The sequence below is a fragment of the Melanerpes formicivorus genome, unplaced genomic scaffold (genome assembly GCF_026170545.1).
Source record: "Melanerpes formicivorus ecotype bairdi unplaced genomic scaffold, bMelFor1.0.p_v2 SCAF_50, whole genome shotgun sequence".
NCBI lineage: Eukaryota > Metazoa > Chordata > Aves > Piciformes > Picidae > Melanerpes > Melanerpes formicivorus.
The window spans coordinates 3,309,046-3,361,239 of NW_027142402.1; the positions used below are offsets into that span (position 1 = coordinate 3,309,046).

General features: G+C 47.2%; 2 protein-coding genes and 1 long non-coding RNA gene across 3 annotated transcripts; 1 reads left to right on the plus strand and 2 right to left on the minus strand.

Annotated features, from left to right (window-relative positions):
- Window positions 1–241: 241 nt before the first annotated feature.
- Window positions 242–14,199, minus strand: LOC137452236 (uncharacterized). Its single transcript, XR_010990024.1, has 3 exons — window positions 14,058–14,199; window positions 9,954–10,147; window positions 242–331 (listed from the first exon to the last, which is right to left on the minus strand). It is a non-coding gene; the product is annotated as an uncharacterized lncRNA (long non-coding RNA).
- Window positions 14,089–19,025, plus strand: MTRES1 (mitochondrial transcription rescue factor 1). The gene is made up of 4 exons (XM_068160480.1): window positions 14,089–14,194; window positions 15,816–16,248; window positions 17,048–17,120; window positions 18,545–19,025. Exons 2-4 carry the CDS (start codon window positions 15,824–15,826, stop codon window positions 18,719–18,721), a joined length of 675 nt encoding a protein of 224 aa, XP_068016581.1. The 5' UTR covers window positions 14,089–14,194; window positions 15,816–15,823; the 3' UTR covers window positions 18,722–19,025.
- Window positions 19,026–22,479: 3,454 nt separating this feature from the next.
- Window positions 22,480–41,944, minus strand: BEND3 (BEN domain containing 3). Its single transcript, XM_068160477.1, has 4 exons — window positions 41,701–41,944; window positions 34,252–34,296; window positions 33,595–33,818; window positions 22,480–28,360 (listed from the first exon to the last, which is right to left on the minus strand). Exons 2-4 carry the CDS (start codon window positions 34,283–34,285, stop codon window positions 26,108–26,110), a joined length of 2,511 nt encoding a protein of 836 aa, XP_068016578.1. The 5' UTR covers window positions 34,286–34,296; window positions 41,701–41,944; the 3' UTR covers window positions 22,480–26,107.
- Between the last annotated feature and the right edge of the window lie 10,250 nt (window positions 41,945–52,194).

The window sequence follows — 52,194 nt, forward strand, 5'->3', positions numbered from 1 at the left end:
TGGTACTAATTTGAGTATGGAGTGAAACCAAGCTGGTTTGCTGCGGAGTTTGGACTGATTTCTTTTCATGCTGGGTCAGAGATCTAGCCATCTCGGATGGTTCAGGAAACTGGGTGGGTAGTGGTAGCCATTTCCATGCCAGAGTCTCTTAACAGCACAAATACAGAAGAGAAACTGAAAGAATGAAAAGGAGACTTGTGGTGGAGTGAAGGGAATTTCCATGTCCCTGAGTGGTGGTATTGTTCAGTGAATTTGTGACAGCTGACAGAGAAGTGGAACTTGAAGAATTGTTTGAAGGTGTTGGACTTGTTCCATTGGAATTGCAGTAGATCTAGAATACAGGGGGAGGAAAAGAGAGGTAACAAAAAGTGTTGGTTTGGGATTTGTATTTTTTTGGTGGCGTTTTGTTTGTTTAAATCATAAGGCAAATTAAACACACAATGTGCAGCACCACTTAGTCACAGCACTCGGCTACGACACACACAACTGCTCATGCCTCTCACTGAGCCGTTGAGGACAAAGAGATCTTGAAACGCACGCCTGGGATTTGTTAAATAAACCTCACGGTTTTCTTTGTGTTTCCCTGATGTTACCTACTTATCACTTCATCAAAACCTTGCACTAAGCCTAAGGACAGGGATGTAGGTCTCAAATCTCACACCCCCAAAAAAAAGAAAATGCAAATGTAAAGCTGCACAAAGACAAAGCTCAGTACAGATGAGGGGGGAAGGGGGGCAGGAAGGCTTTTGGACAACTGCATGGATTCATTTTCTTTGCAGACAAAGCCACAAACAAAAATATGAACAAGCACTCGAGCAGAATCTGTTGAGACTGTTTCTGGGGCTGCTTTGGAGATTCCTTTCAAGCACTGGTGAGGCTTAGGTGAGTGGGCTGAGCGTTTCAGCCTCTCTCATCTTCTGTTTTGCAGCGGTAGTGACCGACTGCAAAACTTCACACAACTAATGCTGATTAAATCATAACCCATCAGCAAGCCAGAGCTTACAAACAGCAAACACAGTGGAAAGACCACCTAATAGCAGCAAATATTAAAAATGCAGAAAAAATAATACCTATAATATTTTTTCCCCCCTCATAACTTTGCATTCTAGAAATGGAACATAAAAACTTGCACCCTGGGAAACTTCAGTATCAGGCTGTTTCCTATGCATGCACAGGAAAGCTAAACCCTAAGGGAAACAAAAGAGCAAGTGATGCACCAGGATGAAAACCCAAAGTCACAAAACTGCTCCCCCAGAACGAGCCCAGTTCAGCAAGCTTGGCTTCAGCTCTGTAGCAGCAAATTTGTATTATACCAGAGCCTCGCAGCTGTGGCAATTGGCTGAAGTAAAACCAAACGTTTTTGTTGTCCTAAGCAAGAGCAGCTAGTTTAATAAATATTACTCTTTATAAAAGGTGCCCTTTTGGTCTCATATTTCTAGTGCCGCTGAGAAACTTTTCTTTAGCAGAAAAAAAACAACCCTATAGTAATTGTAGTCCCTCAATGCTGCAGCCATGAAGTCACTGTTCAATTGACTAGAAAATTGCATGAGCGTTTTCTTTAAGTATTTTCTACTGAATAAACCCCACGGCATAGAATAGGAAAATATCTGGATGGTGTAAAGCTTCTGGCATTTAGCGGCTTTGGCAGCCAGAAACATGCTGGAAGCAATTTAGGGCTGCAGAATAAAAATCGTTGTGTGAAAGTCTCTGTTGAAACCAGCCTGAAAGTGATCAATAATGAATCGCGCAGTTAATAACCTACAGGCTGGATACAAAGCAAGTCCTAACCTGCCCTGGAATTTTTTCAGTCTTCAGACAAAGTCTTCGCTGCGGTTTCACACTCGGTTATGTATTTTTCTTAAGCAGAAAGCCTAGTTTCTGGCTTTTGTGTGTGTGTGGAAGAGAAGGGGCTTAGAGCCAAGTTCCACAACCGCAGGGTAGCTGGGACCCCAGAAAGATCTTAACGAGCATGTGACAATGAGCCGTAACCAAAGGCTCCGATCCTGCTCCACCACTGCACTGAGCGCAATGGAGAAAGGATAGGGATGCCCTTCCTTGCAAACAAAGAAGTGGAGAAGGAAAATAAGCAAAGCAGTATTTCAAATCCCCAGCAATCTCTTTGCTGCTTATTTTTACGCAGGTGTTACTGCCCTCTTCTCAAAAGGCGCTCTTTAGGGTGGGTCCGGCAGCTGGGAGCCCCGCTGGGCTCAGCTGTTACAGAATCCCTGCTGGATTCGGTGCCTTTGCACCGAGAGCGAGGCTTGGCCAGCAAAGCAGCGAGAGACCGACCTCTGCTTTACGACCCCAAACCTCCCACTCCTGCCGTACCCCGTGCTCCAGGGCTGGACCCACAGCCCCACTGACTTCGGGGAAGGTCTCAGTGTCCTCCAGTCCTGACACTGGTGCCTTTCCGGCGCTCACTGGGGTTTGGAGGGATTGTTCCCTTTCTTTGCCGGAGGCTCCGCCGCCGCTCTCCATCGGGGATCACACGAGAACAAAAGCGGCGAACTCCCAACATCCTTCTTTCAACTGGACCAGGGTGACCCACGGCACCGCGGTCCCGGACGCCGGGCCCATCCCTGCCGCCCGTTCCCCATCCCCAGGTGGACTGCGGGGTGAGACCACCCGCACGCTGCGCGGCCCCTCCCCAACTGAGGCTGCCTGGGCTCGTTCCTCCCGGCCCGGGGATGGAGGAACCGCCCGCCACCCACGGCCGCTCGGCTCCGCTCCACGGAGGGCTCCTGGCTGGCGGCAGCCACTCTAACGGCCCCGAGACGGGTGGCAGGGAGGCTGAGGAAGGTCTCGGCGTGGCTGCTCTCCCGTCCCTCGCACTTGGGCCGGCGGTGGGGAAGCGCCCGAGCCGCCCCAGGGCTCACCTGCGTGGGTAGGAGGAGGGCCAGGAGCAGGAGCCCCAGGCCGAGCCGCGCCGCCAGCGCCGTCCCCATGCCCGTCTGCTGCTGTGCCGCCGGGGTCCGCGCTGCTCGGGCTGCTCCTGCCGCTGTGACTGCGGACGAGTGAGATGCGCCGTGCAGCCGCGCCCGGCCTTTTTATGGCAGCGCGGGCTCCGTGACGCCCCGCCGCCGCCTTCCCCCTCCTCCTCTTCCTCCTCCTCCCCTGCCCGCTGCCCCGCAAAGTCGCTGCCTCTCTGCCCCTCGGCGTATGTCCCCGGGCCCCGCAGGGCTTCGCTACCCTCCCTGGGGCAGCTCCTGCGCCCCCCGATCCTGCTGGACCTCCCCTCGACGGTTTCGTTCCCCTTCGTGCAGGTCTTGCAGACTGTGGGGGCTTTGTCCAGTGCCTCTGGTCCCTAGGGACTGGCACAGGGCTGCTGGGCGTGAGCTGCAGTCACTCCAGAGAAACGCTTGTGTGCACAACAACATCAGGCTTTGTTATTAAACAAAAATAGAAATCAAATTACGAGTGAGAGGTAAAGAAGGCTGTATATCCAAACGGTGCCAACAGAGGCTGAGGAGTTAAGATCCCATCCTGTGCAGAGCAGTCTGACCACGAGCGCTCAGGCATCAGACCACAGGTTGCAATTTCAAGCACTCTTGGCAGCTAAATATTTCATTATTACCATTATTTCTTAAGTAGTAGGAAACCTGTGTAACAAGTGGAACAGAAGGTTCTTCCAGCTGTAGCCTTGTACATAAGGTTCTAGTTTCTGGCACAGTAAATACTGTAGTAATTATATCTCCTCCCTTAATAGGCTGGAAGAGAGATTGTGCCAGTGGCTCACCAAATCAGCCAGCTGTCTCAGTGCACAGCCAAATTAGCAGAAATAATCTGTAGCCACTTCATAAACTACAAAAAGAGAACACTGATGTGGTGAGTTATTATGAAAAAGCAGTTATTTCTATCTGCAGGAAGAGGAGCATGTCCTGTGAGCTCAGGCTACCCAATGGCTTCTCAAACTGCAATGCACTCATGCTTCTCTCAGAACAAAGAGTGAGGAGGTAGCCACGCTCAGAACTACACAACTCATTTACCATCTCCAGGGGCAGCACTGCTCCTCAGGAGCCTCTAAAGCTCCTTTCTAGAAGTCAGTCCTGAAGCACAGGATATGAGGTGTGCTGCAGAACTGGATGCTGGGACTTGCATTAGACAAAATCTCACGCTAATTGTTTCACAGTGCCTGACAAAGCTATATTCTTTTTCCACAAATGCCCACCTCACCACCACCCACCAAGATCCCAGTCCTTACTCAATACCAAGATGAAAGATCTTCTGAGAGACACACTGAGCCTGAAGCACCCATGAAGTAACACTTTCCCTTGTTCTTTTGCATCCCTGATCATAGCCAGAGTCCAGCTCCTGAGCATTAGAGGTGTAGTCTATCTGTAAAGTCACTATGGGAATGGTCATCAAACTGAGGGTCTTCTATCTCTGAACAGTCACTGTTTGCTGAAAGCTGGCTGCCAGAAGATGGGTTTTCATCACCAGAGAGATAGGAGGGAACAAATAAACTGGCTACCTTAATGACAAAACTTTCCTGTTACTACTTTTCCTTACAAACACTTTGCTTTAGTGGTCCCAGTTACATGAAATCACAAAAGAGAAGGAAGGTCACCTTTGGCACTCAGCAGACATGCTCCATGCTACAGAAGAGTGAAACTCCCTGTGAGAGAAGTCATGTGAACCGCAGCACTAATGGGAGGGCTCTCGCTGTCCTGACACCAGCTCCCCTGGAGGAGATGTAAAAGGAAGGGAATCCAGTTCTGGCTCTCTATGATAGCCAACCTGAAGAATACTCATGTAAAGCTGACCGAGATTATCTCCATTATAATCTCTCACCTTCTTTGGGAGAAAAGTGTTGCACAATCCTGTCTAGGTCATAAATGGTGGCTGCAAGCTAAAAGAGCAGCTGAGACACATCAGTGTCAAAGCTTGGACAGAAGAGAGTGAGGGAACACCTACCAGATGGTCTTTCCCCTGCTCTCTACCCACTGCACCTCACCTGACCTCTGGAACTTCATCTGCAAGAAACGAGGGTGATGCACGGTCCTTGCACGGTAACCTGAACCAGCCCAGCATTACATAACTGCTAGTTATTGTTGCAGCACTGGGCATTTTAACAACCTTCAGTCAAAATGGAGATAGCTCTCTTCTTGCTAAAAATGTTAACAACTCTCCTCCTGAATTCCTGAAATAACAAAACCATGTCAAGTTCATGCTCTGAGGCCAAGCCCCCTTCTGCAGTGTTCCTGTGATACTCGCGCAGAGAAGGGGAACGTGCCGGCAGCAAGGGAGAAGCACTGAAAATGTTTTGAGGCCAAGATTTGCTTTGAAACTTTTGTCACTGGAAAGTGTAATGCTCCGTTAGACTGCCACAACCACCTCTCTCCATTCAGCAAAGCTGTAAATATCCCTGATTCACCCTGCAAACATAAATCACTTGCACTCCTAATTCGAAAATCTTTATTTCTTTTTCATCTGAAGTCTATAATGAAGTCTGCTAAAGATATAGCTGAGCGAGAGACCAGGACTCAATATATGGATTTTCCTAGGAGGCAAGGAACACTGTAATTGAGTTGAGAACTGTACAAAGTGAAGCACTGCTATCTGGTGGCCAAAAGGCACTTGTGATATTTTTTTTCTGCCAGAAACCACAATATGCTCTCTCATCCAAACCTCCTTTGACAGCAGTGTGCTCTAAGAGCCTTCACCATCCTGAGAGAGGGCATTCAATATTGTTGTTAAATCCCCATTGTTCTGCTTCCTTTTTTATGATGTTTTTCTAGGTCAGGATAGCACTCAGCACCTCACCCAGCTAAATACATAATATCTGATGAGAAAGCTTGACAAAGGGAAGGGAGAAAATGGCTTTGATCTTCTGGGTTAAATATAAGTTCATCTGTGTATCCCACCATAATCAACTTCTAAGTTGATTGAATTGTGCAACAGGCACAACTTTCAGCCTAGTGATCAGAAGCAGAGCTGTTGCTGCTTTGTATCATCCATTAGCTGAAAAAATAATTTGGTTGTCTATAAAAGGAAGTAGAGGAGTAGTCTCTGGGGCAAAGAAGTAATGTACTTAACCATGGACAAGCTTTAGCAAACTGAGTGTAGGTCAGAGCACTGAGTGGAATTCACAAGAAGTTACTTTTACTTGACCATGGATTTACTCTTGCCTTTTAGCTGCCAGTGTTGATCCATCTAGACTTCAGTATTTAGGAGAATCACTGGATCCTGTGCTCCCAGCTAGCTCTTCACTCTTCTTGGCTGTGCATAGATTAGAGCTTACTACACCTGTGGCTCATCCCAGGGTGCTCATCCCTTTTGCGCTCCTGTTAGCATGCGCTGCAGCTCTCAGTACTCACCTGGATCATACTATGAGTTATTTCAGCTCAACCCCATCTGTGAACATGTTATGCATTTATGCATTAGAATCTGATCTCCTTTTTATTTTTCCCCATGGACAACTTTGAAGAGAGCAATGCAGCTTTGCAGGGTGTTATTGACTAGCCTGTATGCTCTGATCTATGCTGACACTACTTGGTGGTAAGATGCTTTGATGTCCATCTCCTGCCATATGGGTTTTGCCTTGAGAAACTCACAGGTCAGTGTTTTCTATATACAGGAATACCATCTTTTCATAAGCTAGGCTAGCCCTTCTTTTGCTCCCTTCTTAGCAGAAATGACCTATCTTCCAGCAGCATCAAAGCTCCAGCCATATAATCAACATTTGCCAGCTTGTTTGAAGCATCCTTCCTAACAGTTGCACATTCACTATCATTGGAGAACAAGACTAATGGGGGCTTCAAAACTGACTTTAGACAGCTGGACAAAGCTGTTTAGCATGTGTGTTGGGTAAAAACTTGAATCATGCTCAGGAGTTGTTTGGGTATCATGCTACTTGGTAGGGGACAAAACCAAGACAAGGCTATCCTTCAGCTCCTGAGGTGTAGTGTCAGATAGCAGCTCTATAGATGTGAAGAAGTAAAAATGGTGAAAGGTCATTTTCTCCATCCTCTGCTCTGAGGCAGGTTTAGACAACTGCCACAGCCCGTAGGCCTCCTGTTTCTTTGCCAAACTGTCTTTTAGAATGTCTCTTACTACAAAGTCTTCTCTGCTGCAAGTTTAAAGGAATGATCTACTACACCACCAGAGCAAAGTGTACAGATAATGATGGCCAGATTTGTAACAAAGGGTTTACCAGTTGAAACCATGTCAAGCACTTCCCCTTGAGAGGAGGAAGGAATGGCCATGTGGCAGCAGCCATCTGCAGCTAAGTGACCATCCCTGGAAACCCTTGATAGGTGATGAAGGGAAACAACTTCTCCTGTGGTGTAATTCATCTCAACACGGACATCTGAAACAGATGAATCACATCCTGGAGATGTCCACATTTCTTCAGAAGATGAACTCAGACATTTGTCACTCTATTTTCCCTTGAGGAAGACATTCAGTTCATTCCATGCTTCTTCACAGGATTTCTATGCATTTTTGTCGCTTTCCTTTGTACTCTTTCAAATCTGCCTTCAAGAGACCATGTTGTCCAAAGCAGCACACTCTACTCGAGCTGGGAGCTCAGTATTTACCACCTCTGTGGCTGCAGCTTAGGAAGAAATTTGTCTTTTTGCAGCAGCAGCTTCCTAATGATTGTGGTCTGATGCAACTTTGACATTACCTCGCTCCATTCCTGGTATGACAGTGCAATGCCAGCATTTTTGCTAGCTCCATCTGTGATAAGATTTATTACTAATTGCAATTAGTGCAACCAAGTTCTTCTCACCATTAGCTTGGGTGCTAGCTCTGCAAGTCTGTGGTTTCTTTCACTGGATCTAACATTGTGCACTACCTCTCTTACCAGTAAATGACAAGGTAGTTATCCTGCTGTTTTACTACTTAATTCTGCTTCTTTCCAAGCAAATGAAGAAGTGATCATTAAAAATCTCAGCATCCTCATTAATCATTTTAACCATCATCACTAGTTTATGACTGTTTATGACAGATTTCAAGACCTGAGTTTTCAGCCCTGCCTACCAAGCCTTTTTTTCTTATAACATTGGAAGTCTCTATCTTCTCTTGAGAAGTGTTCCAAGTCCATGCCTTGTGATTTGAACCTAGCATTCTTCCATTTCTCCTTTTTTTATTTGTTACTGTTTGTTTAATTTTTTATCTACACTTTCTGCCTTCTCTTTGCTGCTAGGCAAATCACAGAATCACAGAAACATTCAGGTTGCAAAAGACCCTCAGGGTCACCAAGTCCAACCAATAACCCTACTCTACAAGGTTCACCCCTAAACCAGATATCCCCAAGCACCACATTCAAACGACCTCTAAACACATCCAGGCTTTGTGACTCAACCACCAATTCCAATGCCTGACCACTCTGTGCAAACAATGTTTCCTACTGTCCATGCTAAACCTCCCCAGTCGCAGCTTGAGGCCGTTCCCTCTTGTTCTAGCACTGCTTAGTTGTGAGAAGAGACCAGCACCAGCAGTTATCACAGTCTCTCTAAAATGGGAGCTGCCTTACAGAGTGCTCAGTTTCAGAATTCATTCCTAGTCATGCCTGTGACAAGGCATCCTCAATGGCTTCTTCTTTTGTAAGTTTTTCTGAGTCATTTCTACTTTGAGTATGGGACAGGAAGAGATAACAAGGTAATGAGAATGAACCATGGAGCAATCTGATAAACAGGAACAGAGAAAGTTGGGACTGTTTCTTTTAGAAGACAAAATAAGAGCAAACATGACAAAAAGGTGTGTAAATGGACATTTCATAACAGAAAAAGGGGCCAGCCTAGGATTTGGAATGGTGAACTGCTGAAAGGAAAGGTATCATGTATCGCTAAGAGTGTTAAAACTTCATGTATCTTTTAGATGGTGAACTCTTTGTCACAGGGTATCATTAGGCAAGGTGCAGAGAAGGAGTGGTCATGCAGTGATGAGAACATCCAGAGTTTAAATAGCAAGTGTTGCAAGGACACCCTTTCCTGGGAGACAGAGCATTCCCCATCCTCCTACTAGGTGATTTACATGTCTTGTGTACCTCTTGAGCTGGGCACAATGAAAAGATGAGACAGCCTTGACATGAAGCAATGTGATCATCTGACATTCTGTCCTTCCCTATTGCACTTTGTATTATTTCCTTTATATCAAAGGTGCATTGAAACCTACAGAGAAATTTTCTGCCCTAATGCAGCATTGTTTCCCACTGTTAATCATGGCAATTTTGTCCTTTAGCCACAATGGAAGCTGAAGTACTTTGAACAGCATTTTTTTTCCCTGCTTTTAAAAGTATACCTTACACAGAATATAATAATGAAGGGAAAACCAAAACCAAACCAGCAAAACAAACACCACCCTCACCCTCCCTGCCAAAACCCAAACAACCCAAACTTTAATTATACACAGATGGAGAAACAATCCAAATTTCCTCCTTGGAAATTAATTATGCTAGACTTGCATGCATTATCTTGAGTTAGTTGCTATCAATTAGGGAAGAGAACATTATATCCTAAACAGTAAAGCTATTAATCTGAGGAGAATACAGAGGAATCACAGAAGTAAACAAATAATTCAAACTAATTAACATTTGCTCATGGAATGTGGAGTTTTATGGCTAATAAGGAAGGTTCGAATAACAAATGCTTCATTGATTGCTTTCCCTTTTTATTGCATTTGCCACCCACTGTTAGTAGGAGCTAGATAAATCCTAGAGCAGCAGCTAAACCCAGTGGGACCTGGGCTTGTCCACTACAGAATGAATGAAAGTCTGGAAACCTGTCTTAGAAACATCAACTCTTCCTACCAAAACCAAAACCCAAATTATCATGTTTTAGACAATTAGCAAGCAAGAAAGCAAGGGGGGGGAAAAACCCCAACCAAGCAAATCTCATGGCAAACCTCCCACTAGATTGAGGCACTGAAGAATTAGCAGTGAAACTGCAGAGCCTTTAATCTGTGAGCAGCTGGGTGGACTGTGAGGGTGACTGAAGGAAGTTACTCACTGTTTTGCTCCCATTTGCTTCACCACTGATGTAACACCGATTTTCACTGGCAAGGCAGATATGTATTTCTGGTTTAGGTGGGTCTCCATGCTCTGACTTGTTAGGGTGGCTTCTATTAGCTTCTTCAGTGCTGGCTGGGGCAGTCTGCACTGCCCACCTCTTTTTTCTTTCTTGTTATGGCTCAGTGTGGCCTCCTACAAGAAAATAGGCATAGAAAGCCAAATTAGTCAGTTAGTGAAAAGGATGGGGGGGAGAAATTACTTTAGCATGTGCCTATATCTCCATGGCTTAAAGAAATACAAAGCAATGCCTGAAAATCACCCCCTTTACCTTACTTAGCTAATTAACTGCAATATCTAGGGTGAGTTTATAAGGAATCAGGAGGCTGCAAGCAGAAGTGCTTGGTATGAACTTGCTCACTTTTGGAAAGGGGTTCTCTGTGCAGGACACTGATGTGGCTGCAGCAGCAGTTCTTCATGCAGTTGTTATTGCCAGAGATGAAATGGCAACAGAAGGAGCTGGTAAGTAGAGTGAGACAGAGCCAAGTTTTGCTGTATATGAGGGCTGAAGGCGTTATAGGCATCCTAACGAGAATAAACCCAATGTTTTGTAGTAAAAATAGCACAGTAGTGATATGGATCGATGTGGAAAAGGGAAACCAGTTCAGAGCAGCACGCTGAGTGAAAAGGCAGCACTGGAAGGGCTAGAAAAGAAGCTTCTGCTGCATGAAAGATTAGTTTTCAGAGGCAAGCTTTAGAGAAAGAGGGGGCAGGATTATTTGATCACAGGCTGGATGCAAGTAATGAGCTAGAGGAACTGCCTCCAGACTATGGACTAAGGAAAGAGAACTTCTAAGCAGTTACAACACTGGAAGAGGTGAATTAGCAGTCAGGGAGCTTTAGCTCATTATTCAGATGAATACGGACAGACCTACAGGTGACGCTCACACGGGGACATGGTGTTTTCCAGGCTGCATAAATATGCATAGAACACTGCCTGCTCATCTTCTCAGCACACCTTGAAATAAGCAGTGTAATTTAAAGGGCATATGGCTCCAACAAGGTAATGGCGAAGCTAAATCTGCAGTGACAAGTAATCTGGTGAGCCGTGTGCTGCAGAATGTTAGTCAGAGCTGCTTACAGGGCTGGAATGGCAACACGGTGCTCTTGGCTTTACTCTGAGATGGAGCATGTCTCAGCAGATCTGCTGTCACCTGACTGGCCTTGCAGGGGAAAAGAGGTAACAAAAGCCCCTAGGCTGCGGGGTGGGAATTCCCAGTCATGGATTCCAATATACAGGTCAGAAGCTGCTAAGAATTTTCTCTCTAAGCTATCAAAACTGAAAGACTAAGCTGCTTGTGATTGAATATATAGGGAGTGAATACATAGGGAGTCTACTGAAATACACACAATTAAAACGGTAAACAAGAGTGGAATTACCCTTTCTAGACAGGAAGCAAGTCCACAAAAGAAAAAAAAACCAGCAATTCCATGAGAACAGCCAAGGGAAGGAGGATACATCTCCCTCAGACTAATTTCTCACCCAACCTTCAAACACAGACCACCACTGATCCCTACTTGCTACCAAAGTTAAAACTTTTACCGGTATGTTGCTGAAGTGTCGCAGGATTGAAAAACAAACCCAGACCAGCAATACTTCAAACTACCCGAAAGCAGCTTAAAGCAGATCCTGGTTAAGCCCGCGTTTGAGCAACGCCTCCTGAGAGTGCAGCCTGAGCTGTGAGGGAGCTGCTCGCTGCCACCTAACGGCAAACTGGAAGAAGATCAAAGCTAGGCTCTGCTCTTCACCCTGCCGAACTTTTTGGTTATAATCACAGTTTGATATAATTATAGCGGGAGCAATTAATATTAACTGAATTTTTGTGTCCCCTCTTTTTCTTTGGTGATTAGAAACTGCACTTAATGACCCAGGTTGGGAGTGGCTAAGACCTCACACAACTGGAGCATGAATCTTAAAGACAAAAGCTGTCATGACCCTTCTCTCTCTGCAGTCTGGAGGGAATCTGATGACAAGGAGACCCGTGTGACATCGAAGTTCCTCTCTATTCCAGGGCTGAATGAATCGTGACCAAAACCTTGGTGAGGCTCTGCTTTCATAACTCAAACATGATGTACCTCCTAAGCAGCACAACTAGAACAGTTGCCTCAGGGGTTGCTCAGTGGCTCTGTGGCTGGAGAGGGACCTGTGTGAGTGCCACAATATTAACTTCCTGCAAACTGTAAGGTCTGCCAGGAAAGGATAGCAAATGATTACTCTCTGGTTTTGTAAGATGCCACTGTATCACCATATTTGAAGACTCCAGAAGACAGAGTGACTTTAGGATTGTCCCTCACCTTGCCTTTCAACGTGAAGATGCACTGAAGATGTACAATGCCAGACTAACGTAGTAAGGCACTAATACTTGTATCTTTCTTTACTAAGTTATCCTCACCCTTAGCAAATTAAGAGCATGTAAGACAAACCAAATGCTAAGAGCTCTGAAAAGAATGAAGGCCATGAAAAGCTATGTTTGAGGGGGTTCTGTTGGGGTTTAGGTATGAGGTTTCTCCCCCGCCCCCCCCATAGAGGAGGTACCATTTCTGTTCAGGGAATCCCCACTCTTCAGACATTCATTTCTGTTCTGACTCACAAAGTGCCACTATGAAGGCAAGAAAGTTACTCCCACCAGTTTTGGATGTGTATTTTCAGACATAAGGGCTTAAAGTGGTAAAAAGCTACCAGCTGTATTCCCAACTGAAATTGGTCAAAATCTCACAGAACTGGGCCCTGGAACATCCAAAACACATGAAGACATTAGCAGCTTCCTTCCCATTGAGGTTTCTGAGGAGCCTTGCCAAGGAACTGCTCCATTACGAAATATCCCTGGCATAAAACCCTTTCATTCAAGTGTTTTATGATCAAGTTTATACAGGTGTAAAATTAAGCAATCACTTCTAATGCCCCATGCTAATCGCACAGCTGCTGTGCAACAGCAGCTCCACGGTCATATCACTTGGCATATTTGCTGATAGCATTCCAAGGGAGGATTGGTCTGTCAGGTGAGGTGATGGGCATTTTGAGGCACAATTTAAGCTGAGGAGCTCTTCTTCCATCTGCCAAAAATTGCCCTGAGTCTTGTGCAGATGTTTACATCAGGGCAAGAGGCTGCCAATTGGATGGGGTTGCAGTTTGTACCTGTTTCGTAGGGATACAGAGAAATCTGAGCAACCAGAGCATTCAGAAGCACCAACAGAGGTATGGTGGGGGCATGGCAGAATGATAGCTGGGAGAAGGCAGAAGGAAGGGTGGAATTCTCCTAGTTTCCAAGCTCCAAAGAGAGGGTATTCTAGATTACCACCAGCAACAAAGGCATAAACTGAAAGGAAGATGCAGTGTGAAGGAAACTGACAAAGATAAGGACAAAGGAAACCCAGACCACAATGGGATTAGGATTAGACTGTCATGGTGAACAAGCTTTCAAATTAATCCGTGGTCAGAAAATTCCCACTCTCTGCTGCAGTCGTTTCCCCTGTGAGACTGTTTCCCCCCGTGAGACTGCTGTTTCCTGGCTCGGCCATGTGGGTGGGCAGAGCCTGAGGAGCCCTCGGCGCTGAGGTCTGAGAAGCTTGGACTACATAGAGGGGAAACAGTTCAGCAAGCGTTGCAAAGGCAGTACCAGAGGTGTGTAACATCACAACGGGATGAACAGAATTAAGGTCATGACTCCAGAGCGCTTTGACCCCGAGACGCGGAGGGCAGCACCGGCGGTGAGGGAGGCAAAGGCCCGCCCGGCGGTGCTCAGGGTTGGACTCGATGATCTTAAAGGTCTTCTCCAACCGCACCGATTCTATGGTTCTATAACGGGAAACACCTCGGGGGTGTGGGTGGGAGCCTGGGGGCGAGAGGGTAGCTCTGTTTCCTAGAGCGGGGGCAGCGGCCGGCGGCGCAGTGTCGCGGCTCTAGCTCGGGGTCTGCCCCTGGGGGCTGAGGAGCGGCACCGCCTCAGGCTGCCCTGCTGCTGCCGCCCTCCGTTCACCGCCCCCGCAGCGGCGGGCACGGGCTGAAGGGCAAAGGCTCCTCCGCTCCCCGCCCGCAGCACTTCACCTCTCGCAGCCGCTCCGCTGGGCCCCGTCCCCGGCAGAGGGCGCCGACACCGGGCTGCGACGACTCCGCCTACGGCCTACAAGCGGCGGCGACGGCGGCGGCGGCAGGCCCGGGCCCGAGGCGCCGGCCGGACCCAGGTAACCGCACCTCGGCCGCGTCCCGCTGCGCCCCGAGCCCCGCGGGGACTCGGCTCCGGCAGGGGCGGGCGCGCCGTGGCCTCGAGGCGGCGGGGCCGGGAGCCTGCGTGGCTCCGGCGCTGGCCAGGCCCGCGCGAGGCCGCCGCGGGCAGGGCAGCTGCGGCTTGCGGCGCCGCCGGCTCGGGGCGGGCTCGTGCCCGGGGGCCCTAACGGCGGCGCCGGCACCCGGGGCCCGCGCGCCGCAGGTGTGGCCTCGCCGGGGCTGCCTGCGCTTGGCACGGGCGGGGGGCTCCCAGCGCCGCCCTTGGGCTCCCCGGAGCGGGCAGGCGGGGGGCGCGCGCGTGTCTGCGCGTGTGTCTGCGCGTGTCTGTCCCTGTGTCTGCCCCTGTGTCTGTCCGTGCTGAGGCTTCCCTTGGTGCTTGGCACTGGCGAGCGGGGAGCTCAGTAAGGGCGAGCACTGAAAATGAGCAGCAATGATTGTTTACACCTCCTAATAACTGTTTGGGAGATGCACAGAACCATAGAATCACTTCCTCTGGAAGAGACCTTCACGATCATCAGGTTCAACCAGCCTCCAACTCTGCCAAGCCTGGTGCTAAGCCGTGGCTCTCAGCACCACGCCACCTCCAGGGATGGGGATTCAATGTCCCCCAAACTGGGGAGAGCTGTGGGTTTGCCGTGAGGGTTGCACATCCCAGGATTTAAACTCTCTGTCCTGTATTTTAAGTTCACATGTTTAAATTCAGAAAGGCCATGGGAGGTGAGGTTATTCTATCTGGCCTCATTGAAGTGCCCTCTTTGATCAGGGCTTTCTCCCAAGCACAAGAAATCCCCATCTGGTTCAGATTTGGGCAGTGAGGAAAGCACACCCCAGTCTCGGGAAGAAGCGTGTTTCTGTACAAGGCCATAGCACAAACCTGTGCCCCACCTGGCCAGCAAGGACCTAAAGTCATTTTCTAAGAGTGTTGAAAGATATTTGGGGGTTTTGGGGATGTTTACAGCTACTCATCCCAGGTCAGAGATGGCTGCAGAAAGGAGCAGTGCTGGGAAGCTTGCACAGCACTCTTCTTGTTGGTGTCAGTCCTGTTGCATAGACAGTTCCCACCTGGAGAAATGAGGGAACACTGTGCAGCATTCTGCCATGCAGGAGTGTTGTGATCCAAACAGAAAATGAAGTGAAGCAGCTGTGGAGTCTTCTGGGTTTCCTTGCTTGCAGCACTGAACAAGTTGCCTTTATTGAGAATGAGTCGTGATGGCTGCAGGTCTCCCCACGCTTCTTAGGACACAGTTAACCTTTCTCTTTCTGTTGTGGATTGTATTTCAGAGGGAGGGAAGAAAATGCTACAAAAGTGTTTGGACAGTTCATACTAAACATCAGAAAAGGAATTATAAGCAGAGTATTCCACTGGGGAATTTAGTGTTTGTTTTTCATCTGGTGTTTTAATTCTGTGTGGTGGCCAGTGTGTGAGCAAGGCAGTTCATAAAGCTGGTGTAGCCTTGAGCTTTTACATGATGCATTACTCCATGGGGAAGAAGATGATCATCTTTTTGTAGTACCTGGAGAAATCCTTCCAATAATCAACGCAGTTGCTCATTTTCACACGTGAATGTTTTGTTCTAGGGTATGCTATGACTGGCTTCAGACTCCCCGTCGCTGCTCTCAGAAAACTCAATGTCTGGTTTGGACTGTGGGAGAGACTCCCCTCTAACAAACTGTATCCCTCTTGGAGGAGAAGCTTATTCTGTAGCTGCCAAGCAAGCACAGCAAACTACAGAAGATGTTTCAGCTTCTCCCCAGTAAAACTCTGCGCACTAAGACTCTCTCCAGAGTACATCTCAGTACCTTCCCTGCGGAATAAAAGTACCAAAAGCTCCAAAAGGAGCAGACAAACTGTACAGGAAGAAGAGGAAGAAGAGAATGAAGAGGAAAGTGATTTGGAAGATGAATTTGAAGATGACCCCAATGTGGTAAAAGATTACAAGGATCTTGAAAAAGTAGTGCAGTCTCTTCGCTATGATGTGGTCATGAAGGCTGGGCTCGACCTTGCCAGAAAGTAAGTGTGAAAGAAACAAGCTGCTGATGAGAAAGATGCCATGCACCTCAAATTTGAGTTTTGATACCCTCTTCCTGCTAGAATAACTCAACTGTAGTGTGGGGTGTTTGGTTTTTTGATGTAGCTGTTTTGCCTGTCTAAAAATCCATTTTGGATGTATGGGTGCTCTTACTTGTTTCACTTGACCTCCCTTGAAACAGCCTGTTCTCTGCTTTCCACGGCCTGCAGTGTTCCCAGGATAGCTAAGGAGGCATCTTCTGTGAGTTACTGCTCATTTAAAAGTGAAGGAAATACAAACTACTGTGCTAAGTAAGACAAAAACCATCTAATTGGAGCTTGAGGGAGCAAAATAATGCACTGTAGAAATGGGTGATGGTAAGTGGAAACCAGGGGACTCTGCAGTCTGTACATACATCACAATGCTTGATCTGAAGCAACCCACAGAAGCCTTACATTGCAGTGTTGGTAGATATTTGTGTAACTTAATCACTTTCAAATCACTAAACTGGCTGGTGCAGGAAAGGGGACATTGATTGGTTGGATATTCAGGAGAGGGGCCTTTAGCAACAGCTTTTTAAGGCTTGCAGCTGTCCTTTGTTGTTTCATTTAGTATCTGTGAAGGGCTGCTTCTGCCTGTTGAAGTCTGTCCTGACCTCACATAAAGGTATCCTTTATGTGCAAATGAGGGTGGTGGAAATGTGCCTTGGACATGAATGGTGTTCTTGTGTGCCTGCAAAGAAACACTTGCCAGGTGGCCTGCTGCAGAGTGTAAATGCAATAACACTTTGTTTTTCTTCAGTAAAGTAGAAGATGCATTCTACAATAATGAACTCAGGCTGAATGGAGAAAAACTGTGGAAGAAAAGTAGAACTGTAAGACTCATTATGATTTAAATCTTTTGATACAGTGCAAGAAAATAGCTAAGGCATGACCCTCTTCTCCCTCTAAACTGCTCTGCAGAGGTGAATGAATAGTATTGCTAACACCACCTCCAGCTTTGGCTGGCTGTGATTCCCTGGCTAATTATTAGTCCCTAAGGTACACAGACTTGGGCTGTTAAAAGGTAAAATCTAAGGCTGAAAGTCAGAAGACAGAGGGCAGCACTTTGTAAGTGCTGAAGGAAGTGATGATAGATGCAAGGGTGATGGAGCAGGAATGATTAGACCTGAGATATTAGTGGAACAGGCACATGATTAAAGAGAGAGTTTGATGATAGAAAAGGACTGAAGCTGGGGTAGCTCAGGAATGGTTCTTGTGCCTGCAGCACAGCACACAGGACACAGCTGGAAGAGCCAGAGGCTTGCAGGCCTTGTGTCTGTCACAACAGGGCTCACCAAAATGGTGACAAACATACTTCTATGTTACTGTCATCGAGGGCAATAAGAAGAGAAGGTTTAAGTCCTGATACCCTAAAGTTAAAGGTAGTTTGAGAGGCATACTGCTTGTGTGACCTCTGAAAGGAGCACAAGCAGCTGGGCAGCACTCTGCTCTTCAGAACACTTTAAACTGTTTTAAAGGCAGGAGGGAGAGCCTTGCACTCTGCTGTTCTGCCTGTGTTGATACAGGTTGGCAGGAAACACCCCTCAGGAAGACAAACCACATGGCACCTTTTGGAGTTTGGTGTCAGCTGTGAAACAGGAAGGGCAAAGCTTTTGGCAGAAGAAGGTCATGAGACACTTAATGGTTTGTTGCCAGGGCCTTCCTAGAAGGTGATAGCTGGAGGATCTATATTGGGTCTGCTGTTGCCTGCCTTCCTCACCTCAGAGTATTAGATGGGAGGAAAGGAACAAATCTAAACACAAACTGTGGGGATGTGTTTAATTAAACATAAACAGTCTGGAGAAGAGAAGGCTCCGAGGTGACCTCATTGTGGCCTTCCAGGATCTGAAGGAGGCCTACAGGAAGGCTGGGGAGGGACTGCTCAGGATCTCAGGTAGTGATAGGACTAGGGGGAATGGAATGAAGCTGGAGGTGGGGAGATTGAGGCTGGAGGTGAGGAGGAAGTTCTTCCCCATGAGAGTGGTGAAGCCCTGGAATGGGTTGTCCAGGGAGGTGGTTGGGACCCTGTCCCTGGAGGTGTTTAAGCCCAGGCTGGATGAGGCTCTGGCCAGGCTGATGTAGTGTGGGGTGTCCCTGCCCATGGCAGGGGGGTTGGGACTAGCTGATCCTTGTGGTCCCTTCCAACCCTGACTGATTCTATGATACTGTGGGGATTTGTTTATAAACTGGGGGGGATTTGTTTTCCCCAGGGAATGTTTGTTTTGCAATCACTCACATGTTCTCTTTCTGTGTCCAGGTGAAAGTTGGTGACACGCTGGATCTCCTAGTAGGTGAAGACAAAGAAACAGGCACTGCTGTAGTGATGAGGGTGGTCTTAAAGAAAGTATCTAACAAAACCGAAAGTGAAAAATACAAAGTAATTGTGAGGCGCTGGAAGAACCTCAAAGTGCCCAAGCAGGATGTGCTGAAGTAACAGAGAGTTGCATGTGGCAGCAGCAGCAGAGTCCTGCAGAGAACTGGATTAGTTGTTAACTACCAATTTTGGTTAAACAAAATTACTGTACCCTATTTTAAGGGCTCCTGTCAGAAAGTTACCTCCCTCTGCTGTGTAGATCAAGGCCCATGCCATAAGCCTGTCACCTCTGGTTTGTTTTGTTGGTGGTTTTTTGCTGCTGGGTTTTGTTTCATGGTACTGTGGATGTGCAAGACCCAACCCTTCCACTTCCAGGCAGTTTCCTTGCAGGTTATAAATAATGAACCAATAAAGACTCGTTGGATCACTGTTTAACTGCTATCTAATTCTCTTGATCAGAAAGGTTACATTACAGCTGACACCACGACAAGCAGAACTGCTTGCTTGGGTTTATCTCTAGATTTGAGGGTTAGTTAAGGGTAATGGGGATAAAAAACCCCAGTTATGTGAAATTGCTGCCTTTTGATTGCTTTGACCTTGGTTACCAGTCCCAGCTCCCTGCTTATCTACCCTGCTGCTGTACCACCAGATATTGCTTACAGCTGCCTGTTTCTGAGCAGGAAACCTCCCAGTGACAGAGGGAACCATGGCAGCCATGCTCTGCTCTCAGGGGGGAAGGCAGAGCCTTGAGTGGAGGTGTGCAGTGCTGATTTTTACTGCTGGGGTAACTGTGCAGAGGAAAAGGAAGCCTCAGTTTGTCACATGCATTTCAGTGGAGCATTTCAGAGACTATTCAATATTTGGATGGTGTGAAGATCTGAGCAAAGGTCAGACCACACTGGGATGAAAAGTGCTTGTCTGTACTGCTGCAGCAAGATACTGTCACTTAGGACACATCTCAGGAGCAAGCACTCACACTGGTAACTTTGAACATATGCTTCTCTCAACACAAGCAACCTGTTGGATGAACTGTGCTGCAGACAGGAGTTTGATTCTGTGTATTTTATTTCCTAGACAAGGCAGCAAGAGAGACAAGGGACAGCATTACACAACATAAAGCTGCACTCCTAGGTTTCACAGACAGGATCAAATCTCAAATGTAAGAGGTGATCCCACTGAGTGACTCAAGTCTCACTGCTCACAGGTTGGGGTTTTTTTTCACAGGAAGGATTTGTAGCCCTTGCTAACAGATTTCCTCATGAGCTAACCAAAGTGGTACATGAACAGAATCACAGAATGGTTTGGAAGGGACCTTTAAAGGTCATCCAGTCCAACCCCCTTGCAGGGAGCAGGGACATCTGCAGCTAGATCAGGTTGCTCAGAGCCCCAAACAACCTGACCTGAAACGGTTCCAGGGATGGGGCTTCCACCAATTAAAGGAGCATTTGGCCTCCCAAAGAAGTGAAGTAAACACTGACACACAAGACTACAGAATGCCTCTGGGAACAATGACAAGCTGTTGTTCTGCCATAGAGTTGTGAAGGGAACTAGGAATGAGTACGAGTGTGTGTGTGGATACCAACTAGCTGATCTTCCACTTCACTGATCACAATTTGTTTCCATCTATTAACAGAAATTTTAGTGTGATTGGACATCCAAACCACACCAAACCAGGAAACCAGGTTTCTTCTACTCTAGTTTGTGTTTGGAGGGGGAAGAAGTGGGAAGAGAACGTGTTGTATTCTCCAGAACAGCTTCATTTCCCTGCTACTGCAGCTCTTCCCTTCCTGTGAGAGTTAAAAGCTCTGTCTGAATTGTTAATGAAAGAAAAATGCTCAGTGGGGACCACAGCCCCCTCCTGGAACAGATCAGGAGATGGAGTAAGCAGGTGGGCTGCCCATGGAACAAGCTTTTGTGGCCACTATCAAAGACAGCACCTAAAAAGTGACCAAAATGTAAAAGAATAATGCTGGGCAAAAATACTAACAGTGTAAGGGCTAATCTCCTGCCAGCCAGATGGGGGATGAGGAAAGTGTGAAGATGATGGAGGTTTGATTTTGAGTCATCTGTTTCCACCACTGGGAGTGGCTAAGCCAGGGCAGCTCCTTCAGCCAGTGCTCTGCTGCAGGAGACATCACCTCTCAGGGCAGGATTTGTGTGAGCAGACACACAGCTAAGCATGAGCATTATGTAGCCTGTCACAAACTGCTGTAAGACATGATCACTACCAGTGAGAAGCTGAGATGAATGACCTCTAACAGAAGGGGTAAAAGGAGGATTTTGACAGCACTGTTACTACTAGAAATTTATCTTAAGTATTTAGTAAGAGAAGAAGGAGGTGGGAAAGAATGAAGACAAAGACAGATTTCTTTCCTTTTCTGTCTTTCTCAGCAAAGACAATGGTCAGAGAGAATTAACAGAAGGAACTAAACCATCACTTGTACTCATTTTACACAACTTCAAGCACATTTGAAAAGATGCTCTCAGAATGTGAAGTCTGCTGGTGCTGAGTGGCAGTATCAACAGGAAAATTCAGCAAAGAAGTCAGACTGAGGAAGGGAAGAAATGCTGGCAGGGCCAGTGAAGGAGTTTGCTTCATTTACTCAGAAAATTCACAGGCTTGAACCTGCCACTCCTGTTCTGCCCAAAGTTTGAGGTGCAATCAACTCAGCTGGGCATGGTTAAGTCACAACACTTGTCAGTGTATGCCCCATCCTCAGTACAGGCAAGGTTAAGACCTTCAATTTTGGAGATGTTTCACAACCCTTTAATGAGAGAAACAAAGGCTGAACCAGAATAAATTATGAATAAACCCTGCAGATTAATTCCTGTGCTTCTTGGGGCTGTAAAATTCATGGTAACCCCTTCCAGCATGAAATTAGACCTGGTGTGCCTTTGTAGAGTGTCAATGACACAATTCTCTGCTTCTCACTGCTGATAGAAATATCAGACAATGACTGAAAGGCCTTTTCCAACCTGGTTAATTCCTATTCTATTCTATTCTATTCTATTCTATTCTATTCTATTCTATTCTATTCTATTCCATTCCATCCCATTCCATCCCATTCCTATCCTAACCTATCTATTTCTATTTCTATTTCTATTTCTATTTCTATTTCTATTTCTATTTCTATTTCTATTTCTATTTCTATTTCTACTCTAAAAGAGGTAAATGAGAGATTTAAATACATGTACCTAGAAACAGACTGTATGCAGTCTGAAGAGAAGGGGAAAACCACTCACAAAGACTTCCTGCAACATGAAACACTTCGGTGGTGTAATGCATCAGCATAACAAAGTGCTTGACTTCCAGTAAAAATGTCTCTCTTTTGTCACCTTGTCGTTGAGCCTGCCAGCTGAAGGCAGTTAACATAAGGCTCCATCTCCCTTTTGATCTGCTGATTTACATCTCCAGCAGCTTCTAAGGGAGTGTTTAATATGGGTAAGACACAAACATAGACAGGTAGGACACACTGCACTGTTTCTTTCAGAAGGCTGCTAGAAGGGGCCATTCAATGCTCCTCCAAGCTGATGGATGTCAGCTGTAAGAAGTAGATAAAACTTGATATTCACCTTAACAGGGTTCAGCAGGTAGAAAGTTGATCCACAGGGAAGTCAGTGTGTGCATAGCTACAGGTGCTCCAAACACTTCCCCATCTAGCAATCTTCCTATCATAGCCTCACTTTCAAAAGGACAAGTTTATGCTTTTAAACAACAAGTCTGAAAGACAGAAAACAAATAAACCTTTTTAAATGGCTGCAGCCAAGCAGGGTGTCTTCATTCCTGCACTCTGCAGCCCAGACCTCAGTAACAGGCTTCACAGGGGACAAACAAAGGTCCCTGTTTGTGCTCAAGCAATCACCAGACAACATTCCTCTTGTATGAAAATAATATACCTTTAATTTATTTACAAGACTGACCAACTGGATGAAGTGGCTGTACTTGAGATGCACTGCAAGAGCTTTCATCAGTGAACTGTGTCACCAGTCATGTCTGCATTTCCTTGAGATCAGCTCTCAAACATACAATCAAATGAATCACCAAAGGGCTGTGAAGAGTGAGATAAAAGGAATGTACACAGCAATTAGAAGAGGAAAAACCAATGAAAACCTTTCTATACCCACTGAAAGAAAAAAAGGGGGGGAGAGGATTTAAAAGGTGAAATTTGCTTCTTTCACTCCTTGGTAAATAAAGTACGAGCAAACTGAGGTTTGGACTCACTGTCAACATCTGGAGTATGTCTCAAATTGGATGCTAGTTAGTAACATCTGTCAGGTGCAGAAAAGTTCACCAGAGACCCAGTTCTTCTGGGAACCTGATCATCACCAAGTGGTGAAACGTGCATGGCTGTGAGGTAAGAAAGCAGCACTGCATTTCTTACCTTCTGGCCAGCCATCCACAACCACCAGTTTCAGCAGCTGTTCATATTTTTCCTGTCCTTTTCCTATCTCCCATCAAAGTGCATGTAAAACAAAAATACAATTAAAACAAAACAAATCACAGAAGTGCTGGGGAGCAGACAACTGCAAGAGGGAAGTCTTGGGTCTCTGATACATTCAAGTTGCTAACTTTATGCCCTGGAATGAAGATGCAGACATTGTGGTGGCAGGGTGTTGGTTTCTTTTCATCTTTGGTAATATGTTGTTTCGATTTATTCTCAGCCAGATTTGCTCTGCTAATCCACTTTGTGCATGGTCTGCTACCGTTTAAACCATCAGGAAACATTGAACTGGATCTATACAGTTCTCAGTGTGTTCTTTTAGTACATTCATTCCTTTCTTCATACATTCTTTGAGGAGGATGTTGCTAGCAGGTGGGGGGGGATAACGAGCAAATGCTACCATCTAGTAGGAGTTACTCCCAATTTAACATAATACTTTTACTAGTTCTTGCCATCAGCAAAGAAAAACCACAAACCCAACCCAACCAACCCCAAATGTTTTGCTTTCCAAAGGAAGGGGTCAATAGGACTCTAAGAATAAATTCTAAACATCTGAAGTAAAAATATCAAGTATTTTGTACCTTCTTACAAATGCTAAAATAGAAAATTACACTGGAACTGACTTAAAATTTGCTACTCTGACCCATCTAAGTCAACAACATCAACAACGACGGCACCACAGAGAACATCAGCACTTGCTCCAAGGTGTTCCAGTGAAGGTCAGTAAGTGAGCACTGCCCTTACTGTCCTAAAAGATCCACATCTGACTCTCTCTCACCACTTCTATCAGTATTAAAAATAGAAACAAAAAGAAGGAAAAAAGAGGAAACCTGGTTTTAGAGCAGCACTCTCCAGTGATGAGCCATACAGCAAATTCACAGTGGGGGCTGGGTGGGCTCCGTCACGCTCAGTCATGTTCACGGCGCAAGCTTGACCGCATGACCCTAAGTCACACACACACAGTTCTGCCCCCAGGTAGCTATGGGAGACACTAGATCAGTTTGGCAAAGGGAGGGGGTTCTTCTCATCCCTGCACCCAAAACATCCACACAAAGAATGGGTGACATTGCTACAGCTCAGCCACGGGGACCCTGAAACAGCTCCACCACCGACCCAGCCTTTGCACACACCTTTTCCCTAGGAGATTAAATATGAGCACTGGAAACCTTTGGAATCATGATTTTGGTTTCAGGTCTCTGTGATGTTGTTGTCTTTGTTATTTTAGAAACATGAGTAGCAAGCAGGTGATAGCAAAGCACTCCAGGGGCATAGGGTCTGTCCTGCTGGCTTTACTCAGGTGAGCCACCCTCAGCCACACCAGCAGTGACACTGGACAAACAAAAAGAACTCAGCGGGGCAGGGTCAGGCTTGTGGTGTCAGTAGGGACAAAAAAACATTCACAGTGTCTGTGCTCACATCTCAATTCTTCAACAGTTAATTCTTGGGTTTTGAAAGCAACCCTAGGTAACAGTCAGCGATGCCAATGACACCATTCAGCCCCAGCCTCTCACACAGTGTTGTTATTTTCAGTACCTCAACATCATCAACAACAAACAGGAAGCTGCAGTGACTGCAGAAGTCAGGTCTGACATTCCAAGGATTTCCAATGGACATGGCACTTTTCAATGGAAATTCAGTTTAAATTTCAAACCCCAAAGTCACTTAACAAGATTGCTCCTAAGGGTCTAACAAAGAACTGACCCTGAAGAGCACAATGATTTAAAAACACCCCACCACGGCTCTTCATTACTAGAAAGTGATAAAAAAGGGCAGCTGCAGAAAGGGGGAGTGGAGGAATGGAGGTTCAATACTCCTGTCTGCACCAGTGAGGATCGTGCTCTGATGAGCTCACTGACAGCTCCATCACTGATGCCTTCCCCCCATGCTTTCTGGGTTTGGGTGGTGGGGATTTGGTAGAGAGGGAGGTGCTACAGAGGTGGTGGCTCCTGTCATCTTCTAGAAGCTTCTTCAGCTCCAAGTCAGACTCACCTCTGGCCGAGGTCGAGCCCATCAGTGCATCTGCAGTAACACATTGAAGAGGGGAAAACCTGGTGGGCAAAGTTTTTTGAGGGAGTGGAGGAGAGGAGTGGGCTGTGAGACAAACAGCCATGCAAACACCAGTGTCAGTAACGGACAGGGAGAAGTGCATCAGAGCAGAGACTGCCTTGCAGCCTGTGGTGAGATGGCTGCAGAGGTTCCCCTGCAGCCCAGGAAGGTTAATGGGGCAGTAGATGCATGTCTGCAGCCCATGGAGGGTCCCATGCTGGGGCAGGTGACTGCATCCAAAGGGCATGACTGTGAAGGAAGCCCATCCTGGAAGGACTGCACCCCACAGAAGGGATCCAAGCTGGAGCTGCAGTCCTGTGGGAAGGACTCACATTGAAGGAGTTTGTGGAGGACTGTCTCCCATGAGAGGGACCCACACTGGAGCAGGGGAAGAGCATGAGGAGTCCCCTTCCTGAGGAAGTAGCATCAGAGACAATGTGTGACATACTGACCACAACCTCATTCCCTGTCCACCTGTGCCACTGTGGGGGGAGGAGGTAGAGACATGTGGAATGAAGTTGATCCTGGGAAGAAGGGAGGAGCAGGGGAAAGGGTTTTTGAGATTTGGGGTTATTTCTCACCGTCCTGCTCAGATCTGATTGGAAAATTGGTGGTGGCAATGTTGTTTGAACAAAATTGATGCTCCTTCCCTCAGCTGAATCTACTCTTTGCCCATGACTGTAATTGCTGAGTGCACCCTCCTTGTCCCTGCCTCCACCCTCCAGCCTTTTTCTTGCCTCTCCTCCTCCCCATCTCACTCGGGGCGGGAGGAGCGAGCCGCTGCCTGGTGCTTTGCTGGCCTAAACCAGGACACCACTTACAAAAGTAGTAAAAGCCACTTCCCACTGCTGCGGTGCCCACAGGGATGCGACAGACACATCAAACCACAACACACGCGGTGCCTGACTGTCCTAGATGCTGAACGCCCTCGGCCCCCGACAGGCCCTTCAGTCTAAACCAAAGCACAGTCCTGACAATAACTTAGTGGTCAAAGTCTTTTAGGGCTCCCCAGAGGCTGTCACTTTTTGGCTTTCTTGGCTTTTTTCAGTATATCACACTTTTTCCTGTTGGGCCGCCGGCACCTCTCGTCAATGCTGGGGATACATTCATAATGCCACACCTCTTCCATTTTCTCCACAGGGTAAACCGCCTCCACGTAGTGACGGATCAGTCTCAGTCGGATGGGGTCCAGCTGTTTTTTGTTACAAGCACCTGAATGGTTGTACTGCAGTCTGAGATTCTCCGGCGTGAAGAGCTCGGGGAAGAGTCTGACGAGAAGCCTGGCGGCGAAGTTGCCGACCGAGAGGCTCTGCTGCACGATCTCTCTTACCTCCTTATCAGACAGCAGATACAGAGAAGGCACAGGGAAGTCTGGGTTGGGCACGACGAGTTCATCCAGTGGTATCTTGCAGAAGTCCTTGCTGCTCCTCTCGGGCGGCAGCGGGGGCCCTTCGAACTCCTCTCGGAACCTCTCGGGGTTTATGACGTAGCTGAGGAACTCCCTGCGGTCCGGCCCCGGCACGTGGATCTTGCGCTGCTGCTGGTACGAGCGCCTCTGCTCCGTGTCCCTGCGCCGGCACCTCTCGTCCAGCTTCCCCACAAACTCCAACGTCCACACCCTGTCGTTCTTTGCCCTGGGGTACAGTATCTGCACGTAATGGCGTATCAGCTTAATCCTGGTGGGGTCGAGCTGCTTCTTGCCCAGGGACCCGCTGCAGTTGTATTGCTTCCGTAAGTTCTCGTGAGTGAACAGCTCGGGAAATAAGAGCACGAGCAGTCGGGAGGCAAAGTTGCCTATGGAGAGGCTGCTCTCATAGATAGTTTTGATCTGTTCTTTGTTCAGCAGGTAATCCGGGACGGGGACATCAAAATCAGGAGGGGGAAAGTCGAGTTTGTCAAAGTCTATGGGTACAAGCCAAATTTTTTTTGAGCGCCTACCAGGCTTTTCGTATTCGAAGCTGTCTTCCACTTTGATGATGGAGACATCGTCTGGGAGGCTGGAGGAATCGTAACAGTCATCTCTCATCTGGTCACATTCACTCCCATCCATGTAGGCGTTTTCCAGCTCGTCGTTTATCCGCTGAACGCATTGCTGCAACCAGGCCTCTTCCTCCTGCACGTCTGGGAAGTAGATCTCGGTGTACCTGCGGATGATCTGGAGCCGATGCGGATCCAGCAGCTGTTTCCCCGAGTCCCCGAAGCAGCTGTACCTTTCAGCCAACTTTCTGTGGTCAAAGAGTTCTGGGAACAACCTGTGTAACAAAAAAACACAGAACTCCCCCGGAGTAGTAGCTTCATCTAAAAATTCATTGAGATCCTGAGCATCCAGCATGTAGTCTGAGGCGATGGCATTGCTCCTGTCCAAGGACAATGCCTCCTCCTGCTCTTTATCCTCCATGAAATGAGAGGACTCCACCTGCTCAGCATCATAGAAGCTGGATGACTGCACATTCTGCTGACTGTTTTCCATCTCCCTCTGAGCCCAGAATCTGTTGAAAAAGTCATTGACTTGAGGCAAACACTCCACCTGCCACACGGCCGTGTTCTTCACCGAAGGGTAGCAAACCTCCACGTAGTTACGGATGAGCTGCAGGTGGAGAGACTCCAGCTTCCTCTTGCTGAGGAAGCCACAGGCACTGCAGCTTCTGCTGAACTCGTCGTCGCTGAAGAGCTCTGGGAAGAGCTGCACCAGCAAGCGGCAAGCCAGGTCCCCTCCTGACGTGCTCTGATCCATGATCTGCTTGAGCTCTGCAGAAGTCAGCTGGTACTCTGGGGGAGGCTTGAAGTCTGCCACGGACTCTGCTGGACTGACTTGCTTTTTAATCCTGCTAACCTCCAGAGACAAGAGGTCAACCTTACTGTGCAGCTGGGTCATGTTGGTGTTGAGGGTGTTGAGCGTGTAGAACATTTTCTGTATCAAAGAGTAGATGTTGGGGTCGGAATCCGCGGCGGCCGCCGTCAGGGCGATGGCTGCCGCAGAGTCCCTTTTGCGTTGGTCGTTCAGAGTCCGGAGGTGTGAGGGGCTGCTGGGGTTGATCTTTTCAAACAGCTCGTAAGAAGCAAACTGCTCAGCTCCCGGGGGGTTCTTCTTCTCGGTGATTTTGTGTGAGATGCCATAGAGAGGTTTCTTGTAGGATGGAGTGGTGATGTCATTGACGGAGTCCTCCTCCAAGAGCCACGTTACGTTGGGAGTCTTGTTCTTGCTTGGCTGCTCTGTGTTTACCTGAGTGGGTGAGCCAGTGTCTCTGTTCTTCATGTTTGAAAGGGGGCCCTTGGAAGGAAGAAACATGGCATTAGTAAGACTGTCTTAAAAACATTACCTCTGAATGCATGTCCCTTAAGCAGGCATTGTCACATACATATGCAAAGTCAAATACAGAATTAACCAGGTTGGAAAAGACCTTTGAGATCATCAAGTCCAACCTATCATCCAATAGCATCCAATCAACTAAACCATGGCACGAACTGCCTCATCCAGTCTTATTTTAAACACCTCCAGGGATGGTGACTCCACCACCTCCCTGGGCAGCACATCCCAATGGCCAATCTCTCTTTCTGGGAAGAATTTCTTCCTAACATCCAGCCTAAACCTCTCCTGGCGCAGCTTGAGACTGTGTCCTCTTGTTCTGTCACAGGTTCTTCTCCAGAGGATTTTGTTGTGTTAAACACAGCAAAATTAATACAAGAAAGAAGTAAAATACAGTAAAGAATTGATTAAGTTTTGATCTTTTTTTTCCCCACTTTCTCCATGGGCACAGAAATGCAATCATAACCCTCAGTACTCTTTACCCACAGGGTTCACTCTCCCAGATTAAGTATCATTATGCTTCACCTTGCAGATGAGGACCTTGGGCTGTAGAGAATTTGGGTGGCAACAAGTCAGCAGCAGAGCCAAGAATAGAACCCAAGTTTTCTGGCTCCCTAGTCCTGTGACCTTGCCACTGCCTCCAACAGCATTCCAATGCTCTTAGAGGTTAGCTTCTGAGAATACCACAAAGGCTGCAAGACACCAGAACTCTGCTGGTTTCCTTCTTTCTGATGTGCGAGGTTTCTATGGGGGCCGCTTCATAATGGTGTACAGCTCCTAAAGGAATTCCCAGGACAGCTGCAACTTCTCAGAAGTGTTCTGTTTAAAAACTCAAAACTTCAAAACAAAGTGCCAGGCACCTTAGGATTGTCTTTTTCTGAAGGGAAGCCTAAGATTTCCTTGTTTCTGGGAGGCAGGGAAGTTTAGACTCATGGCTTTCTAATTGTCCAAATTATTTCTATAAAAGCCAGTCAGGAGCTCTTAAGGAATTAATGTTCTCAGTAATTTCTGGCTGCTCCTCACTGCTTGAAATTGGAAGCAAGCATTTTCATTAACTCCCAGCAAATATTCAGGCCGGGGTGGGGGGGCTGGAGTTTGGCTTTTGCAGATCTATGGATATTGCAAATGATTCTTAGGAAGCAGACACAACAGAATCAAAATCCAACACAGAGAATCCAAGCACGAGGGAACACCGAGAGATTTTAGAGAAGACTGCACTGAAACATTTTGCTTGGCTTCTTCCACAGAAAATTCATTAGATAAAAGCCACAGAATTTGCATTCAATTATTGAAGCAAATGGGACACAGACTTGAAGCCTGAGCTGAGGGCCACAAGCAGTTTGAGTTCTAGCAAAGACCTCACTGTGTCCTGCAGTGAGGAACTTGGATTAAGCTTCCTTTCTGAAATAAAAAAGCCCCAAACCAGAACTGCAACATTCATGAAACTAATCTGGTCCCTGTGTGTACTCACACTTGGCATCTGCTTACTGCAGTGACAAAATCAATCTCATTGCTTTTTAATTTCTAATGCAATACATATTCAACTCAAAAAAAGGCTCAGAAGGATGAAGCTGGTTTCCACTCCTACTTGAGCAGGAAGCAGACAATGAAACTGAAGCTGTGTTTCCAAGTTCTGCTCTTATTCATATCATACAACCCTACATAGCACAAAGCATAGCACAAAGGCAACACATTTCTCAGTCTGCACCATCCCTGACCATGGTAGTGCCTAGGACACTTCCAGGTCCCATTTAGAAGACCATCCCTCCGGTGGCAATCCTATTAAAGCACCTTGGCTATGAGGACAGCAAGGAACCAGAGTTCTCTAACACCTCCAGCTGAAGGAGGGTGACTTTTAGCCCAGCAAGTGGCATGATTAAGTCATACTAAACCAGCTAACTAACCCTAACTGAATCAGCTCTTGGTGACTTGTGAAATACCAGAGCACAAGAGACCAAAGTGTGAGCAGACCAAGACCTACATTGCTCCTGTCTAGCTGTAGGCTCCTATGCTGGGACTGGAGCTGTCATGCACCACCTAAAATTGTCAGTGGAGAAGCAGAGGTATTCCCAGATGGCAACAGAGCTCTCCCAAATAGATATGACCCGAACACAGGTCATGAAAACCTCCCCTGACAATAAATGTAGTTCTGCTCCCCAGGCAGACACCCAGACTGAATTACACATTCCTTTTATCATTTTAGATGAGAACAAAACAAAACTGCAATTCTGGACAAAAGATACCTGCTACCTAAACACCTAGCTCCTCATTCACAAGCAATACCCCAAATATTCCTTCCCATGCAGAGTATAATTCCCTCAATTCCTTCTCTACTGAACAGCTTGCCATGGGCCACCACTCATCTGTCAGTTCTTGTCAGAGCTGTGCTGGACCTTTGCCCTAATTAACTGTATAATAAACCTTGGCAATGGTGGGGGGGAGCTTCTATTAGTGCACACCTCCCACACAGAGCCAGGGCAAAGCACTGTGTGTATTAAAGCAGCACCAGCTCACTGTCCTGCTGCACTTTGTCAGTAAGCCCTGAGCACGTTTGGCTGGACGCCGTCTCTGGAGGAGAAGCATTTACGTCAGGAGCTACAGTAGATCTCTGCTGTGATGGCAGCAGAGCTTCTGCCCTCTCTCAGGCTTCGGGTCTGGCTGTGGGATGGATTTGGTTATCTGCATTTCAGAAACACACAGTCAGTGTTCAGCTAATGGATGACAATCCTTTTGGGCTGGTATTTAAGGGTTTTCTGTTTCAGATGTGCTCTCCTTTTCTTTCCTCCTGCTTTCAATTACCTCGTATTACACAGTTTCCATCTGGGCACAGCACTATCCACAGCATCAACACATGGCTTTTCATAAATTCTCCAATTAAACTAGCATTTAATATACTTTAACAACTTTTCTGCACCACTGATCTCTGAGCACCAATGTTATTTCAGATAACACTACTCCCATTTACGATGCTCAGTTCTAATGCACCACCAAAAAATAAGCCAAGATGTTGCTCTGTGAGACTCAGTGCAGCTAAGATAGTCCTGGGTTCACACCACATTTACACAGCAGCTTTGTCTACCACCTGCATTCTTGCAAAATGCACTATTTTGGTAAGCATCCACCAACAGAATTGTGAAATACTCTCTCACATTATCTCTCAGAGTTCTAAGCCAAGTATTAGAAGTTGTTTAGTTATTGCTCTGTTCAGTGCTGAAGTCCACCTAATTTATGATCTTGATTATACTTAATAAACAAGGTCTAAATAGCTGTTAGAATACAGAGCACAATGTTCTGGGATAGGAGCAAAGAAGGATAAATATGTGAGCAAAAAAACATACAAAAAGAGTCTATAAAATCTGCAATCTGCATTTTTGGTTTCTGGGTTGGTTTTGTTTAGACTATCAGGGAAAATGAATTTCTGGTTATGAAGTGAAGTAAAATAAAGAAGGGGGGGAGGAAAAAGAGAACTATTTTCTGATAGGCATTAACTTAAGTCACACAATCACCAGCCCAACAGTTAGATAAAATAAGAAGTTGTCTACAGCTATATAAAATCCAAAGTGCAGCTCAGCCTAAACCATACACAGATGCCTGTGATGTGTTGTAAGAGATACACTACAAGCACAATATTCTCAGGAATTAATTAATTAAAGGGTTGCCCTCTGTTTGAACAGGTAAGAGTTAATGAAGCCATCCACTGAAACAAAATACTGGTACCAGGAAAAGTAATTAACTTCCCCAAAAATGCTGTTAGGATTGAGGACTATTTCTGGTTGGATATTTAACTAAACATGCTGATTCACTGGGGTCAGCCAAGAAGGAATTCTCATCCTCGTTACTGGGTCATGTTCTGATAGGCTAAGCCCCAAGTTATTATTCATTTCAGTTTGAATTAAAAAGTGTATTAAAGGCAAACAGTAAAATCCAAAGCAAGCACACTGTGGAGACCATTATGAATCTGAATGTAAATAAAGCAATTGTAAAAAGGAAAGGGAAAGGAGAAGAAAGAAACTGTGTAATAAGATTGAAATCTACCTACCGCAGGCAATCAGGTAAAAAAACCCAGCCCTGGGAAGTCAGAGAAATGACAGGCAAGAAAAAGAAGTATGAAGAAAGCTGCAGCTTGAAAGGAGAAGTGAAATGCACAAATACAACATGGAAGAACTGGCTAGGTAGCAGAAGAGCAGAAGAGGATATGTGTCTTAGAGTAGGTCATAAACTAAATATAACCCAGGGTCTGAAGTTATTCAAAAGAGGATGAATTTGAATCTAGGTTATTTTAATAAAGTGCTGAGCGTGAAAAACAGGAGGTCATTGTACTGCTCCAGAGGGTGTCAGAAGGGATGGGACTATCCAGCACTGAACACTACCCTTGCAGGAATCTCAAAGAGAACTAGAAAAATACAAGGTGACTCCTGAAAAAGAGCAGGAAAAATAGGATTTTAGTCTTGGGCAGTAAGGGCTGAGGGTGGACAACATCACACCAGTTTTCCTACGTGCAGAAGACTCTCCTAGGAACTGATGATCGCTGCTCTCTCGACTGTAAAGAACAAAGGCAGTAAGAAACTTGCTCAGTTTCAGCATGATTAATTAAAAATCTCCAATTGCTAGAGAGGTGAAACACTTCTCCAACAAGGTAACAGAAGAGATTGGGCTGGACACACACATGGACTCTTCAAACTGGGATGCAGCACCAGCAGCTGTAAAACATTCTGCTCTGGACAGGCTGAAGCGGTCTGCATCCCTGGCTTTTTGTCTTTCAAATAATACCCAGGAAAATTGTATCTGTCTCACTGACATCAAAATCCATGCCACAGAATAACTACAGCCCTGATTCTACCACTGAGGACCCAGCTGAAGGACTGACTGCATGACGTGAGAGGGGCTGTAATTGGAGCCACGCTCAGTGGATCCAAACCACTACCTGCTGCTACGCTCTCTGACCGAGCCCACAAACATGCTCCACATGAATGAATTCACCTGGAGCTGCATTTCATATCTGTGATTGCTCCCGTGTTACTGAAAGAAACACTCAGACAAGTGATGCCTATAAACCGGGCTCAGAAGAGCTGTATTTGCCTCAAACTCGTTACTACTGCTGGCCCAGTTACATGACTTGCATTTTGCCTACAGCAGCCATCAATTTAGCCTGTGAAACATGGACAGCAAAACCACGGAGTCACAGCTAGAGAGGTCACCTCTTGTGCAAAGCGTCTTTTCTTCACGCTGGGTAAGAGATCCTGCTGGCTCCCTGAACCATCACAACCAAGTGAGGTCTGTTTGCGCTTGCTGGAATCCTGCAGGCAGGTCACTGTGCCATCCAGTGAGTGTTTCTCAGCAGATCTGGAGGTCACTGAGCAGTCCAGAGCTTCATCTTCATTTTCTGTCTCTACTTTCACAGTAGTTTTGGTAGGGATTTTTACTGGAAGAAGAGAAGGTTTAGAAAGATCAGGCACTCTCTCCAGAAGCCCATGACACCCTGAAAACAACCTCCTGGGGGCTGCTTTTTCTGTCATGGAAATGTGTTTCAGAGAACCAATTGTTTCAGTTGGGGGTGGGGGGTGTTAATGACTTGTATGATAACTGGATGCTGATGCCACCCCAAAGTCAAGTTTTTCTAATGCTAGAACCATTCAGTCATCAAGTAAATGACAGCTTCTCCCCCAAACAAGAGTCTAAAGTAATACAATTAGAGTAGGAGGATTTTTTGGGGAGGGGGAGGAAGGATGCAGAGCAGAAAATATAATGAATAACAAAGATAATGGTGTATTTTAGATGGCTGTTGAGGAACCATAAATGCCATCTCTCTTGCTCCACATGCATTCTGTGTCAGGTGACAAAGTACAGCATTTTACCTTCATCATCATCAGTGATTTCAGCTGAATTCATCTTCTATCTCACTAAGGAACAAAAGAAACCAGACAAAAGTAAGTGTCAGTGTGTTCTGGAGTCAGGAAATACCTACATCTGCCTTTATAATTGCTTCTTACCTACAGCCAGTAGGCATTAACAGCCCACAGACAATTTCCAGTCTGAACATTTGCAACACTTAGCTCTTTTCAGTACATTCCATGGCCATCTAGAGACCTGTAAACATGCAAACTCTACTGCAGACAAATATATGACAGCCAGGAAAGCATTTAAAAGTGTCTGTCTTTTTCTGGAATGGAGGACAGTAGAGGTTATTTTAACCTTCTCTATAAAGTATCTTGGAAGAATGCAAGTGGAAGTTAGCTGTACTAAACTCTCCATCATCTACCAAGTCACTAATTCTTGTGAGTGACCAATGGGGTTTTGTTGGCATTGTGGATGACCTGAAGTCATCACAGAAGGAAAACTAATCATGAAGTGCAAGACACAAACTCAGCAGAGAAATAACAGCATGAAATTAAGGGGCCCCCACCAGCTTCTGACCCACCTGACAAGCACTGACGAGGGTCAATACTAAACCTTACTAACTCAGCAGTATTTATGAATTTAGCCACAGTCACTACAGCTCTTCATGAAGAATCCTAGGACAGTGTACTTCATACAGCACCCCCAGAAAGTTCCCTTGGATCTCAGGAAAAACAGACAGTACTAAATCTTTCTTACAGTACACCAGGCTTAGCTCTGGGGGATGGGGTGCAAGACCAACACATGCCAGTGCTCAAGAAATGTGACACAAGAGTCTTTTCTGATGGCCTGAGGTGACAGTAAGAAAATCAGCCAATATGACTACATTATATTCTGTAATGGCAATCAAAACAGTTTCCCAGATAATCCCAGACTGCTCTATCACAGCAGAACACCAAAAGATGGCAAACAAAGAGCCAGAAGGGAAGACTATAAAGATTGCACAAAACACTTCAGGAGGGGACATAGGGAGTTCTATTTTCTTTCTAACTCTTGCTATTCCTGCTATTAGAATAGGAAGAATGCCTTAGGAGAATTCCTCTGACACAAGCAACCTGGAAGGGGAAGATAAATGAGGATCTGAATAGCCACACTGGAGGGGGGAAAAAATGTGAAGAATAAAGCAAAACACATACCCTGGTTGATGAGGTAACATCAGGAAGCCCAAAGTTACCCAAACCCAGGTCAGACATTAAAATCAGCACTCATTATTTCACAGATTGGAAACAAAGTGTTATTGTTTTGCTTTAATTTTTTTGCCTGCCAGAATACAACTAAAATCAAATAGTCAAACCCAGCATCAGAATTAATGAGGCCAAGGAAGACTGGGTTTCATATTTGAATTCTTTGGTGTCAAACAAAGCCTGAGCTCCAACCTTTCCCTTGTTGGGAGCCCCAGTAATCTCTCTGTCTCCTTATCTGGTTTCCTGTCTTTGTGAGATTACTAAGAACTGAGGCATTATATGAAATTGAAGCAGATATAACAGCTCCTGTCAAGAGACAGGATTCATCTGTCCCTCTGATTTCCTGCCTCATAGTCCCACCTGCTCCCCCAGTCAAGCATGGGTGCCCACCTTAACCTTCAGTGAGCTTCTCCAGCTTGGTAAGCAGACAGGAAACAATTCACTTCTTTCTTTGCTGGGTTAATTTCCTTCTAATTCAGAGCAACAAAGGGTAGGGCAAGCAACTGGGCCCAGCTCTGGAGCATGCACAAGGTTTGGGATGGGAAGGAGGAATTAAAGTCTGTCATACCAGCAAGCTATTGGCTTGGTTCAGCCACTGCATGAAGCTTCTCATTGTTGCACACCATCACCTGGCTTCAAAACTGGGTAGCAACAGACTCACAAGCAAGCAGTGAGCAGACACAGAACAATTTTATCATGGCTTCCACAGGAAATCAGGGGCTGTGGGAAGGGGGAAAGCCTGTGTGGGTGAGCATGTCCTTGCACACTGATGCAAGGTTAACTGTCTTTTTTATTTGTCTTTTTGTTTTCATTTATTGTTTAAAGTCTGCTAAAGATCAGCCACTGCAGATGCTTCCAAATACCGTTTGCAGTGAATCAGTACTCATGAATAGTAATTATTGCCTCTGAGAAGAGGCAGCGGCGTCAAAATCTGGTTTGAGGTAGCATTCTGGCCCAGATTGTGAGAATAAACAAAGCTGGAGTCAAAAAAAGGCTTAAAAGAACTCAGGACAAAGTAGTGCAAAATGAAATAGAGTAAGCAATCCATTCAGCAAAGCCAGCACCTGGCAGTTGTTCCTTTTCCTGCTGAGTATACACACATACGTATTCCTACATTATAGGCCTGTTTTCCAAACAGAATATATATGTATTTACCATCCTTAGCCACCACTGAGTCAGTGCTATCTATAGGGCAGCATTTAGCTAGTTCTAGGAAGGAATGAACACCCTGTGCTGAAGCTGGGAGCCCAGGTCTGCAGCCGTGACTAGCAGAGCAAGCAGCCTTGGCAGATCCATCCTGCTGGGCTACCGCCTGACGCCGCGGTGAATGCTGTGTTCTGGTGAGAGGAGATCTGGGTGGAGGATCCCAGAACACACCAACAGCAGCTACTGCAAGGGCCAGACCCTCACCCTAACCAACTTGATTGATGCTGTAGCCTAACCACCTGGATGTCCACATTTTTAGCTGAAAAACTTTGTATTTCCACCTGGACTGGCCAAAAAAATAACCATTATGCTGTACAAAAATATCAATGAAGAAAACCTCCAAACTGTTGTTTTGCTGCTCATAACTACATAAATCACTCTTTACTCTTCCAACTCTCATCTACAATGCAGGATGTTCCAACAACTGAAGACAAAAATTAACCTGAAAACCATGTAGGAAAAAATTGCATGTAGAAAAGCATGGAAGTGTAAGCAGGCTGGATGTGGAAAGTCATTCTGATTTCATAATAGTCATTATAATTACAAATGTAAATGAATCATTAGCTTAACTAATATCCCCTAATACAGTAAGAATGCCTGTTATCAGTTTTATGGAGGTTTGCTACTTGTAATTTAACTGCTTGCACAACATTTGCACTGTTCAGTTCCTTAACGCGAGGTAAATGTGTAGGTGCTGCCTCTTGACTGCACATCACCCACCAAATATTTTAGCCCCTTCCTGGAGATTGGAAGAAATGCCCCTAATTCCTCATAGCTGACTCTAAGGATGATAAAAATATTGGGGGTTAGACATTGTGGACTTAATTTATCCCTCTGGAAGCCTCATGGTGGTACATTGCTTCATATACAGAACTCAGAGGCTTCAGTGGGAAGTATTCTACCTGAGTGCTGTTTGCTTCTGAAGTAGTGAATTGTGCTTTACATTTTGGTCAAAGATAAGATACATGTGCTTGCCAGGAACATGAAATATGTATTATAATAATAATAATAATAATAATAATAATAATAATAATAATAATAATAATAATAATAATAATAATAATAATAGGAGGATTCCCTTGCTTTCAGCTTGCAGTGGAAGATACAGCACTGCTCTTAAAGCACAGGTAACCTAATAAAGTTAAATAAATAAGGGAAATGCCTGAAAAGCTGATGTTCTCATGAGGCCAAACTGGCTAAACTTCACAAGTTCTATACCTTGAGCTGCTGTTTAACAGCTGAAAGCAGCCCCTCCTCTCACACATGCCTTCATGCAACAGGACTTCATCACTAAACTTCAACGGCATTATGCTGCATAATTAGTGTGGCCTACCCAGAGCCAGCCAAAACTGCTGTGTATCTGCTCACCCTCAGCAAGTGACGTGATTAATCAGTCCAGTGGTTAAGACACTCCCCAGACAGCCCAGTGTCTGGGGCCCTGCTCCCTGCTTCTGGGTCTCTGTCTCCGTTTCGTAGGAAACACAAAGTGGATAACCACAGCAAGCGACAGATGCTTCCCAAGGGATGCCCATGTCCTAAAAGCAGGTGTGGGTGGAAGCAGCCCTGTCACACAGTGCTCTAACTGCCCACTGATGCCACAAAATACTGTCCCTCCTCATGCTTTAGTAAAAACAGTTCCTGCATAATGCTTTGAAACCGGGACAGCAAACATCCATTCTCAACACGCAGCCCAGCAGTCCCAGGAGGAGAGAGGGCTGAAGGCAGGCTCAGGCTGCCCAGGAGCTGCCTCCTACTCGGGGGGCATGTTGCTTTCCAGGCTGCCTCTCCAAATGCTCTCCTGCTGGGCTGCAGAAGCAAGCCTCGAGAACTGGGAGTTCTGGGCTCTGCTTTAGGAGCCAAGGAATCCACATCTTTTACTTCCTAGCTGTAGCACTGGGTTCAATAATTTCAGCATGGCAATTATCCTCAGGGTACATTTGATTCCTTCAATTTGTAAGAAACAATGCAACTCCAATTCAATTCAACTGGATTGCACACAAATACCACTCCAAAACTGAGCCATGAAATGTATTCCTTAGAGGCAATGTTTGCCTTCTTGCTCAGTTCCATGGGCCACTGATTCCACTTGAAGTATCACAGAGTCTTGACAAGGTCACCTCAATAAAACAAAATAATGCTAATTTGTTTTCTGGTCTTTTTGTTTGGACTTGTTGTGTGTGTTTGGGGCTTTTTGTTTGGGTTTGGTTTGCATTTACATCAGTATTTTTAATTTCTATTTATGTATCCCTCTATCTCTCTACTGCTGAAGCTCTCATCACCATGCTCATTGCTGCGACGCTCAGCGCAAGCAAGTCACTCAAAAACATCACTGTCAGGATGCTGCCTGAAGCATTCATTACTAATGGTACAGATACACCTAAAGGAGACAGAAAATGGGAGGGGGAGAGATCTGTATTGTTTGATTTGTGCACCTGACTAGTTTGTACATATTTAGTCAGGTTTCCTTCTGAGTTCCATGAGCAGAGAATGTGGAGAAGGCTTGGGAAGCTACTCAAGAAAGCAGCAGGTTAAGGAGGTCTGATTCATGAAAGCACCTAAATTAAAAACAACAAAGATAACTGGTTTCAAATTGACTTCCCCATCTTAAATAAGCTGTGAAATAGGAACCTTTGCCTCGGTTAAGTGAACAAGAAATGCACATTACAAAGAACACCAAAAGCAGATCTTTCTGTCCTGTCAGTTTTGAAAGCTGGCTGCTAGTGACAGGAGCGGAGTTTGGGAGTCACATTTATTCTTGACATCCAGTACCAACGTTTGAAACACGAAATACCTTAGCAAACAGTATCCCAACATTACAATCATGTTCCAACTATAAATACATGTTTAACAAGTCCTAAAACTCTGAAGAAGGGGGGGGGGAGTTAAAAAAAAAGGTATTTTTGAAAGCACCAGCAGATGTAGTTGGAAGCATTACCCTTTATGGACAATAAAATCCCTATACTTAACATAGTTTGAAAACCTCCTTTGCTGCCATGTGGAGGAGGACAGGAAGCCTCAAGACTTCACTGAAGACAGCCTGCAACAGGGGCATTTTGCCAGTAGGACTTTCAGGGCATGTTCTCAATTTGGGTCTTTTTTTTTTCATTTCATTTTAGTTACATCTGCAGATGCAGTTTCCAGTTAAAAAAGGGAAAAAAAAAAACCCAAATGGCTCTTCTCAGTTTTCCCACAACTCGCCTAAAGCTGAAGCATTCTCAAGCTATCCCCCAGAGTTTATCAAACACCAACTGAATTCTGCAGTAAAAGACTAACCCAGTTTATGGCCAGCATTAATGTGTCAGTTTTGTTTTGCTTCAATTAGGTGTCTTCCCCCTGGTCTATTAGGAACATTCTGTCTTCCTCAATGCTTCATTTTGTCTCTCCTCACTCTTCTAAAATACTGTTCCACCTGAACTTCCTGCAGACAATTAAAAACCAAGACAAATTGTAACTACTGGGCTCACCTAAGCTATGATAATAAATAGCAAAACTAAAAAGTGACACTAGTCCAGTGCCGAGTCTGATTTAGCAGGGGAGAAAAGGAAAATGCACCAACATATATTGGCAACTCATTTTGTTTTATATAGATGCAGTCATTCACATAAACTCAGAATCTGATGACTAGGTATCAGCCAGACGCAGAGGAAAGGCTGTTCTTTCCCTGCTTAAATGTCTCTGCCCTAGGGGCTGGGCATACCCTGGTTTTTAATAGGTGGCAGCAGCAAATTCTACCCCCAACCTCAATCCAAAAAGCTCTGGGACTGCGTCAAGGCTATGTGGAAGCTGTCACATGGCTGCTGGCCCGCCGCCGGCTCGCATTCTGCTGGTTCAGAGTTTGTTCCCTTCTATTTACAAAAGGTTGTGTGGACATAGCGCAGGGGAAAGTAGGGTAGAGGCAGCGGGCAAACCGGGCAGGGGCAGCGGGCGAGCTGGGCAGAGGGCAAATCAGGTGGAGGGTGAACTGGGCAGAGGCAGTGGGTGAAGTGGGCAGAGGACGAACTGTGCAGAGGCAGAAGGCAAACTGGGCTGCGGCGGCCGCCCGCGCTGGCCTTCTCTGATCCCCGCAGTGCCCGATCCCCCAGAACCCCAGGATCACCACTCGAGCTACTGCCAACACTTGTACCAAGCCGGAGCTCGCCTCCAGCCCTGTTGTGGCCCCACGCTGCCCCACGGGGTCCCGAGGAGGCACCGCGCGGCGCCTCGGCGTGAGGTGGGGGCGGAGGCGGTACCACGGGGGATCAGGGGGAAGACGGTACCGGCTGTCGGGGGGCGCAACTCCCTGACAGCCCTCACCGCACCGCACCGCCGAGGTTTCCCTTCCGCCCCCTGCACCTCCACGGCTCCCCGCGGAGGGGCGGCGGCAGCGGCGTCCGCCACGTGTGAGCGCGGCGCGGCGGCGAGGCCCCGCCCGGGGGGGGCGGAGGCTGCGGTGAGGACGCCCCGCGCGCCCCGCACGCGGCGGCCGGGGCCGCTTCCGCGGTCAGACCCACGAGCCCGAGGCGGCGGCGGCCGCGGTTGGTGCTTCCGGTCCGAACCCTGCCCGGGCGGATCTATGTGGCCGGCGCGGGGGGAGGCGGGGAGGGGGAGGGGATAAGGTGAGGCTGGAGGTGACGGCGGCGTGACCGTTCCACTCTCCCCTCTCCTCCGCCTCCTCCTTCCCCCCCCACCTCGCCCCGCAGATGGAGGCAGTCGAGCCGGGCGCGCCCCGCGCCATAGCAACGTTCCACGCAACGAACAAAGAACCCCCCGTCCCCAGTAGCCCGCGCCCCGGGGAGGCGTGGGGAGGCGGAGGGGACGCGAGGGAGAGCGGTGGCGGCTGGGGAGGGGGGCCCCGAGCCGCCGCCGGGAGGAGGGGCTGGCCCCGCGCCTCCCGCTCCCCAGCGCTCTCGCCGGCGCGCCCCCCGCTCCACCGTCCCCGTTCCTCCCCTACCCACCGGGGCGGCGCTCCCCGCCGAGGGCCGCCCGAAAGCGGGACCCCTCCCGCCACCCGTCCGACGAGCGGCGAGCAGCGGGACTTACCTCGGCTGTGCGCGGGGGCACGGGAGCCCCGGGACGGCGGGGGGGGCGGCTGGAGCGGCCGTGGCTGGTGCCCGCGTTTTCCCCCCCCCCCCGCTCTTTGTGTGCGAGGGTCCGCGCGCTGCGCTCTCGCGTGACGTGACGGGACCGTGTGTCATTTCCGCACAAGGACACTGAGCCCCGAGCCGCCGCGGCCAGCGCCACCCGCCGCCCCGGGGCAGGGGCAGAGGCGGGAGGGGAGGGGGGAGGAGCAGGCCGCTCTCCCCCCTCCCCCTCCTTCCCCACCCCTCGCCCTCTCCGGCGCTGCCACTGGGGACGCGCGGCTCCCACTGGAGACCCCTCCGCCCCCGCCGCCCACTCGGCGCCGCGCTGCCAGCCCCCGCCACGGCTGGGCACCGCCCGCGCCGCGATGTCCCTTTCCCGTCCTCCGGCACCCGCGGGCAGCGCGGCGGCCACGGCCGCACGTGGGGACACAGCTCGGGGACGCGAGCGGGGGCGACGGGGACCGTGGGCGGCGGCACGCTCGCCGCGGGCGGCCGCCGCGTGGAATCGCTCCCTCGGCCTAGCGGGGGCCAAGGTGGCAGCGGCGGCCGCGGACTCGCGTGGCCGCGGCTCCGGCGCCCGTAAGCCGCGCACGTGCACGCGGGCAGCAGCGGGAGCAGGTGTGCGCGTGCGCTGCCCTCCCCGGCAGCCGGGCACCGAGCGGCCACCGGGCGGGAAGCGGGGGCGGCGGAAGGGACACACCGTGCCCGGTGACTGGGGGCGGCGAGCACGTGGCCGCGTAGCCCCGCAGCACCCCTCGAGACGGCAGCTGCCCACGGGCCCATTCGTGTCTCGCCGCCGCTCGGGGCTGTGGGCAGCCGGGCCCGCCCGGTCAGCTCAGCCGACTCATCCCGAGGCGGACGGGCGAGCGGAGAGGCCACCCCGGTGGCTCCCTAGCCCGTGGTTGAGCATCGGCCGTGGAGCCTGTAAATACATCGTGCCCCGTGATTGTGCTCCGGGGCAGCCGCGCCGCCGGTGCGTGGGGAAAGGCGAGGAGAGTCGCGCAAATCGCTGGCGACAGTCGCACGTAGTTCCCGCGGGCCACTCGCCCGGCCGGGGACGGCTGCTCCCGCGGCCGCCGGCGCTGCCAGCGCTGGCTGGAGGCACCCGTGGAAGTGCTGCCTGTCTTGCACAGAATCCCAGCGTGGATGGGGGTGGGAAGGGACCTCTCGAGATCAACTAATGCAACTGCCCTGCTAGAGCAGGATCACCCAAAGCAAATCACACAGAACACGTCCGTGTGGGTTTGGAATCTCCAGAGGCAGAGACTCCACAGCTTCTCTGGGCAGCCTGGTCCAGTGCTCTGCCATGCTCAAAGTGAAGAAGATTTTCCTTATGTTTAGTTGGAACCTCCTGCATTCCAATTTGTGTCTACTGCCCCTTGCCTTGTCACTGGACACCACTAAGTCTGGCTTCATCCTCCTGACACCCTTCAGACACACAGCATTAATGTCCCCTCAGTGTGCTCCATGTCTTTTAGACTCTCCTGTTAAGGTGGATGTTCCAGTCCCCTATTCAGTAGGTCTCCACTGGACTTCCTCCAGTAGTTCCTTGCCCTCTCTGAACTGGGGAGCCCAGAGCTGGCTGCAGCAGCATTAACATGGATTTCTGCATCTATTGCCAAGGGAAAAGGCTGTCGTTCGGTGCCTGTCTGAGGCTTGAGCCTGTACTTGCAAAAAAAAAAACCCAAACCCTGAACTGAAGTCAGTTGGTTTAATTCACATCCAAGCTTTAAAGAGTTGATGCTCTTTTCCAGCACCGATTTCACAAGAGACTGTTCCCATTCTTCACATGTGGGGAGCGGATGGCAGCGATGATTTATAAAAGAGGGATCACGTGCTCCTTTAATTAACTATCCTTGTAGATTTTTATCTCCCCTGAATTTGACAGGAGCACAGTAGACGCTACGCGAGGCTGGCAAATCCTACGTGCCCTTTCTGCTAACAGCTTGTGGAAAAACAAACAGTTCCCCAAAGATGAACAAATACATAGGAAAAGTGGGAGAGGGGAAGTCTGGATTCCTAACCTCTGGCCAGTTATGGCAATTCTCGCTTTTTTGGCTCTCTCTAACGACTCTTGAATTAGCAACATATCAAAACTTGACAGCTTCTCATGAAATGTTTTACTTTACACAATCAGCTCGGCTGCTTTGCTGCCATTCCTGCCCAACAGATTCATTTTGCCTTGTAATAAAAGCACACAGCCAAGTGCTTCAATTATATTGTTTCAGTTCCTCTTTTTTTTCTTCCCCCCCCAGTGAAAGGTCCTCGTCTAAAGGTGCTTTATAAAAGCCATTTATTGTTTAAAAACACAGGTGAGGATGCACCCTGCCGTGAAGGGTGAGGGATTCCAGCAGGTATGCAGTAGAAGTGGCAAGGACAGTACACACCAGGCAAGTAAATGGGCAAGTGGAACGTAAGAGCTCTGGGAACTGCTGTGCATTTAACAATCTGGAGACTGCTGAAAGTCCACTTGGATGTGTTCCTGTGTCACCTGCCCTAGGTGATCCTGCTTTGGCAGAGAGGTTGGGCTGGATGGTCTCCAGAGGTCCCATCCGACCCCTAACACTCTGTGATAAACCTTCTGTTTCTGATCTTTGCAACTGAAGCACACTAGAAGCAGCCTAGGTTTTTGTTTGGGGTTATTTGTTTGGCGGGGTTTGGTTGGGTTTGGTTGGTTTTGGTTGACTTTTCTGTTTGGTTGGGTTTTGTTGGGTGGGGGATGTGGGGGGGTTGTTTGCTTGTGGTTTATTAAAGCAAATATAAACCCCTGCAAATCGATTACCTGTCTGGAAAAGAAATCAGATCAATCTTCTGCCCCATAAATAACTTAGCACTTTCCTAGGTGCTTCCTATTTCCTCAGAACTGCACAATGAAAAGAATGGCTCTTAAAAACCCAAACCTCTTCAGTGTTTCAGATCTTCAGTGCTCCCTGCAGCAGCAGTTGTGTAAAATTTCGTTCTTATGTTGCTCTTTCTAAATTTGGCACTCAGGGCTTTCAGCAGGTTTCCAGAGTCATTCATGAACAACCCTAACAGCTAATAGTTTGTTGATTTTAACTTTGACTGCTCTCTTTATTATTGTTATTAATAGCCAGCTGCTTAAAGGAGCCCTTCAAAACAGGAACTCCCAGCATTGTAACTCCTGCATGAATCACTTGAATGAAGGATTCATTTCATTAACAAGTGTACTGCAGTTAGCAGATCCTTCACTCTGTAGAGATGAAGATCACCTCCCTGAAACTTTGGAGTCTGTTAGCACTAGGAAGACTGAAGTTTACATTGTGATTTGCCCCCTCCCTTTATTGTGAGGCTAACTGAAGGTTTACTTAAAGGGTACCACATTTTAACACCTGGCCCAGCTGCTAAGTAGTGCTAGATCTCAGTTGGGTTTTACTTGAACGCTCCACTAAGTGGGATTAGGGAAAAGCAACCATAAGGCAAAAGCAACTCAGTGGAATCCCAAACCCAATTTCAGAGCCCTTGAGAAAATGCTTGCCAGTTTGAACTCCACCTCATTTCTGCTCTATAGTGCTGGCCCGAGGCACTGTAGCTACTAGGGACCCAAGCCCAGGAGGAGACCTGAAGGGCCTCAGCTAAGCATAAAGAAGCACAAGCATATTGTTGCAGTAACAGCATTCACTGCAAAGGGAGCCAGCCAAGTTGTCTCCAGGCAATGCAGGTAGCAAGCTTAGATTGGCTTCCCAGCCAGACAAGTCCCAATTTTTTTTCACCATTTGAACTTGTGCTACACAAGTCATTTATTCAAATGTTCATTTTTTCCCCCTCCCCTTTCATGCCTTTGGCTCAAAAACCACTCAGTGGCACTGCGGCAATCTCTGGAAGATTCCGGGTCACCGGGGAGGGGAGTTGTGGTGCTCCAGCAAGAGAACTCTTCAGGTAAAAAATCACCATTGCTCTCAAGTACAGTGGGCCATTACTCACCTGAGCAAACTCCAACCAGACTTTAGCCATTGCCACCAGCAAGATGATGTGTTCTGAGCCCCTGGAAAGCTGAAAGCGCTGCTTGCAGCTGTATGCGGCTTTATAAGGGTGGCCTATGGAGGATGCTTAAACATCTAACCATAGAATCTGCAAGATGCCAGACCCTCCCCTTGGACAATATCCTCTCTGTGCCAGTTCAAAGGATCTAGTCAGCTAAAGATTCCTCTGGACAGCGGTGAGGAACCACGGTGGCTGCCAGGGAGGTGGCAGAGCTGGCAGTGCTCATTGCAGGCCTGAGCTGGGAGTCAGAACATCTCGGTATGCTGAAGGCTGGTACAGCAGCACAGAGCAGAAGAATGAGCCTAAATTTAGAGGCCTTTTTGCTTCCTGTGCCACATAAATCTGGAATAAGCATGACTCTAATGCAAAACCTTCAGCAAGACTTCTTACAGATCCTTGCAATAGCCTACAGCACTCAGTAGGCAGAGTCGTGACATGAGATGTTGAAAGCACTTTCAGCACCAAAGAATTCTGGCAGTTTGATTCTGTAAAAAGTATTGCTAGGGTACCAGGATGTCGTCTATCACTTTTCTCTGCCACACATCTTAAAAACAGGCCACCTTGCTGCCAGACACAAGTGTCACTGGGTCCAGAAAGAAAGCAAATGGAGAAGCAGCCTTAGTGGTGAACACACTCTGGTGTCCTCAGCCAGGCCCTTGCAACTCACATGCATTTTACATCAAGACCTGACTGGGAAAAGAAGCCCCTTGCTTAAAAAGACAAGCCCCCACCAGTAACCAGGCTTCCTTCTGCCTGCTCTCAGAATGAATTTTGGTGATTCCCATGTTGCTGGCCACAACAGACAGAGGTGGGTGTCCACACTGGTGAGGCAGCTCAGAGCCCAGCAGTTGTCTCATGGAGCACAGCATGATTTCTTTACCCACATGTGGTTGGGAAGCTGCCACTGGAAGGGTGCTTCACCCTGGGCACTGCCTAGTGGAGGGCGGATAATATTGGCTGTGGGTTCCTGGGTGCTGGCCAGGGTTCAAATGGGCTGGGTTGCCCTCTCCAGGGAAGTCAGGTATCCAGCTGAACTCTTTACACCCTGAGTGCATTGTCAGGAGTCAAGCACTGACTCACCAAAATTGGGCAGGTGGTTAAATGAGGGAGCTTAGAATTCACCTTAAATTACTTAGGTGTGTATTTGATATAAATAAACTTCAAAGAGTCTGAACAGGTTTGCAAAAAGCCCAGCAGAGAGCACACAGGTTTTGAAATCTTCTGCCTTGGATTAAGTTTAAAAACCAAAGTGATTTTTAGGAGTTTCAGGGAATCTGAGTCATAGAATAATAAAATGAGAGTCATGGAATCTTAGAATCGTTTTGGTTGGAAAAGAACTCATAAGATTATTGAGTCCAACTGTCAACCTAAGGCCACCATGACCACTAAACCATGTCCTGAAGTGCCATTAAAAAAATCCCCAAAACAAGTCCAATGAACAAATCTGCTTTGCAGTGAAACATGGTCTGCAATTCAATGTTTAGGAAACCAGAAATACCTGATGGCAAATAAGGCAAACATGATAACCAGCTTCACACACTGCCAGCCAGACTAGTCATAGAATTGTCAGGGCTGGAAGGGACCTCAAGGATCATCCAGTTCCAACCCCCCTGCAATGGGCAGGGGCATCTCACACTAGGTCAGGTTGCTCACAGCCACATCCAGCCTGGCCTTCAAAACCTCCAGGGATGGAGTATCCACCACCTCCCTGGGCAACCTGTGCCAGTCTCTCACCACCCTCATGGTGAAGAATTTGTTCCTAATCTGCATCTACCCATTTCTAGTTTTGCTCCTTTTTCCCCAGTCCTATCACTACTTGACACCCTAAAATGTCTCTCACTAAAGGACATGTATGGACATATTGCACAGGAGTATTTGGGAGTCCTGTGGGCCCACAGGCAGCAGTACTGAACAAGCAATGTCCTGCAGGCAATAGCCATACATTGCTATAACCCTGGCAGAGAAGAACAGTGGCAGGCACCTGAGCTTCATTTGTATTTTTAAACTTCCTGTGGCTGCAAGCACTGTCGGAGGGTTGTCTGCCAGCAACTGGGTGGGAAACACTGGTTTTGATGCCAGTTAATATAATTGCTTTTTTCCTCCCCTCTCTGAGAAACAGAATTGTTACATAAGCCTCTTGTCTTTCTTTTTAAACAAACCTACATCTTGTTCTTCAGGACAATGATAGATGGTGTTGGAAACCTCTCAAATTTGCCCTCCAGACAGACTTCACAGCGATGGGCAGGAAACATCCTAACTGTGCTTCTTGCTGAATCAAGGATATCAAAATAGAGAACCCACAACAAACCAGTTTGTCTCCAAGAGCACGCGGGGTGGAAATCTTACACTTCAGCTCACAGTAGAAGAGGTTTGAAGCCATGAACATTCATTATAAAAATTCCTTTTCCCAGCCTGAAGCAGCACCAGAGCACACTGGCAAGACAGCAGATATGTAACAGTCAAGCACCAAAGGAAGGAGAATTTGATATAAAAGCTTAAAATGAAAATCAGATCAAAGCTGCAGTGGAAGACGGAGTAGAAGGGAAATGTAAAGGAGCTTCAAGAATAGAGTAACGAACCCAGTGAGCAACCAAAGATCTCCTTCTGCTCTGCAGCAGTTTATTATGCATCAGTTGCATCCATAACTGTTTAAAAACTGACAAATCTGAGCAATTTCACTCTTGGAAACATAAGCCTCTTTTAATCTCTTGGCAATGCAGCCCCGTTCTTGCCTGCAGTTAGTTCAGCCAAGAGCTGTGCCATTGTATGCCATCTCACAGCTTTGCATTTAAAAAGGGAGGAACGCTCACTTAACGCACACTCTTTGTATTAGCTACACCAGAACTAACTCGGAACCAGCAAACATTTATCCCACCACGGGCTGCTTCTCAAATTGCTGTCCTGTGTCCAAAAAAACAAAGGTAAATACAGCGTGGAAAGCCTTTTCTTTTCACACGGCCACGTCTCCCAGGCAAGTGCAAACAGCACACACTCCTCCCTGTGCTTACCAATACTCGGTTCCATGTCCTGCCCATTACATTGAGAAGTGACATTTTGGACCTGCTGCATGGCCTCATACCTCATTAAGATACCCAAGCTCAAATATTTACAGCATTGAAACAAAACAGAACTGGTAAGCAATACAGAAAAATGCTTTCTTTGAGAACTTGGTGGCTTTGCTGGGTTTATTTTTTTCTATGTAAAGCCTTCTTTCTCTCTCTCTTTTTTTAACTGGAAGTAGCAGTATTCAGCTTGTAGAAATCCTTCTGGAAGGAAACCTCTTTGTTTCAGAACCCTGAAACTAAACAGCTTTGGTAGGGTTTTGGAGTCCCAGCTGCTTCCCTCATGGCCAATCCCTTTCACAAGCACAGCACCATCTTAGCAGCAGCTACTGATCTTCCTTTGGGGTCTTTAACCTCATTGCTATTGGGAAGCTACTCCTGAACTATTCCTTTGGGTGGCTGGGAACCTTCCCTTCTGATCTCTGGTCCATGGCTACCAGATACTTTAACCCATCTGGTTATAACCTAGTCATACCTAATAGTAATCCTAGCATACCTTATAGTAATCATACCTTACAGTAATCCTAGTATACCTTATAGTAATCATGGAATCATAGAAACAATAAGGTTGGAAAAGACCTCAAAGATCATCAAGTCCAACCAGTCACTCAAGACCTCATGACTACTAAACCATGGCTTCAAGTGCCACGTCCAATCCCTTTTTGAACACCTCCAGAAGAACTTAAAACTTCAAGAATTTAAACAGTGAATACATTTTTATCCAAGAGAAATTTGCCTTTGAAACTGAGAAAGTTTAATCTGGACTGATCTAACAAAAAAACCAAGAGGTGTGGGGACCTGGGTTTATAAGAACTGAACCTCACAACCTGCTTAGTGTTTGTTGATAAAAACCCAGAGGTGTGGGGACCTGGGTTTGTAAGAACTGAACCTCACAACCTGCTTAGTGTTTGTTGATAAAATCCCAGAGGTGTGGGGACCTGGGTTTGTAAGAACTGAACCTCACAACCTGCTTAGTATTTGTTGATAAAATCCCAGAGGTGTGGGGACCTGGGCTTGTAAGACCAGAAATCCTCACCTGCTTAGTGTTTGTTACTGCACAGCATCACACAGAATCACAGGGTGCCAGGTTGGAAGGATTCGCTTGGCCCAACCATTAACAGAGTGTGATCAAACTCCAATGGAATGTGATCAAAATCCAAAAGAATCTGATCAAACCCAATTACTTTTCATAGAGATCTGTGTAAGAGATCCTTCCAGTCATTGCTAATGTGACCATATTTCAGCAGCAGCAGCCTTCAGTAAATACTAGATGCTTAAGATCTGATTGTTTCCCTGCAAAAATAGCTTCTCTTAGCACATCTAAAAACCCTCTCCACCTTGTGAGCGTGCAGCACCTGAGCAGAGGTAGGGATAATCTCTGTGCACTGATAGAACACACTAACAAATTAACTCCCATAGGCTGACAAAAGCCACACAACTGATTAAAAGTGCCTAATACAGACAATTCTTTGCTGTAATGTTCTCCTGCTAAGACCCCTCTTGGTTTTTTTCCCCTCCTTTCTCTTTTTTTAATGTTGCTGCTGAAAATAATGATGCAAGCAACTAAGTGTAATTGTAGAAAATGATTGCTGGCGATTTGCATATGAAATGCACACCTTTTACTGCCTCTGGTTAGCATTGTTCAACCAGCTTATAAATAGTACAGCTGAAATGCTGCAAACAGCAAACAGTTTTCGATGGGCACATGCTGTGAATGAAGAAGTGGTCAGACACAATGTGCAAGTTGGAGAGCTTTCATCACAACTAGCCAAGAGGGGATAGGCTTCATCTCCTAATCGTGCTCAAGCTGGTGTCCCATATAGAAAGCATCACACTCATCGGCAGAGAGGAAAGCTGCTTAAAAGCAGTGTTTATGTTGTGCTGGAGGGGAGGGGGGGAAAACATCCCCAACCTCAGTGTAATCTAATCTATCTGTACTTGGGTTTGATTTTTCTCATTACTTCCACAGAACATTTCATTTTTGCAACCTGACATTTAGTAACTGCTAACATTTGAACCTTGCAGCTGATGGAAGTCATCTGCTGGAGCACCTCTGCTGTGAGGATAGGATGAGAGAGCTGGGGTTGTTCAGCCCGGAGAAGACTCTGGGGGGGACTTTTGAGCTGCATTCCAGTACCTGAAGGGATCCTACAGGAAGGCTGCAAAGGGACTTTTCATAAGGGTGTCTACAGATAGGACAAGGGGGAATAGCTTGAAGCTGAGGGATGGTAGGTTTAGACTGGAGCTGAGGAAGAAGTTCTTCAGGACAAGGGTGGTGAGACTCTGGAATAAGCTGCCCAGGGACGTTGTGGATGCCTCCTCCCTGGGGGTGTTCAAGGCCAGCTATGATGTGGCCTTGAGCAGCCAAGTCTAGTTGAGAGGTGTCCCTGCCCATGGTGGGGAGTCTGGAGTAGATCATCTCTGAGGTCCCTCCCAACCTAAGCCATTCTACAATGTACTGGGATAAATTCTGCACAAGCATGATCCTGTCTCTGTGCTAAAACCTCTCGTGCAGTCACTCCTCTATCAAAGTTTTGAGTTAATACCAATGAAAAGCAAGACTCTCCCCCTCCCTCTAAAGCATGAACTCTGCAGTGTATTCTCACAAGGACGTTCACACAGCTAACAAATCCCAGTTGATGACACCCTAAAAAGCCCCTCACCAGCTTTCTTGTAGCCCCCTTCAGACCTGCTGAATGCCACTTCCCAGGCTGCTAAGTAAATCGTCTCGTCGCTGTTTCTGTTTAGGAGGTTTCCTTCCCTCGCGAGCTGTGTCCTGAAACCAGCGTTTTGCAAATAGGAAGGAATGAAAATCAGCTGCAGGCAGTGCAGGGAAGGATTCTCCTACACGTGGGGGAGCCCGAGCATTCCTCTGCCTGAGCTCGGTGCCTGTCAATTGGGCAGCCCCGCCGGAGTCACGGCACAAGTACCCAGGGCTGAGGATGCCAACAAAGGTGTTTGCAGGAAGCTCTGCTGTATCGATTGCCAACTCCTTTGCCACCCTCCCCTTCACGAGTGACAGCATGCTTTGTGCTTTATCTTCCTGGTTATTTTAAAGGTGTTTGCCATCAGAATTTTAGCTTAATGGCTACTCTCTGTTAGCCCTAGAAAAGCAAGCCTGCCCTAAAAGAGACACACGTGGATGCTAAGGATGTAAATAATTCATGCATTTTAGGGATCACTTTCTGGAAGGAAATAAAAGATCACTTGATGCAAAGACCATCAGAAAAGATGACTTCCAGAACTGGAAACACTCTTTTCTTTGAACTGCTTTGAGAGACTGAAAAGCTCTTTATTTTTCATAAGACACTGTGCAGGTAAAAAGTACTTTGAAGACTACAAAGAATAATAAAAAAGCTCGATCCCTCACTTCTCTGTGAGATTGAAGC

Bases quoted from the DNA above. Each gene is read 5' to 3' on its own strand.
- MTRES1 (XM_068160480.1), top strand. From the start codon at position 15,824: ATGACTGGCTTCAGACTCCCCGTCGCTGCTCTCAGAAAACTCAATGTC. The intron at 16,249-17,047 runs GTAAGTGTGAAA...GTTTTTCTTCAG, and splicing joins GGGCTCGACCTTGCCAGAAA to TAAAGTAGAAGATGCATTCT. The intron at 17,121-18,544 runs GTAAGACTCATT...TTCTGTGTCCAG, and splicing joins TGTGGAAGAAAAGTAGAACT to GTGAAAGTTGGTGACACGCT.
- BEND3 (XM_068160477.1), bottom strand. From the start codon at position 34,285: ATGAATTCAGCTGAAATCACTGATGATGATGAAG. The intron at 33,819-34,251 runs GTAAAATGCTGT...CTCTTCTTCCAG, and splicing joins AATCACTGATGATGATGAAG to TAAAAATCCCTACCAAAACT. The intron at 28,361-33,594 runs GTGACCTCTCTA...CTTCCTTCCAAG, and splicing joins AAAGACGCTTTGCACAAGAG to GGCCCCCTTTCAAACATGAA.